Here is a 72,089-nt window from a genome sequence, read left to right as displayed (position 1 = left end):
AAACATTTTTGGCAAGAATACTCACAGGTGAAGCTGTGGCATTCGTGCTACATTATATCAGTAGGTACACAATGTCTGGTTGTCCTCCACATAATTTGATCAGCAGGCGATGGTGTAGTGTCAGCATGACTTGCAAAGAAGGGTGACAGCTCTGGTTGCTCTGCTCTGAGCAAATCTTAAAAGTCCCATTTTCCAAAGATAACTCTCCCATTGTGTCTGCCATAATTTCTAGAAAGTCAACATTTTCCACCTTTGTTTATGCTGAGTTATTGGAAGCCCTTGATAGAGCTAACATAATAAAAACCACTCTCTGCCATTTATACTTTTATCTCGAACCATATTATTGGATTACACAGCTATTGATTCAGCAAGGTACTTGAGGGAAAACAGCGAGAGCATAGGACTCTTAATGGAAGGGAGAGGTACCCAAAAGTGGAAATTAGATAATCTAGTTGGCACAAATTACCAGGGTTTTGTAACAGTTATTTTGCAATGGGATGGGCAGTTAGTTTGCGGGTAGGGAGTGAGTGGTGAGGAGTGAAAAGAATATATTTTGTTTTGTTAATGGTCTGGAAGAATGCTTTTAACTCTCCAGGTACACTGCGACCCCAACCTGCAAGTATGTTACCATGATGCTCACTCCTCCATGTGGGTGGTCCCAGTTCCACCAGCACAATTGACTTTTATCATGTGACCTTCTCCTTTTCTCTCTCTCTCTTTCTTTCTGATTTTACCAATAAAATCATGAGTTGAGATTACTCAATAAAAGGAACTAACTTTTCCTCACATGCTTTTCATACTTTTTACTTTTTCTACCTAAAGCTACTGTTCTTTAAATATTGTTTTGCTTACTTATCTCCATCTTTTGGATAAAGGCAAGGACTTTGACAACCTCGGTCATTCTTGCATCTCCAGGGCCTAGAAACTGCCTTGCCCAGAGAAGAGTTTCAGAAAACCTTGTTGCTGTGGAATGAAGGAAGGAATGAACAGCCTGCAGACAGGCTGGCATCTTTGTTTTCTGTTGTATGTAACGCCTTTGCATTGCTAATTCTATTAACTATTTTTATTGGAATTAATTGGAGGATGACATACTGACTGAAAGAATGAGAAACATGTTTCCCTGAAGTCAATACCTTACAGTTCTAAAGGAAGTATATGTCTTTCTTATTTACCTTGAGGGATTATCTCTAGGTATCTTGGATTATTTCAAGCATGTTTTCTGCAATCATGCATTTTGGATGTAAGGAAGAAACAAGAGCTTTAACTTGTTTTTCCCTTGTGATGTATTGTTCCTCTGGTAATAGTATGTATCAAATTGAAGGTATGGTTGGCATATACAGCAACTCAGGCAACAATTTTTTTTTCACTTGTTAGATGAAATGAAAGTCCACTTAGAAAATAGTCCTCCTGCACTTCTCTCATGAGAAAATAGTGAATGAGTACAGAATAAAGAGTTATGGATGTTGACCTTTGAGACTCTCCCCAAAGTTGCATGACTACTGATGGGATGACATGAAAAGTCATTTTACTTATAATGAGATACCAAGTGGGCCTGTTTTCTTTTAAAACCTGGCATTTAAAAATACATTTACTTCTATTATGTACTGGCCTAACCTGCACAGGCTACTGGATATGACATATTACCCGAGCAGATGTTTTAGACAACACGCTGGCAGCAATGAAAGTAAAGAGTAAAGTTTATAGTTTTATTTCTTCAATCTCGGAATCACACAACTGAGAAAGCTTTTTTATCTGGCGACTTATTACAAATGTTATATAAACTGCCTATTAATTTTATGCCTACTGTGCAGCAGAACTCTTTAATATGAAGAAATCGAGGGAAATAGATGATTTTTTTGAGTAGGACAGCTTTCCACTTTAGCAGGATCTTTGGTAGTCAATTTGCCTCTGACCTTAAGACCTTATGGGTGAAGAGGTAGGTTAGAGGGGCGTTCAGATATTTAGAGAAATGTATTCCTTGATACTAAAGGGGAGAAAGCATTGGGGAGGAAAGATGTGACGATAGAAATTTTTATAATTGTGTTATTTTGATCATTCCTAGGTTATAGAAGGGTAGGGCTTTAAAAAAATTGTTCTAAGGAAACGATTGCATTCATTTTACTGTCATGACCTCTACTGCGATTTATATTATGAACTCAAAATAAGCCTGTTTAATATTTCATTAAAATGCATAAAGTATAAACATACAGCATTATGTTACATAATGCATTTGCAAGTTGATATTCAGATGTGGGAGATTTCTGTATTCATGAAGGAATGACCTTAAGATCCCACTGAAGGATCATCAGTTTATGCAATCCTATGACAATTTTATTTTATTTATGTGCCATGTGAAAATATGACATTCATATAATCATCTCTAACAAATCTGTTATCCATCAGGGAGGGCACAAAACCATTCCTGTGTTCACTAGGCTGTTGGCACCAGCATTGGCCCCCACAACTTGGCAATGCCATCTGAAACTGTGCATATGTTCAAGCATTTGCATTCCTGAAATTTGCCTTTCCTTATCCACACTTGTCGAATAACAATTTAAAAAAATGGAAAAGACATGATTTTCATGCTCTATAATCAACAAGGAATGTTCCTAAATGACAAAGGAGTGGAAATTCAGAGAACTAAAGGGAGATTGGTTAATTCCAAATCGATTAGCCAAACACTACCACACAACCACACAATCAGAATGTTTGAACAATTTCTGAGTTTCACACGGAGAATTTATCAAGATAAACAGATGTTCCTTTGACACTACAGTCTCCCTTTCCCCAAGCAGCACTGCTTCTATTCTCACCTCTCTTATAGTTTCCAATTTCTAACCAACAGGAGGCACTGAAGAAGCAAAACAGTTCTATGATCTGGCTGCTTATTCTAGGTGGCAAGGTTGAAGATGCTGATTTGGATTCAGAAAATACTTGCTCATAATTATGGGAAAAAAATAATCAATGTTGTCAAATTGCTTAGAAGATTTTACACTGCTCCTTGTGGGGCTTAAGAGTCCAATATTTAAAAAAAAAATTTAATAATTTTTAAAAATATTTAAATACTTTTAAAGAAATTGAAATTACATATGGTATTATAGTTTTCAATAAGTAACAGTACTTTTTAGAATGATACTTTAATCTCAACATTTTCTATTGTTTTGTTCAACAGACAGGAGAGATGCTTGTTTGGCCATTCATTTACCAAAAATACAAATCAAATGATTCTACACCTACAAATAAAGTACAATAAAGAATATTTCCACAAGTTAACACATGTCTTTTGTTTTCTATGTTTGTAGCAGAAAATCAGCAGAAAGAATTGGAGCAAATTCCTAAATTAGTTTCCTTCCCTCCCAGTCCATATTAGGTAATTGTAGCAGACTAAATGCAATTGGAAACTGAGCTAGCAAGTAATTAAAGGGTCCCTCCCACTGTTGTTTTCTATGATCTTTTTTTCTGGCATCTCTCAATTAAGATAATGAACAAGATAGTCTATGTTATTGATAGCAGATGAGTCTTAATACAGTTGGTTCTATAGAGAAAAATATTTTATTCTAATATGGAAAGATCTTTATCAGTATTGTTTCCCCTCTTTCTCCATTACATTGTTTTAGGAACAACCACTACAAATGAATTATATGCTTTTACTCTTTTTACTTATTAAATTGGAAAAGAGGAATTTTATTTGATTATTTAATGAATTACATCCTACTCCAGTAATTGTGATATATTGTATTGAGAAAAAAATTTCTTTGGTATCCATGAAAGTTTATATCACCGTCACAATATTTGTACTAAACAAGAATCCTCCAATTATTTTTTTTTAATTATTTTATTGTGCGCATATGTTCAGTTACGAGATTTTGGTGAAAAATTTTATAGAGAAGTTCTTTTCTTAAAATGCAGACAGTCTTTGGGATAATGCTAAACAGCATCTCCCTGAACCCTTTCAAATTGCCACTCTCATTTATTGCATAAAGCCTTTCATTTACATTTTTAATGCCATCCCATCACTGTTGATATTGTTGCATTCTCTTGCCTCACCACTTAAAGCAAGCTTTTAACTGTAACATCTATAAATTGATTTATGAGTGATTTTTAAACTCTCAACATTGAGTTATTTTCATACATTAGCTGTTAAATGAGATGGTAAATATAAAGTAATAACACAGAGCCTGACTCATTGTGAGGGGCAGCAATAAACTTGGGTCATTCTGATAATGAAATTGGGAGCTATCTCAGCACAATGTCTGCCTAGGTCTGGCAAGTCTGTCTTATGCTCCCTCTTTTGAATTGATGATAAAGTTATCAATGACTTAGGTTTCAAAAGTATTTAGTCTACAAAGCACATTGACAGGTACTTCCCGACCTGATTCTATGACAACCCTGTGAGGTACATAGGGAAAATATTAAAATCTCTTTTTTGGAAGCTCAGAAAAATTAACTGATGTACACTAGTCCATATTAGTTTGGTCTAAAATCTACCTTTTTTTTTATTATACCTTGTTGTTTGCAAGAAACAGAAACTGACTAAAACCATCTTAAATGAAAGACTGAATGTATTGAAGAAGTAGGGGTAGGTAGAAAGTACAAATGGACCTTACAGGCACCTACACCAGGCTCTGTCTCTGGACCCTCTGCGTCTCTTCTGTACACTTACTTCAGATTTTCATCCCTTTGAAGATTTTCTTATATTTTCTATTCATTTTGACTAAATGTGGCTACATGTGCCCTGGTTCTATTGGCTTCAAGTTTGGCACCTAGCAAAGACTAATAATAGTCTCCTTGTTCCAAGCCACAATTCTCATACTCAAGATTCCCTGTGCCCACCTCCTCCCTCCCACTTCCTTATGTGGGGCAAGGGGACATCCCAGAGGCCATCAGCTCTGGTCAGGAGCTCAGGATTTCATGACCTGCTGTCCTTTGGCAGGGTGTGGGCACATACTCTTCTGGCAGATGATGTGGACATGTTGGAGCACGGAAACCAGTGAGATTTTAAGACCCTTCTAGAACACCAAACCATATTACTTTGCCCCCAGATCACTCTGTACACTCCCTAGAGAGGTTAGAAGTTATAATCTAGTCTTTTACAAAGAGAAGGTTGCTGTCCATCTTTTTTTTTCAAAGTCAATTGGTAGTTGAGTTTAACTTCAGGTAAACAGCTTTTTCCTTCGTACTTAAAATGAGATCAAAACTAAATGCAACAAAATATATATATATTTGATGTTCAGGAAATAATTTTCCTGCTAAATTATTCCTCAGAAAATTGGTTTAGTGTAGTAAAAGATCTCCCTAGTTAAAGCTCATTTGATTGTTAGACGAGTGAAGTATTATTTTACTGAATGGTTATGAAGCCCTGTGGGGGAATAAGCATGATTTAAATACAATTAATCTAACAACATCTTAAAGCAATTACTGTAGATGTAGTCTACCCAAGTATTGGAGTTTCATTAAATAAATAAATATATTCCTTGGCCTTTTACATTTTTCAGTGAAGTCTGGATGTCATGGTTGAACCCCCCTTCCCCCAAATTTTAAGCAATAACAATCAATGAAAAAGAGTTTTAAACAAATGAAGTAGCCACAGGAAGCTGAAGCCAGGCAGCCAGCCTAGAGTGGCAGCAGCAGGAGTAAGAAAGGATTAGTGAGCCCCTCTCTCTACACCCCAAGGAGTTCATGAGATAAGTGGCTTTATCTTTATCTGCCTTAGGAAGTTGCCCTGTCACTGGAAGATGGCCCCATATGGCAACCTCTTAATTTGAATACTTCTGGAGGGAAGAAATGGCTGGAAACATTTAAGACATGTAATTTTATTGCTCCCTGTACATGTGGCCATAGAGAAAGCTTTGTAAAAATCTAGATTATTCGTCTATCAATTTGTAATCTCTGCTCACGGACTCTAATGTGTTGAAATTAATTTGCTTTATACAAGGCTTTTAGAAATCATATACCAGGTTTAGGCTCTCAAATTCAACTATTTGTCACTCTGTAGCCTGTTATCTTTTTAAAACATAAATAGTTCTCCATTATTTACACATCCCACTTGAAAACCTTCAAACAATTCAAAGTATTAACACTGCTTCCAGCTCTACATTACCAACCACCAATTCCTACCACTTTCACCTTGCTTCCTGTACTCTAGCCACATGGAACTTCTTCCCAATCCTAACAGGTGCTAAAGGTGCTCCAAAATCAGAGCCTTTACAAAGCTTTCATATGCATGGATTACTCATTTCTACAGTCGTGTTCTCTTACTTCATTTAGTCTCATCTCCAATGCCATCTGAAAATGAAAAAGAGAAAAAAAAGTCTTCCTTGATCAGTCTATTTAAAATAGCACCCAGTCATCATTCCTTATGGCCTGATAGTGCCCTACTATTTCTTTATAATACTCATCATCACCAGACATTAAATCATTTTAACTCTATTTTTTTATTGTTTTTATCCTCCACCAGGACATAAACTCCTTGAAAGCATGAACCTTTCCCAGTTTTTTCCCTTAATACATAGTGTCTAAAATAAAGCTGGCACGTAGTGTGTATTCCAGGTGCTAGTCCATAAACTGTGTTATCTGTTCATGGCAAGATAAAAACATTATGTGAGAATATGCATTGGAAAACTTTTGTAGCAATTCGACATTGATGCAACATCCAAGTATGGGATTTTGCAGATTATAAAAGTATCAGCCCATAATGAATTAAGGAAAATAAACTGGTCTTTCAGCCAGAGAATTGGAGATGTACTGCCCTACCTGCTTTAGTAAGACAGTTGTTAGTTAGACACTGAAAAACTATGTTGCTGAATCTTACACAACATGCTACTAAAAAAGAGGGTGAGTGGTCCTCTTCAGATTTTGGAGACCACACATCTCACATCTGCTTGTGTGGCTCTGATCTGTTAGCAAGTGTCCTGCCCTAGAAGGCTCTACAGCAGGTCCAGGCTACAGAGAGGATCCAACTGAAGTGCTGTGGCAAAGTAGGAATTCTATTTGGAGCCTCTGACAATTCCCCGCTAGATAATCACAGCACAGAACTGAAGGGTTTTAGAATAGAGTTGTGCTCCATTTTCCAGGAACACCATTTCTTCTTGAGAGGCAGCTACTAACTTGCTGTCAGAGCCAAATGGAAACTGAACACATGACTTTGGGACATTAAGTGACCACTCAGTCAAAGCTGTCCAGGATGAAATGGGTGTTACTCAGTCCACTAAGCCACATTCAGCAGTACTATACAATGTTTGTAGAGGTATTGCACAATATATGTTTCAATCAGCAGTATAGAATACAGTATTACAGGTCTAATGTATAATAGACATATCACATATGACAGTTTACCTCTAAACATTAAAAAAGAGGCTGAAAAACAATGGAACAATAATAATAACTTCCAAATACAACCTGGAAGTGGATATTCAGTGAAAACATTCTTTAAAAATGAGGACATAAATATTCACTTTCAGACACATAAAAATGACAAGAATTTATCAGCAGCAAAACTAACTAAAATAGACAATGAATAATTATCTTCAGGGAGAAGGGATGATTTCCTATGGCATCTCAAGATGCATGAACAAATGTAGAACAGCAGAAATGGTAAATGTATGGATAAATGTGAATGAATTTTGACATATGAAACAAGAACAATAATATATTGAATATTAAATATATAACAACAATATCACATATTACAGAAGTGGAGTAAATAGTGTTAAAGTATTCTAAAGTCTTTTAATTATCCAGGAAATGGTAAACATACTAATTTATTTTAGACATTCACAACTCTAAACGCAGTTATTATTTCTAGAGTAACCACTAGAAGAATAATAAAATAATGTGTAACTATCAAGCTGCAGTGAGCAAATAAAATACTAAAATTGCTTATTTGATTAAAAATAAATCAAAAAAGAAAAATGTAACAATAAATGTAGGAACAAATAGAAAGTAGAAGCAAATAGTAAGATGGTAAATTCACACATCTGTGGTTCTTCTGTTCTTAGATATCGATTCCTTGCCTGCATCATTTTGGTTGCCCTCATTTAGAAATACATGTGACCCTCATTTGGTGGTATAGGTGATCCTTCTTACTGCTTGATTAGCAACTCCCATGGAATCTTTCATATCATAAATATCATAAAGAAATCCCTGCAGCATCAATACAAACTCTTATTTACAACTGTGACTGATAACTGAATCTGTTGGCACTGGGCCAATGCAAAGAAGAATGACAGGATAGGTGATACTCTGACTCATGAGGATGAAAGACTTTTCTTTGCATGGAAAACAAATTCATACTCCTTTGAAAGGAGCAATGATTTTGGCAAAAGCATAGTTTCTTCTCCTGACACTAAAACACAGGTATGAAGGAGCGGACACCCAAAAGAAGAGATTTTCTTCTTTTTTTTTTTTAACATCTTTATTGGAGTATAATTGCTTTACAATGGTGTGTTATTTTCTGCTTTATAACAAAGTGAATCAGTTATAGAGATTTTCAACATAAGAAAAGGATGTTGTGATCACTTCAAGAAGGGGCACTGGTTGATGTAACAGATTTCAGAAATGGGGAGAAGCTGCAAGAACTGATAACTGACACATGTTAGCCCCTTCTCCTTCCTCAGTGTAGTTTGACCTATACCCAGGGACAAATTAGGTAATAAGCAAGACAGCCATTATTGACAATGTTTTCCTTAAAATATGGAGAGTAAAATGAAATAAAATACACCAAATGAGGTCTGAAAAGTGTGGAGTGATATGGGACTGTTATCATTCCTCAAAGGACTCTGTCATTACATTATTGGGACCTCAGTTTCCATTCAATATCTGTTCTTTCACTTTGAGCTTGGGATCAATGAAAACCCCTATATCTTTATTACTCAAACTTTTGCTAAGCTTGATCATCCACATGTTACTTGTACAATCAATTTAATCAAATAGAAGATGTTTTCATTCATCACTTAAAAATCCATCTCTTTAATTGACTCATATTTCCAAACCTAGAGAGTTATGAACCTTGAGTCTGTCATCCCACATCATGGTTACCCTTTCTCATTTTGTGTCTTTTGCAAATGTGACAAGCCGCATTCCCTAGGGAAGGTTTATTCGGGTGACGCAGGAATAGCATTAGTATGGTGTGATGGGAAACGACTTTTCAGCTCTAACTCCAAACATAAAGCAATTCCTCTTGCCCAAAACCTTTTAGAACCATCACACCCATGACCACAGCATTCTGAGATGGCAAAGAGTGGCAAAGATGACACAGGGGAGTGCAAGGACGGAAATCCTAAACCCAGGGTAGAGAGAAACAGATTGCCGCACCCTGACAGGGGTTCCCATGATCTGGTAAAGACAGCAGCCACCGTTTTGCAGAGCGTATTGTAGATAAGCAGAGCCTCTGACAGAAATCCACTGATAAGAAATGTACTTGTAAGTCTTAAGATCAAGTGGTTGTGGTTCTAAAACTTAGAAGTGACATGCAGTGAGATCAGCTTGGGGAAAGTCTTCTGAGACACACACACAGATTACAGAATATCATGGGAACTCTGCTCAGTCAGGGGGGACTGGACATTACAGGGGGACATAGGACCGACTCGGTAGACCTTCTCTTTTGCTGTATAATGTGTGGCAAAATCTATAGAGCTCTTATTAAGAGCATGATTTTCAAAAACATATTTCTGTTAGTAACACTACCTGGTTATTACAACCAAGATTCTGGTACTCAAGATTGGGAAAAAGAAGATCAACAGCAGCATTTACAGAAGGTTTTTTACTAATGTATTTGTGGCTTACAGTTTTTTCTATGTTTCACTCTCACTGAGGTCTTAATACTTCTTAAATAAATAAATCTTCCCCGCACTGGCTTTTATTAAGTGCCTCTTCTGTCCTAAGTGATCACGACTCATCTGATTAACAGTTTGTTCTAATCTTCAAAATATCTTTTCTTTTTATTTTGATGATACAAATCTGGGCGTAATCTTTCACCCCCTTTTTGTTTTTTTTCAAATTTATGGAATATTTTCCTGTCTTTAGTAACCTTCTTTTATTCTCCGTGTATTCTTAAAATTATTGACAGTGATTCTGGGTATCCCATCTGAGTTTTTGGTGGTATATTGGGGTATAATTCTTCTAGACACTGAGTTCTTTTAAAACAAATTGTTCATTTCTTACAGCCTCTTTACATAATCATCTTGCTTTGATTCCATTCCTAAACATTCTTAACCAGATTGAACATTTTTCTCCTTGAAACAGAATATAGAAATAAATTAAGCTATTGAGGATTCTTTTTCATCATCCTTACCTAAAAATTCCATTATTTTTCTTGTTCTGAACAGGAAATAGAAGGCTTTACTATTTAATTGTTTCCCCAATTAGATTGTAAGCTCCTTCTGGGCAAGAATATGTGGTTACATGTCTTCTATTTATTTTTTCACATTGTCCAGTGCTGAATATGTAAAGGATCCTCAATAAATACTTAATAGTTTGTCTTGTCACTTAGAACATTACAAAAGCTGCTGTCTTAGAGATGTTGTGAAAATGTCAGATATGTTTGGCTTGTCATCTCACCATCTGTTTTTCACTTTCAGACTCTTTTTTGAAACTTTGCCTAGGCACATAGATGATTCACTTTTTTTTCCATAGTGTTGTTGACATTTCCTCAAGTGTTAAACCTCATGCTTGTGGTTAATCGATTCTTGGATCAACTCATCATTCCAGCCTGATGATTCTTGCCGTAGAATCCATGTGTCTTTTGTCAGGATTATAGACTGTGGTCTTCAGAGTATTTAAAAAACTTCTGACATTGGCTCACTGCTAGGAATTAGAATTTGCCAGTTTTTCTATTGAAGTGAAAGAGTCCTCTTAACCAGAGCATTGCCTTTTATCTTTCTTTGAGCTAACCAACTGTCATCAAGTCTTCTTTAATAGTTAAGTCTTTTTCAGGGATTTATGAGACTTACGAGAAAAGTAGACTAATGTTATGCTGAACGCTCTGAAGGCCAAAATTCTCAACAAGCTTTCATCAACAAGTCATTCATCCTGAACATTCTGATAAATGGAAAACTCCAGAGGACATTAACACTGTCTGAAAGAAATAATTAAATGCCAGAATTGGAAGGAAACTTAGAAATAATTTAGCACATCCCCTTAATTTTACTTGTGGGAGAAAATGAAACCCAGGGAGATTATGCCCAAAAGTAGTTTCGTAACTAGCCAAATGAAAACTAGAAGACAGCATTTCCAACAGCAATCTAAGGGCAGGGTTCCTTCTATGGAACACTACCATCGTTTCAGGCTTTCTTCAACAGAACAGTTTGCAAGCGTTTAAGGAATGGCAGGATAAAGTAGCACAGAACTAATGAGCGGGTTCTGGCTACAATATGGACTTTCATAAGTGAAATATACCTTATGACCTCAGCAAAAGAATTTTTGCATATTTCTTGTAAGTGGGGAAACCAGAGGTATGGTGGGGTTTGCTGGAGATGGTCATTGATTTGGTTTGAGTATCATAGAGATGCAAAGAGTAGACACGATGAAACGAATGCAGGCAGGATGTGACAGTGTTCTGAGTGTTAGGATAGAGGCTAAAAAATTTAGTCTCTCATCCACAAGAGAGTGTCTCTTCATCTTTCAGTAGTGATGAAATTATAACTAATGAGTAGCAAAGAGTCTGTTGTTTCAAGGAACATCATCTGTGGAAATATATGTATTTCTCAAAAGAAGACTAATTATAAACAGCATCTCTCGGTCCTAGACTGAATCAAATATAGTGTCCTGAGTTTGCGCTTTCCATATTTCTATGTTCCTACTTGGCAGGGGTATGCCTGAGCAATGGTTCTTTTTGTGACAGTGGAATTACATGTAGAATAAATATTTCAGTCCTTGCTGATCTGGCTCTGCTCCTCAAAGCTCATCTCATGAAGAGGTGACATGACTGATATTAAATTGTGTAACATTGAATCATTTCAGATTGGCTTTTTTTCCTATGGTTTGCTGGATTGTACACACTTTTCAATCCATGTCAGTTGTCACACCTGCTACTATTTTATTATTTCTGTAACAACTAGGAAATTTTCCCTCCTGCTATGTCTACCTAACACTGCACAAGTGCAGGGACCTCAGCTGGAACAGCGTGCGGCAACTTTCAGAAGTTTAATTCTTTCTTGAACGTTCATAACAAATCAGCAGCTTTCAAAGACAGCTTTGGGGAAAAAAAGATTACTTTTAATGAAAAGAACTTCACATTTACCATCTATTACAAAAATTCAGGCACACAGAACTTGGAGCAAAAAGACAGGACAGAATAAACCAGCATTGTGTTCAATCATAAAAATGTTGGGAGTACAAAAGACACAAAAGATGCTACATTGGAGAAGGATATAAGGTTGCAGAGGAGGAAAAAATTGAGCTACAGTGATAAGAAGAGGTGAAACATAATTGTCTGTGTACCCAAGGGTGGGTACCCCAGAGGCCTAAAACTCATAATTGCTAGCAATTTCTCTTGGACACATACTTCAGACTCTAACACTGAAAGTCAGAAAATCAAAGAGATGTAAAGAAGGTAAATTTATACCACTAAGTATATTCTGAATAATCATGCACACTGTGTTGTAAAAGGAACCATTTCTCAACTTGGAAAATATATGCTTTTGGAATAGAATGAATAAACAGGTATAGAATACATTTTTTTAATTGTTGCAAAGGGATAAAAGAAAACAAAAAGTATTATTATCTCTTTGTTCTGATGGTTACAACTGGCTTTTCCTTATATCATTTATGCAGCCAGAACTACTTTTCCTCCTTTTGGGAATCCATCAATTAATTAATCCATTTGAGGACTTTGACGAATTACACATGTATTCTGTGGGAGCCATTTTGCAACCTTAGTGCTACGTAGTTAGGCAAAATCAAGCTTAATACACAAGGTGAGTTTTTCTCTTTTTCTCCAGTGATTTGAAACAATCCTTCTATAGATATCTGAGGGTTGGCATAATCTAGAGCAATATGTGTAAGTTGGGGTAGGGCTGTAACCAAGCTTTAATCTCTTATGGAGTTTGCAGTTTAGTGAAGAATATATAGGAAAAAAATGGTAAGCAAACAAAAGTATGGTATTTGGGGTAGGTTTTCTGGTGGGTAATGTGTGAAAGAATTCCATACTCTGGTGGCATTTGCAACTTCCCCGCAACTTTACCTGCTCCTCATTCCAAGAGAATATATTTTATAATTTTCCTCTTAGCCAAATATTAACTATGGATTCCTCTCAGCCTTCACAGAAACCCTTGCCGGGTTGAGCATTCGTGTTCTCTCTCTGCCTTCCTACGTGGCTAAGAGGAGAACTTCATAGATTTTTAAAAAGGCTGCCCAACGCGTGGTTAAATTTCTGCCTGAATTGAGTGTGAAGAAAAACCGTGTCTCCGTAGACCAACTCGCCTGCTCCCTATTGTGGGAAAGGAAGTATTATACGTAACCAGATTCGTTATATTTTCTGCTTCTTTTGACAAAAATCATAGTGCTTAATGTCTTGCCCAAGTGTTACAATCTGATCAATTCAGTTGCCTGAAAAACACCTATTCATTCTGCTTTCTTCAGATGGTATCTGTTCTGGTTTAGCCTTAAAAATATGTTCATAAATAAGGAGGGTACAATTATGTAATTATATGTAGTCAAGTTCAAGTGTGAATCCATTTTGCTACCACGGATAGAGAGTTTCTGAAGACAAGTCCCTCGCTAAGGCTGGGAATCCCATATGCCTCTTAGGTTTGTCAGGGTTTGCTTCCTAACTATCCTTTCCTTTTTTTTGAAGCATCATTGTTTTTGTCATTACGATCAGTGTTTGCATCCGTACACACTGATGTTCTGGCGCTTCTTGTATTTAAAAAATAAAACAAAACCCAGCAACCTTATCTCGTGAACTGACTTCCTCTTCTAAACAATGTTTCATCCTTCAGTCTCCATAGAGAAGCTCCTCTAGTTCCCAGCTCTTCTCCATCTGCTTCAACCGGATGTCTATCCACTGCTCTCCTCAGACTGCTCTTGCCAAGGGCCATGTGATCCCTCTGCTTCCAAATCCCACGGTCACTTTTCTCCTTTTTCTCTCACTTGATGTCTCAGCAGCATATGCTACAGTTGATGAAGTTTTTTAGAAAACTTTCTTTGGTGACTTTGCGAACATCCCACATTTTGTTGCCTTTCCTTCTATTTCATGGCCGTTTCTTATTTTTATTTTTGCTTAGACAACAGAAATTTGTAGTCTATTCCGTGCCTCCTTGCTAACTTCTGGTGGTTTTCTGCCAATCATTGGTGCTCCTTGGCTGTGGCGGCATCACTCTGAGCTCTGCCATTATCTTCACATGGTGTTCTCTCCGTTTCTGTATGTGTCCAAATTTCCCCTTTTCATAAGGAATTTCTTATTCTTACATTTGTTTTGTTTTGTTTGCGGTACGTGGGCCTCTCAATGTTGTGGCCTCTCCCGTTGCGGAGCAACAGGCTCGGGACGCGCAGGCTCAGCGGCCATGGCTCACGGGCGCAGCCGCTCCACAGCATGTGGGATCTTCCCGGACCGGGGCATGAACCCGTGTCCCCTGCATCGGCAGGCGGACTCTCAACCACTGCGCCACCAGGGAAGCCCAGGAATTTCTTATTCTTAAAGTCAGCTTTATTGAGGTATAATTCACATACATAAATTCACTCTTTTTTTAGGTTTTGAGTTTGCTGGTTTTGAGAAACATATAAAGTCCTATAACCTTTACCACGAATATGTCCATCAGCCCTAAAGCCTGAGCCTGACGCTTTGTCATCATTCCCTTCCCACCTCTCCCAGGCCCTGGCAACCATTGATCTGATTTCTCACCCTATATTTCTGCCTTTTCCAGAATGTCTTAATGGAAATGTACATGTGTAGCCTCTTAGGGCTGAGTGTTTTCACTTAGCATAGCACTTTTGAGGATCCTCCATGTTGTTGCATCTATCTGTAGTTCATTCCTATTTACTTAGTAATTGCTGGGGGAAAAAAATGTCCGCTGTATGAATACAATTTGTTTATCCATTCACCAGATGATGGACATTTGGATTGTAACTAATTTTGATGATTATGAATAAATCTGCTATTGTATATTTGCATACATTTATTAGTGGGAGTGTATATTTTCTCTCTTTCTTTTTTTTGTAAATACTGAGAAGGAAGATTACCAGGTCATCTGATAGACATATGTTTACATTTATATAAAATAGCTAAATTGCTTTCCATTCCCATCAGCAATGTTTTAGGGTTCTAGTTGCTCTGCATCTTCACCAGCACTTGGTATTATCAAGTTTTAGCAATTTCAACATTTGTTTGATAGTATTTCATAGTGATTTTAATTTATATTTTCCCAAAGATTAATGATTTTGAGCGTTTTTTGTGTTATTGGCCATACATAGCTATTCTTTGGTGAAATTTCTGTTCAAATATTTTATGGACTTTTTTATTGGCCTTTTGGTTTTCTTATCATTGAGTTGTAAGAGTTATTTATATATTCTAAATACAAGTCTTTTATCAGATATGTGTTTTGACAGTATTTTTGAGTCTGTGGCTAATCTTTTCATTTACTTAAGTGTCTTTTGCAGGGCAGAAATTATAAATATTAATTTTAGCTTATCAGTTTTGTCTTCTACAGTACATGCTTTTTTTGTGTTCTATTTAGGAAATATTTGCCTAATCCAAGGTCATAAAGGTTTTCTCGTATACTTTCTTATGAAAGTTTACAAGTGTTCTGTGATCCAAGTTGATTTTTGTATTCAGTTGATTTTTGTATTCATTGTAAGAGTTGATGTTCATTTTTTCTTTTTCTTTTCCTGCATATGAATGATCAGTTGTTCTAACTCCATTTGTTGAAAAGACTCTTCAGTATATGTACATATGTATTTTTGGACTTCCTATTCTGCTCAGTGACTCTTTGTGTCCATCCTTACCCCAATACCACATTGTTTTAATTAATGTAACTTTAATTAATCAGATAGTATGACTCTAACTTTGTTATTCTTTTTAAACAATTGCTTTAGCTGATCAAAGTATTTTGCTTATGTGTATTTTAGAATCACATGATAATTTCTTTGAAAAAGATTTCTAGGATTTTGATTGAGATGGTATTGAATCTACAGATAATTTTGGGAGAACTATTATGTTAATGATACTATAAGTCTTCTGATTGTAGGAGAACTGCTCTGCCAGGGCACCCAGGCAACCTCACACATCCCCATTGGCCATGTACTCAAGACTCAAGTTCAGCGTGACCAAAGTCTTGATGGACCCCCTGCCATCTTCCCTCCTGTGAACACAACAAGATAGGCAGTCTTGTGAGGACCTGGCATAAGGCTGTTTCTCACTTGCATTGCTACCTTGAAGGTGCTGCTATAATGCAGTTTCTTGTTTGCCTCCCTGGTTCTGGTGAAGCATGGATTTTCCACCTTCCCTACCCCTTCGGCACAACTGCAGGCTATAATATTGCTTAACTGTTGTCTAGAATTTATTTCTCAGCAACAGAGCAACAGCACCCACCCTCACGCTCGGCTGCCTCAATCTATTTGAGCTCATTGTCTTCTTACATGATCTTCTTACCTATAGCACCTACTGCTGCCTTCAGACTGTTTAACGTGAATCAGTGAACATGGTTCTTCTCATTACTATTTAGGTCTTTTAATTTTCTTTCATTGAAGTTTTATAATATTCACCATAGCAACCCTGCATATATTTTGTTAGATTTATCCTAAGTACAGTATTTCAGACTTTGATGTTCTTGTGACTGGTACCTTAAATTTTGTTTTGAAACTGTTTATTGCTAGTATTTATAAATACAATTGACTACGGTATATTAACCGGGTTTCCTGCAACATTGCTCAACTGACTTATTAGAGCTAGTAGCTTTGGGGGTACATTCTTTGGGATGATCTAGATAATCATGTAGTCTGCAAACAAGGACATTATTATTTCTTCTGCTTAAATCTATAACCCTTTTATTTCTTTTTTTTTTTTTTCTTGCCTTATTTTACTGGGGTAGGACCTCCAGCGCAATGGTGAATAGGAGTGGAAAGAGTGAATTTGCTCGCATCATTCCCAGTCTTAAAGGAAAACATTCAGTACTTCACCATTTTGTATATCAACTGTAGGTCATCCATGGGTATCTTTTATCAGGTGAGGAAATTTACTTCTAGATTGCAGAGAGTTTTTAAAAAATATCATAAGTGAGGTTTGTCTTTTTAAAAATGTTTCTCTTTTTCTCGTTGTTGGGATAATCATATGATTTTTCTTTTTCAATCTACTGATATGGATAATTACATTTATTTATTTCCAAAAATTGAATCACTCTTCATTCCTGGGGAAAAACAACCCCAATTGCTTATGATATATTATACCTATGCATTGCAGATTAAATTTGTTAATATTTTGTTTAGGACTTTTGCATCTATGTTCATCAGTGAAATTGTTCAGTAGTTTTCTTTTTTGTTAATATCTTTATCTAGTTTTGGACATTTAAAAGATATCTTTCTGTTATTGATTTCTTGTATAATTCTATTGTGGTCGAAAAACATACTTTGTATGATTTTAATTATTTTAATATTATTAAGGCTTGTTGTAAGGTCCAGAAAATGATCTTCCTTGGTGAATGTTTCAAGTGTAGTTGAAAAGAATGTGTATTCTGCTGTTATTGGGTAAATTGTATAAATGTCAGTCAGGTTGTGTTGATTTTTGTTGCTCTTGTTGTTCAGGTCTTTTATGCCCAGTTTTCTCTGTTGTTGGACTGATGACTGAGGACAGTGTCACAATCTCCACATATAACTGAGATTTTGTCTATTTCTTCTTTTATTTCTACTAGTTTCAGTTTCATATATTAGAAACGTCCTTGTTAGGAACATATACATTTCACGTTATTTTGTATTCTTGATAAATAGGCCCCTCTCTCATTATGTAATATTCTTTTATATTTTTGGTAATAATCTCTGTTCAGAAGTCTACGTAGTCTCCCCTAAAGCTCAGTTTCTTGGATTCCATGTCCTTCTCTTTCTTGGTTTATTCCCTGGTTTTGGTGACTATCTTCTAATAGCTTCCTAGGAAGAATGAAAGATAGGTAAATTTTTTCTTACTTGCATGTGAAGAGGAGTAGAATGTGTGACCACAAAATATGTCACTTTGGCATGTGGATTATCTTGAGCTGAAAGCCATCAAGATCCAGCAGTCTCAAGAAAATCTTTGACCTCTCCCTTAACTACCTAAAATAATTTAGATTGGGGGCTTGGCTTGGAGAGAGAGCTATTACTATTACCAGAGATAACTTTTATCTGAATGACCTATCTGCATAGCAAGGCAAAGATCTAATTACCAAGCATCTGCTTTTCTTATTGGCCAGTGAATTACCTTCTTCCCCTTTGAAGCCCCAGGCCCCATCCCATTCCTTAGCTCAGAATGGCATAAGCTTCTACTGCCTGCCTTGCCCTTGGGTCTCATTTTTTGGTGGGATTCCTGTACATATGAAATTTAATTTATTTTTGTCTTGTTAATCAGTCTTATGTCAATTTAATTATTAGACCAGCCACAGAACCTAGAAGGGTAGAAGGAAATTTTTTTCTCCCCAACAACTGTAGGAAATAATTATTTTTTTAGCATAAAATTCTAAAATTTTTCCTTCAGTGTTTGAGGGATTGACAAGCAAGCAATCATATTTAGTCTTCAGTTTCTATGACTTTTCTAGCTTTTGACACTGCTGCTCCTAAGACTTTCTCTTACATTGTTTTCATATTTCCTGATCCGCCTCTTATCCTCCTGGTCCCTTCTTTTTTAGTGTCTAGATGGCTCTTTCTCTTCTGCATGCCTTGTCTTTGTTTCTCTTATTTTCTCCCCCATACATTATCCCTAGATAATCTCATTAATGCTTATTAATTTAACTTCTAGGTATTTGCTGGACATACCTCAGTCCAGACCTCTATTCTGTGGTTCAGACTGTTATTCTACCTCCCATTAGACACGTATAACTTGATGTCCCACAGGTTTTTCTTATTCAACATGTCCATTATATCCTTCCCCCAAACTTATTCTTGCTCTAGAATTCTTTATTTGAATAAATAATGTCACCATCCATTTAATTGCCTAAATCTGAAACTCTGAAATAAATCTCTATTTCTTATCTCCACAGCCAATCAATCACCAAATCTTATCAATTCTATAGCCTAAGTAAATTCTTTATATTCTCCTCATCTTATGCACAAATAGAGCAGAGGTAGTTTAGTGCAGTTACGTGATTAAAAGCAGAAACATTGATAACAGCCCAAGATAAATATGATGGTTTTAACTCTTTAACTTTGGGCAAGTACTTAGCCTCTTCAAAGCCCAATAGTCTCAGATGTCAAATAGGAATAATTATAATATCTACCTCATAGGGTCATTTATAAGCATTAAATAAGATAAGGTATGTGAAGAGCTTAGCACAGTAACTTATAATCTAAGCATTCAACAAATGTTTGCTGATATTATTTTTATTATTATAAATACATTCTTTATTTGTGCCTTTCAGATCCTAGTGGTTTGATAGTTGTTATTATTTTCATTTTATAAGTAAGGAATTGAAAGTTTGCAAGATATTAAGTAACCTACTTGTTATTACACAAGTAGCTAATGGATTAAAATAAAATCCTATGCATTTCCAAATTCCAGGCTTTAGGTAGGGTATTTTAATTTAAAATTTTGCATTTAAGAAAAATAAAAGGCTTATATTTTTAGGTAAAATTGAGGTACAATCAATTATGTAACTTTTATTATCACAGTAGAGAAAGCATGTGTGTTCTTTAAGTGACACATAGCTTTCCCTGACACTGAATTAGATAAGAAATGTGTTACGTTGAACTTTCGGGAATACTGTTTTGCAGCAGACAATGTCTTCAACAACGTCTTTACAGAAAGTATAATAATAGATTTCATATGACTATTCCTATATTATAAATTGGAAGGATGCAATATTCAACTGTACTGATTATTTCAAATCTGAATGGAATTAGAGTAACATAGTTTATCTCTCACCTCTAATAGCTGCCAGAGTTATAAAATATGTGGAATCGTATAATTTAACTGTTCAATGGAATCCAGGAAGCTGAGTGCATTTTGCATTATAGACAACTCAACTACATTTGCTTCTGTGAAAGTATTTTATTTCTCAATTCATCTGCTACTGTTCTAACATTAGATTCCCTTTTTCTTTCAGCTCTTCTTAGCTATATCCTTTCTTTTTTAAAAAATAAACTTTCCATATCTTTTATTTACTTATTAGTTTATTTATTTATTTATTTTATTAAGGTATAGTTGATTTACAATATTATATTAGTTTCAGGTGCATGACACAGTAATTCAAAATTTTTATAGATTGTATTCCTTTTATAGTTATAAAATATTGGCTATAGTCTCTGTGCTGGACAATATATCTTTATAACTTATTTACTTTATACATAGTAGTTTGTACCTTTTAATTCCCTAGCCCTATCTTTCCCCTCCCCACTTCCCTCTCCTCACTGTTAACCACTAGTTTGTTCTCTATATCTGTGAGTCCATTTCTTTTTTGTTTTACTGACTAGTTTGTTTAATTTTTTAGATTCCACATATAAGTGATAACATAGAGTATTTTCCTTTGTCTGACTTATTTCACTTAGCATAATACCCTCCAGGTCCATCCATGTTGTTGCAAATGGAAAAATTTCATTATCTTTTATGGCTGAGTAATATTCTTACATATATATATATATATATATATATATATATATATATATATATCTCACATCTTCTTTACCAGCTATATCCTTCATTATAGTAATTTAACATAATTATCTGGAATTATGAAATTCCTCAGAAGGGATGAAAGGGAGGTTTCCTTTGGAGGATGAAGGCTTTCTGTTTTTAGGCTCTTTAATTTTGTGTTCTTTTGCTCTCCTTAGTTTGTTCCTTTCTCCTTTCACTGCCCCATCACATTTTCTTACTTTGCAATTTTTCTATCCATTAATGTATTTCCTAGTTGGTTCAGTAATCATCACTGTTTCCATACTATCACATTCTCCAACTAACTGATCCAAATTTCTGCCTTCTGTTGGTCTGATTTTCTGAAATGATAGGATTTAGAGTTTCTAGAAGAGGAGATGGAGTACATATTCTTCAAATAAATTTTCCAAAGTAGTAATTCTCTTAGGCTTTGAGAGAAGTTGGAGTAAACCAACTAAAACAATTTGGTGCTTTGATGTTGAGAAGATGCAATCATTTGGTAGGAATGAAGAAAGGCTAACAGAATTCAGTGTGATACAGCAAGAAATCAAAGCAAGAACAGAAATTTGGGAAGTATATTTAAAGTTATGAGTTACTGGAAAGATGTGAGGTTATAACTTGCTCATATGTAAAGCTTTTAAATATCCCTCAATCTGCTTTTGGACTTCGTTTCTCCATATTAAAATGATGCTTCTTGTTGTAAAAATAAAGGCATCTAGCTAATTTGGCAATTGTTTTAAAGTTGGCTTAGACTAGAACAAATTTTTTCCCAACAAGCATTTTCACAAGGGCTCATTGGCTTCTGATACAGTCTTGCTGTGAACGTGTTTCATGAACAATTCTGTTGAGCCAGATTACATACAGAATCCATTTCCTGTGAGCATCATGGCTGAGAGACCTCCTCGCAAGCCAATCTTCCAGTTAAATGCTCCAAATTACCAGTTAATTGCTCTAGCCTGTTGCAACTGGCTTATGCATCTTCCAGATACCAAATCAGAAGGAAATAGTGCAGATAACTGCAAATTATCTAGTGGATTTCAAACCATTTATTTGGCTAATCAAATATTGAACATGTTTAGCATTTACCCAAATGTACCTGAATTGACAAAACTCACATTCTCAGAACTGTATTTTTTTCTCATTAAGCAGCATAAACAGTGATTAATAAACCTAAATTATGAAGTCAACATTTTAATTGCTAATGTACTTGGACGCTCCTAGTAAAATTTGGTTTTATTCAATTTATTTTGCATATTGTAATATATTTCATGAAAGAGAACACACCTTTCATCAATTACAAAAGAAATATGCATGTGGAACACGGTGGAGACCATTGGTATGGATTACTGGTGCCTAAATTATCATCTGAGTTTTAAAAGGACTACCCCATAAAAATAATATCTTTCGCCTAATCATTTAGGGCATATTCAAAATGTCTTTAGGTGCCTTATCCAGACTTGGAAATGAATGTAAACCTGCCTTATTAAATAACAATATAACTATATAGCTTTAATGAAATTGAAAAAAAAATAAAGACTTCTGAATTACAATAGGCCACTCATGCAGAATAATTCATGCACAATGCAGGATTCCAGTTGAGGACTGATTTGATACTGATGTTAATGAAGTGCCAAGAAAAGAGTGAGTAATAGGGTGAAATTCTTTTGTAGCAATTTCCAGGAGAGGGTTTTTTTTTTTTTTTTTTGGACTTTCTTAGAAATTTCAATTGGCGCAATTTCTTTTGGGTGGGAGGGTTTGATTGAAAAGAGAGAGAGGAAAAAATGAAGAGAAGTAAGGGTGAGTAAGGGGGAAACTTATCCTGCTTCTTTGTGAAATGCAGCATAAAATGAAATTGACTAAATGTAGAAATGAAATGAGCCCACCTTGTACATTTTCCAAGCTGAAAAAATGCCAACAATAGAAACAATAACGAATAAAGACATTTTGTGAATTTAACCAGTTTCAATGATCTTGGGGTCCTTTGATATGTCCTTTAAGAAAATCGCCATTCCCAAGGTAATAACTTTGAAATATCATAGGATTTAAGTCATAAGTAAAATAAAAATGCATCTTCTCATTCCAGTTAAAGATATCATCTTCCAAAAGGATTATAGCAACAAGAAAATACCATTTCAAGGGACTGAATTTATTCAGTGGAAATAGTGGTCTTACTCTCATCACCATCTTTATTTTAGAAAACAGCCTGCACAATTATGCATATGATATTTCACCTGTTCTAGAAACAACACTGACTTATGTGATATGGTTACCTGCCTGTTGCAGCTGTACACCATTTACCAAATTTGCCAACTGCAGAATATTTACACAACAGTAAAAGCCCTAAGGCAGAAGAGTGCATGGTTTCATAGAGCATAATTTTTATGTATTTCAGAAGATGTTAAGCTTACTACTAAACATGGCTGCTGTAATATCTGAGAAATGGTAATTTACCTTTCACCCTCTCATTCCAATTTAAAAATCTAATCTGCGACACATTTCTTCTTTTCCGTCATTTTGTTTGAGATGCCCCTTTCTGTGTCTGTTTATGGATATTAGGTTGTTAACTTTTCCCAAGACTGTAAAGAATAAGACATTTTAAATTCATCTTTTGAAAATAAAAATGCTTCTCCTGTTTATAAAATGTTGCCAGGATTTGCTCCGTTTTGGTACCCTCTTGTCTCTGCCGTATTAATATCTACAAATCATCGCTTTACTGATCTCTCTTCCAGTGTGAAATTTTCAACGCTGCCTACAGGATGAAGTTTAGACACACTGGCAAACTATGTTCTCTGAAATCTGTCCCTCTGCTCCTATGTGCCACTAATTTTCTACTTAGAAAGGCTACTCTAGCCAGAATGGTTTGTTCACCATGTAAAAAAAAAACCCCGAAAACACCTTTTCCAGTTTTTGCTTTACTCAGGCCCCTCTTCCAATCCTTCTGGCCTCTTTCTATAGAAATTCCAGCTGGCTCTACAGGTTTAGATCAAATGCTGGTTCTTCCACGGAGCCGTTCCTAACTTCCCTGTAAGATAGAGTCACTGTCTTTTCCGAATTCCTACAGCAATATTTGTATCTCTCAAATTATACAAATCAATACAATATATTTAACTCTAAAATTGGACCTGAAGCATTTTATCATTGTCAGTCAGAGCATGGACTCAGGAACCAGGCCACCTGGGATCAAATAATGACTGTGGAAATTTTTAGCTGTGTGAATTTGGGCAAGCTACCTGAACATTCTGAGGTTCAGTTTCCCCATCTCCAAAAATGAGATGTTAATGGTTCCAACTTGAGAAGAGTTGATGTGTCCAAAACACATAGAGCAGAAACTTGCACATCGTGGTTGAGCTCCCAGAGGCAAGGGCAGTAAAATTATTCTTGTTTGTAAACAATATGATCTCAGGTAGTATTTGTTGACTAGATGTATGAGTCAAAAACTCAGATAAGAATCCTTTGGGTTTGAATTTTCTATGATTGAATCTTGCTTCCTAGGAGCTGCCAATATTTAAAATTATCGGATTAGTTTATGCTCATTGAGTCATCCATAAAATATTTATTGAGCACTTGTTATAAATAAAATATAGTGGTAGAACCAGTGCAAGGCAAAATACACACACTTTGGTCTCAAAATACACACACTTTGGCCTCAAAATACACAACCTTTGTTGATACTGAGTCATGCCATGAAAGCAGAAAGGATAGCATTGTGCAAAGAATATGTAATTTTGATTCATAAAGACCCGAATTTCAATCTTATTTCTGCAACTTCTAAGCTATAATCTAGACGTTATTTAAGCACTTCAATTTTCCCAAAGAAAACGGGGACCCTAATGATATCATATCATAGTTTATAGTGCAAATACAAATGAGATGATGTTTTGAAAAAGACCTATCATATTATTTGACACAATAGTCCCTCAAGAAACACTAGTTTTCTTCCCCAAATCAAATCAGAGGAGATTTTTTTTTTAAATATAGCAAATTTAGATGAACATTTAAAGGGTTTAACTAGATGTTAAAAGAAAGTAGAAAGTATCAAGGCTCCTATTTGCCACTAATTATAGATTAATAATATATAGATTATTCCTTCAGGCAAAAAAACAATGATTGGGTTTCTACTTTGTGTAAGATACTGCAGCTGATGTTACGCAGAAGTATAGAAATTAATGGGTTCTACATCTAAAGATGTAGAAGATGTGTAGATGTTATGTAGAAGATGGCTTCTGCATCTAAATGGCTTGTAGTGCACTGCATAAGTTCTGGTGTATTTAGAAATAATTGTAGTGAATACTGTATATGTGTATTACAGCATGCTTTGAGGTTCCTGAGGCATGTGAGCACATTTCTGCCTTGAAAACCATGGAAGGGGTCTAAGGGTCTGGTGCAAGCTGAGCTTAAAAGGCAGACAGGATCTTGATAGCTTAGGTTAGAAGTTGTATATTTCGGTTAGAAAAATGTAGCATAAATATGGAAAAGTGTATCACATGTTCAGAGAATAATTGGAAATCAAGTTTTAGTAGAATATAGGGTATGCTTAGGAAGCTCATATGAGACAAATCCAGAATGGAAGTTGAGATGAGTTTCCTGGCCGGGGAGATAGTCAAGAGATTTGCGTTGAATTTAGTAGATAAAACGAAGCCACTAAAGATATTTGAGCAGAGAAGTAACACAGGTGATGTTATCAGAGCTGCACTTTCAGAAGTCTAAACTGATGGCTTCGAGTTTAGAACAGGTTGAAGAAGTGTCTAGTGATGCGGACATTAAGTTGTTTAGGTAGAAATAATAAGTTCTGAATTAAGGTGACGATGATCATAATAGTAGAAAAAAAGGACTAGCTGGAAAAGATTGGCTACTATCATATTGCCTTAATAATACATAAAATTGTTAAAAAAGGAAAGAAATTGGACAGTGAAACCAACTTTTTATCACCACCTCTATGTTGGGCATGGATGGTATTGGGCGTTTTTATTGATCTCTTTTAATCTTTACAATACAGATCAAGATAGATTATATTTTCAGGTGGACAAGTAATTAGCCCCCAAGAAGCTACAAAATAAAGTAGCCAGACTGAGTTGTTCTTAATAAGAGTTTAGTTAACGTCACTAACTCGTATATTTCAAACTAATTTATTAGAGGCCCTCTCTCTAGTAATTGCCAATATACAATCAATCTGGTAAGGAAACTGAAACTAATCTGAAACCAATAAGCACTCATCCCCTTTTCTAGCTATATAGGACCAACAGTCCTTCCCATACAATATATCGTGAAGATTTATTTCAAGTTGAAAAGTCAGAGTCCCTTTACGGCAGACTCTCTTTCTGTCAGGAGCTCTGCTTCCCTACTTCATGGCTTTCCCAACCTCATTGTTCATTTGTAGTTGCTACTTTAAGAATTCCATTTGGGAATCATTGACACACTGCCTGAAAGTGATGCTTGAGAGCACTTCTAGAATGATCAAACCCTTTATTTCTGGGAAAATATACCCCCAAAGAAAAGGTTAAAGATGCTGTTCCACTCTCTATATTCTTACATTTAACCAACCGCTAACTTGCGGTAGAAGTCATTATGTAAAGAACACCCAGGGAAATTTTTAGGCAGTACAAATGATTTGTCTTAAGTGTGTGAAAGGCCCTGAGGAATATCCACTAATTTTACTTGGAGATATCAGAGAGGTCTTGATGACTGAAGTGGTTTTGCTGGTGTGAATTTTGTACTCAGGAGGCAAAACCAGAAAATGGAAAGTTGTATGGAAAGAGATTTTGAAATATTTTTTCTGGGACAGCAACTATTTGTCATGACTGAGAGAATCTGGCTGTCCTCCTCTCTTCCAGCATCACCACTTCTCCTCCCATGCCAAAAGAAACCTGGAAACCCCACTAATCTTCCTTCTGTCCGGTGTGAACATAGCAAATGTAGCACCAAGTTATCAAGGAATAGGAATTTTGCATATTGGTGAAAACAACAAGATTGTGTCTATCTTTACAATCTTCCTAAGGGACAAGTCTTATTGGAAGTAAGGGATGAGTGCACATGAATAGAACAGTGTGTAGTAAGAAGCTTTCAGAGATGGTTTTCAATGAGCCCCACCTCCTGGTATTCGTGCCTTTGTGTAACACTCCTCCTTGAGTGTAGGCTGGAACTAATGACTTGTTTTTAAGAGAATATGGCAAAAATGATGGGATATCACTCCCATGATTTTTCTACAAAAGATTGTGACATATCTTATTGGACTCTTTCCATTGCTTGCTTGGATTGCATTCTTTAATAAGCAAGATGCCATGTTGGAAAGGTCCATGTGGGAAGAAACTTAGGGTAATTCTTGGCCAACAAAGAACAGGGTCCTTCAGTCTAACAACCCATGAAGGACTGAATCCCGTCAACAACAATGTGAGTAAGCTTAGAAGTGGATCCTTCTCCAGCTGAGCCTTCAGGTGAGACTATGGCCACAGTTGACACCTTGACTGCAGTCATATGAGGGACTCTGAGACAGAGGACCTGTATAAACCATTCTCAGGTTCCTGACCCTCAGAAACTGTGAAATAATAAATGTGTGCTGTTTTAAGCTGCTAATTTTGGGGCAACATGTTATACAGTGATAGATAACTAATACAGTGTCTATTTAATTCATACTCTAAAATTCTAAAAAGATTGGTCTGTTTCCATAATATTATTTACGAATATAGTACATACTTGTGTGTTTGATCCCCTTTGGACCCCAGACCCTTTAATTAATTACATTTTTTGTTGATTCTGCTGCAAGTGTCTCCATTCATTCTCTCCAAACCTTTAACTTCTCTTTCCTTTAGGTAAATACTTGCCAAAGATATTTATTGGATTTTTTTTTCAAATTCAGAAAGCAATTTCCCAAAATAAAGGGCTTTATATTTAAATATAATTTTACATCTGAGTGTGGGTGTAGAGTTAAGTAAGAAGTGCATGCTTATAAACATCACAAAACACACTGGTAAAATAAACAGCCAACAAGCAAAGACACGTGTTGCTGTGTTGTGTATGTGTGTGTTTTGTTTATTTATTTATTCCCTGAGTATCTCAGGGTTAGAAAGTTAAGGTTGGAGTGAAGGAAGGGAATCTAAATCATTTACAGTGGGCTGAGACAAATAGGTTTTTTCATTAAAAAAAGATTGGAAAGTAAGGATCTAGTTTTAAATGCTTGCACTTCTGCTTACTTTCTAAGGCATCGTATTGTACTCTGTATACACCAACTATTTTTAAAGCCATGTAGAAAAAGAATAGTGTTTCTCTAGAATTCCACTGCAGGGTAATGCAACTCCATGATTTTCCCCTACTAAATAAATTCATCTGTGGCACTATTGGGTGCTTTCCAGTATCAACCTTACAGTCTTTATGATGTTGACGTTTCTTCCAGCAACTTGGAAGAGGTCCTCTACCAGAAATGTTATATTCCCTTAGGAAGCACCATTTTTGACTGTGTTCTTTAACTGGGAAGAATTTGGTCTACACATTCTTCAATCCCCATGAACATCAAAATTGGTTTCCTGAAAGCAAGAAGAGTACATATTTAGTGGCTAAATTGTTTTTTCTCCCTCAGGCTAAAATCTCAAGGTTTCTTCCAAGAGGTACAGATTGTTCTGGCTATAAAATCTTAGAAATCTCATGTGCTTGACATATTTTAAATTTTCCCTTTCTATATCTCAATGTTAAAGAGGAAGAGTGATTTTAAATAAGCAATACTGTATATAGTACAATTTTGGGGGAAAGTGTTTCTTTTGAAATTTCCAATACAAAATGGAAAAGAAGCTACAAATCTGTAAATCTGTAAATTTGTACATATAAAAGCAGACTGAGAATTGGGAAATGTGGTTACATCTTTTTCTCATGTAAAAGCTATGATCTGTCTTATAATCAAGGGGAATCTAGTTACTAGAAGAGAAAATATACATAATATCGCTTAAGATGAAGGCCTCTTTGTGGTAGGATGAATATGCAAATCTGATTTCTGCAGGAAGGTATTTAATCAATGATACAATTGTGGAGAGCATAGTTCTTGACAAGCAAGTATATATGGTAATAGACATATCTTTGTTGTTCAGCCTCAATAAATATGATTTAGCACTCAATTGGCACCTAATTAACAAATAATTAGAGTCTCAAAGAATGTAAATTTACATTTGGTTGCATTAGTTAACTCAGTGCCTTTAATACTTTGCTCTTCGCAGCAGTCTACCTAAGAATTTTACTACATTTATTCCTCTTGCCAAGTGAAACGTCGGGAAGCTAAGAGTTATTAGAGCATTCTAATTGAAATTTGAAAACTAATTAGAATGTGTGTTCCCATTTAGAAGCTTGCTGAACTAAAAAGTCTGGAGCAAAGAAAAATCACTATATTTATACTGTAACTGTCATATATTCTTAAAATTAAATTCAAACGTGAGACTTGATTTACAACATAACCAAAAATATACACCAAAGCACTTTAAACTTCTTCAAAAAATTGTGAAGATATTTTTGAAACTAAATAGAAATAAAATCTGCTTTTCCTGGGATAAACTAACAAGTAAAATAGCAAGTAGTAGAATTTTAACAACATTATATGGAAAATATGGCAACACTGGCCAATATCAACAATTTCATTCACAGGAACTGCATTATGGGATTAAACTTTTGCAAAGCAAAACTTGGCAGACAAAATTGTCAAACTCTTTCCAGAAATCAACTTACAAAGAAAACACACACACACACACACACACACACACACACACACACACACACACACAGAGTCAAGAAAATTCTGGTATCAGTGGGATATCCCCAAACCTCATACAAAGATACATGAGCCAAAAGACAGTATTTGAGAATCTATGACTATTTGAGTGTACGTTAAAAATATACTTATATTTAAAAAATAATGCTTATATTTTACAACATAGAGAGTTATCCCTTGGGGGTTGTTTATTTTGAAGATGCTCATCATTTGAATAAAATAGACGCCACCCCCCAATATGAGTGATCACTGCATCCTCTTTTATGAGTAATGTTCAGTCACCTGGGAAAGAATTGAGCCCCTACCTCCAATCCGTTAGCCTCTCCATCTACAACAATGTGCTCTAGTTATTTTCTGTACCTTCATTCAATCCAATCAATTCAATCAATTCATTCAATCCAGCCAACAAACACTCATTGAAAGGTGTCTTCTTGTTACAGGGACCATTCAGTGAAAACTTATAGAAATCTCTGACCCACACCCTAGTGGAAGGAAGGAGGTGTCTGTAAAGCAAAACCCAGTTCACATTAACTCCAGGCTCTCCAAACCTCCAAACTGGCTTTCATTTATTCATCCATTCATTCGCCAAAGAAATAGCAGACGTTGAGCTACAGTGGGGCTCCCTAGTTGGAGAGGTAGGCAGTAAACAAGTAAAAATAGATGTAATCGGATAAAAGAGGACCCTCTCTTACCCTGCAAATGATAGTTTTTCTATCACTACCTACGTGTGTCAGTAAGTATGTGGCTTTCCATATGTTATAGGAAAAGTGATAGAAAGTTAACTTGGGTAGCTCACAACATCCCATTTTGCCCCTGAAGAGCGTCTTTAGTTCAAAATGAAATGTTGTGTAAAATCAGGATTGTGGAGCCGCAGTCAGATCAATTGCCTGAGAAATTTGAAGAGCAAGAGTTGGCTGGGCCAGCAGCTGGCGATGGAGACAAGGAAAAGCAGCTGCAGGTACTCCTAGAGTCTGTTGGGACAAAGGAGGCTCCTGGAGCCAAGAGGGCTGCTGGAGGGGGAGCAACCTCATCAGAGAAGCTGGAGGTATCACAGGATGCCTGGGGAGAGAGAAGGCTTAAGGAGGAGATGGGGATGGCGAGTCAACTACATCTAGAGAGACGCAAGTCAGAAGTTCCTGTCCCCGGGCATGGGGGTACCTCTGGATAACCTGCTAAATTGTCAAGACTGTCAATAGGAAGAGCTGCCCTGTAATTGTGTGAGAACTGGCCTGTGATACTATATATGGTCTCCTTCCCTGCACTGCAACCTCCTTAAGATGGTTGAAGGACTGGAGGAGAGGATAAAGGAGAAAGAGTCCTACTCAGTGAGGAAAGAGAGAAGTTGACTGGATCTCCTTCCCTGAGGTCTTGTCTCCCATCTGCAGGAGGTCCAAACTCAGGGGGTGGGTGTATTTGTGTGTGTGTGTGTGTTTGTAGTTTCAAGGTTAACAAGTTTAAAGTATTGACTATTTATTATAAGGCACTGGGCATTAACTTAAGGTTTTCTTTTTTTTGGAAATAGCATCTCTCTTCTCCCATTCTCCTGGATGGGCATTCACTCCTACCACACAATGGATTGTCTGACTTTATTCTCAATACATAGTAGCAGTCAGATTATCTAGCACACAAGTTTCTCTCAGAAGGAAATTAACACAGTCATTGCATTCAGCTAAATGATGCCCATATGGCTAGAAACGGTGAATATGCCTTCTGAAATACCCAGTTTCTACACTGGCAGCATCTGGTTGATGATGATTGTGTGTGCGTACAGTTAGGAACTAAATCACTAATACATTAATTTAGCATATCATCATGATCAATACTGATCACTTCAGCAAAATTGATCATGCAGTAAATTGTATTGATCTTAAAGATACCTAGGGTAAGATCCTACAGGACTGGGTTTCAATCATGTTGTAGGTATAGGCATGGGCTGAACTTTCATAAAGCTCAAAAAGGACCGGATGCATTTTCAGATCCCTGATATTATCTGTGACTATTTTAATAAGTATCTTGACTTTAGATTAATATGCTTATGTAAATTAAAGGAACAGTGTGACACTATAACAAATCATACAGTCTCTTTGAAGCGAGCTCTTGTGACTGACACAGCTGTTAAAACACCCCTTTAGTTCTCATATGGAGCACTTAAGAAGAGTGTGGAAATATCACTTGGAGAGAACTGCAAAGGAAGTTCACACACAGATTCCTGCATCCTCTGACAAAGTGCTGCATGACTTTGAGCTGACCTTGAAATTTATGGTCTGGCATCAATAGTCACTAAACTGGGAACAACTTGTGTAATGTCTTGATAGTAAGTGGTACCCAGAAATGTGTTAGCAGGAGAAAGAATTAAAAATACCCAATTTAGTTTTAATTCTGGAGTGGAGAATGGTCTGTGATTTTGAGAAGTAGTCACAAAGTTGAATGTCAATCTAAGGCTAAAGGACAATGTTTGTGATGTTCTAAGTGTACTTAAAACAGATACTAGAAGCAGGCTAATTGTCTGATTTTGCTGTGAACAGCTGGTAGACATGAGAGTAGTTGCAGTGACTTTCATCTGGTCTCCCGTTGTAAATTTACGAATTGGTCCCTTTTCCCTTTGCTCTGTGGAGCAAAAGGAAGTAAACTCATGCTTATCTGGCATATGAATGAGAAACCACAACTTCTTAATGGCAGCATATCTGAGCCCGAGGGCAATTTACACCCTCATTACACAGAGTCATAAAATTTCAATTGGACCCAGGGTAGCACAAGTTAATCTTTATCCCCTGAGTTCCTTGAAAATGTCTAGGCTATTATGGAGTTTAGTATTTGGTTAGTATGGATTTATTCCACTACATCTCTTAATGTATATATAAATTTAGTTGGTAAATGATAAATATGACATATGATATTAGAGCTTTAAGATTGTCTATATAACATGAATAATATCGACCTATTAAAAATAAAATGTAGCTGGATTATTACCCATAAGTGAGAAGGCCAGCTGAACTTGCCTCACCCACAGTCCCTGGTAGAGGGATAGCTCTGTGTCATTACCTTTATGAGTAGCTTGGAATGAAGAGTTAAGAAGGATCAATCAGGTTTCCTCTTTCTGACATTCCTACTGGACCTGGGGAATGAATAAGCCAGGTGGAAGCTGAGAGAGTCATGGATGGGCAAAGAGTAGCTGAGACACTTAATGATATAAATCGATGGTAAAGATCCATGAATTTATGCTATTTAGGTATCTAGAGCCACTTTAAGTCTAGAAATTCCTTCTACTCCCAACCTCCTTGTGGCTCAGCCCTGTTCTTGGGTTTTTTAAGAGATTTCTAAAAGATCTTGGAGGAATTCACTAGCAGAAAATACACATCACAAAGAATACGGCAGAAAGTGGAAGAAAATACTTTGTTGTTTACCATTTTCACTTCTTAAGGAACTACAGTTTTGTATAAAGCAGGACTTAATCTGACCCAGCATTTCCAAATCTTAAGTCCATAAGCCTGGCTTCCTCAGAGTCAGTGTATAAAGTATAAGACAGATTCCCAGAAACTATCTCACTAGATTTGGCATCTCCTGGGTAGTTTGTAGGACCATCTTTTTCAGCTAGCTCCTAGGCAATTCTGATGTGTAGGCTAAGCCATATTGGGCTCCTGATGTTGCCAACTGTCTCATTTTGCAGAGAAGACTGAGACACAGTGTCTACAAACATCAAGCCCCAACTGCACAATTAATACATGGAAGAACCTGGGGGGGAGCACCAGCATCTCCTTGTTTTGAGAGATTTTTCCAACCGCCAATTTATTGTCTTACAGATACTTGGAATTCTTATTAGCAGAATCAATTAATTCTCAAGTACTAGTGGATTGGAATTTTATTGTGCTGTTAGTACAATTTTCTATTCTACTATTATCCTACCGCTTGTCAAAGCTGAAAATAAATGAAAAACACCAGAATATATGTCAAAGAGTGTTGTGCCTATGTTTTCCTCTAGGAGTTTTATAGTATCCAGTCTTACATTTAGGTCTTTAATCCATTTTGAGTTTACTTTTGTATATGGTATTAGAGAATGTTCTAATTTTATTCTTTTACAAGTAGCTGTCAGTTTTCCAAGCATCACTTATTGAAGAGACTGTCTTTTCTCCATTGTATATTCTTGCCTCCATTGTTGTAGATTAATTGACCATAAATGTGTGGGTTTATTTCTGAGCTTTCTATCCTGTTGCATTGATCTACCAATTTTTTGCCAGTAGCATACTATTTTGATTACTGTAGCTTTGTAGTATAGTCTGAAGTCTGATTCCTCTAGTTCTGTTCTTCTTTCTCAAGATAGTTTTGGTTATTCAAGGTCTTTTGTGGTTCCATACAAATTTTAAAATTATTTGTTCTATTTCTGTGAAGACTACTATTGGTATTTTGATAGGGATTGCACTGAATCTGTAAATTGGCTTGGGTAGTATGGTCATTTTAATGATATTGCTTCTTCCAATCCAAGAACACAGTATATCTTTCTATCCGCTTTTGTCATCTTCAATTTCTTTCATCAGCATCTTATAATTTTCTGAGTACAGGGGTTTTTTTTGCCTCCTTAGGTAGGTTTATTCCTGTGTATTTTATTCTTTTTGATATGATAGTAAGTGGGATTATTTCCATAATTTCTCTTTCTAATAGTTTGTTGTTAGTGTATATAAATGCAACAAATCTCTGTACATTAATTTTGTACCCTGAAATTTTAATGAATTCATTGATGAGCTCTAGTAGTTTTCTGGTGGCATCTTTAGGATTTTCTATGTATAGTAGCATATCATTTGCAAAGAGTGACAGTTTTACTTTTTCCTTTCCAACTGGGTCCCTTTTATTTCTTTTTCTTCTCTGATTGCTCTGGCTAGGACTTCCAAAACTATGTTGAACAAAAGTGGTGAGAGTGGGCAACCTTGTCTTGTTCTGATCTTAGAGGAAATGTTTTCAGCTTTTCACCACTGAGTATAATGTTAGCTGTGGGTCTACTGTATATGGCTTTTATAATGTTGAGGTATAGTCCCTCTATTCCCACTTTCTGGAGAGTTTTTAAAAAGTACAAAAAACAAAAAAACCTCCAGAAGATATACACTCTTAAAGATACTCCTCAGTGAAGCTGGCTTATGACACAAGGAAAGCATACAGAAGGATCTAGAAAAGACTCACTGAAAGAATGTTGAATTTATAAAGGAATTCTAGATGGTAAACACATCTGTAGGGAGAATATAGCCAAATGAATGTACAGCTATTATAAATCAGTGTTATTCTGCAATTGTACTGAAAACCAAGTTAGGATACAAATTTATTTTAAAACCATAGTAAAATATTTATGACGGAGATATTCTCTGAATAATCATCTTCTTATCTTCACTTCCAAGGTATTTCTGTAAATATTTTTTAACCAGAGTCTATTTCTACTTTTTAAAAAGTGGTTTGTCATCGCGGTCGTTTTGCTTATAAACAAATATCTTTTCTTCAAGTCTTTTTGATTTATTTTTTTCTTTATACTAGGTTTCCCCTGCCCACTAGGTTTAAATTATTCAGTAGATGTAAGCCTCATCTCTAGCTTCCAGATACCTTGTTGAGGGCTTACTGAAGCATAGAAATGAACACAAGTTTAAAATATAATTATGAACGTTTAAGATTCACGCAAGGAAGAAACAATGTACCAGTGAGTACACTGAAATTCTCTGTTGCTTTACTCCTTAAAGAATTTCTGTATATTCCTTTCAAAGAGCAGCAAGAAATGGAAACAAACAAACAAAATCAATGCAATAAAAATGTATCAAACCTGAGCATTAGCTTTCGTTGAGGAGAATTATTAGTCCTGCCCCTTCATAATTTCCACAGAACATGCACTCAATCATATTCTCCCTTCAAAAGTGGACTGTTGAAGAGAACACTTCAAGCATTCTCTCCATCCCACTTACCTCTTCCTCGAGGACAGAGGGGTCATTTTTCTGATTGGTTAGCACTTAATATGCACTGGGCAATGTTTTTACAGTGGGTAGGGCATTCCATCAAAAGGAAATGAAGGTGGATGTCTTTCTGGTTCTCACTGGAATAGCTTTCATCCTAGATTTTCACAGCAGTAGGTAACAAGCTTTTGTGTATGTATATGTATGTAGTGTCAAGTGTCTGAAACTTGCACACTAGGACAAGAAAGTAGCCAACTTCAAAGCAGCACAAACTCTGTTCCAGGCAATGTTCCAAAGGTATTACAAAAATAAAATCATTTCATTCTCACAACACCCACATGAGGTAGATTCTATTGATATCTCTATTTTACATAAGAAGAGGCACAGAGGAAGAAATTGAGTCCAGGTGATCTGTCCAAGGTTTGAAAGTTAGAGGGCTGCAAAACTGGGTTTAAAATACAAGTAGTTTGGACTTCTAGAGAGAGAGTAGGATGAGCTCAGTGAAAAATTTCCCCCGGAGAGGCAAGTGTTAAACTGGACAAAATTAGTAAAAACAATCATTTATTGTCTCCAGAGGTTGATCCAAGGGCTTACAACAGAGTAGGAGGCATTTATTCATTAAAACTGATGAAACTATATGAGAACAGTGAGAAGCCCAGCATTCAGTAGCAGCTCTACCCCAGCTCTGTGTCGCAGAGCAGGCATTCCTTGGGGGCTCTGCAGGTGTTCCAGGAAATGTCTAAGTATTCCTGCTCTGTAGGCAGAATTGAGACAGTACAGCTGGGGAAGGGCACCCATTTCCCCAGAGTCCTGTGTCACTATCCCTGCTGCATTTGCAGCCTGTGAACATCCATGGGTACCACATGGCCCAGCTCTGGGCTACAGAAGATCCTCACTGGGCTGTGAATTTCATTCCTGACCTCCTCCCCCAGTTCCCACTCTAGAGCAAAGAGTCTCTGCCCAGAGGACGGTGGAGCAAGCCTCAGTGGCAACACACACTCTTGCCATGTTTGACAACTGAACTGAAGTGAGTGGCTCAACTGGTAATTCTGGTATTTAGAGAACATCTATCTCAATCATGCCTAGACTAAACTGGCTTCTTTATAGTATGCCCAGTGCCATTCAAGCCACCAAGTACGCCTTTGACATTACTCCCTGTGGGCTATCCTACTTGTTAAAATCATGAGAGATCATGTTTATTGATTTCTTATCCTAACACTTATTTCATTCCTTACTTTAATGTTGAATCACCATTCAAGTTTTCAGACCAAGACAAATGAAATAGTTATATATTAACTCATGTAAGTAGACAAGAGCTTCATAAAATGAAACAAGAAGGGGAAACACCGATTAAGCGTAAGGTATCCATTTTTCTCTCAAAATGAAGGTAGTGCTTTGAATAACAAGCTTGGTTTGCCACTTGGTAGAGCATGAACTGATCTCTCTGTGATTAATTCAGGTTTTATTTGGCCGCTAATATAGTCATTGTGGTGTTGGGAAGTAATTACATATTTGTATGTATTTGATGCACATTTTATTTAATGCCTATAAGTTTCTCACAGTTCCGGCAGTTGGAAATTGGAGACCAAGGTGCCAGCAGATCCAGTGTCTTTTGAGGACCTGCTTCCTGACTTAGATAGCTGCTTTTTTGTATCCTCACAGAGCTGAGAGAGGGCTAGCTCCCTGGCTTTTTCTTATAAGGACACTAATCCCATTCACGAGGGCTCCACCTTCATGACCTAATCACCTCCCAAAGGTGCCACCGCATTGGGAATTAAGCTTCAACATAAGAATTTGGGGGGACACAAACATTCAGACCATAGCAGTGGGATATGCCCAGTGGATCCCCCTTCTATTACAGGGCTTCCCAATAGAAACACAGATTTGGATCCTACCACGAGGTAATTTAGGCCCAACCAGGAATATCAAAATTTATATTCATTAATACACCACTTAGTATCTCTAATTTGCCCAGCACACCTAACAGAGCAGGTGCTAACTGAAGCCACATTTTCTTAGTGGTGTCAAGAGGTCTACACACTCAGATGTAGTGTGATGTTGCTGATGTTTCCAGCTTTTCAATTGCGCATCTGTAACCAGGACAACAGGTGATGGTCAGCTAATATGCTTGTGTGTCTGCCCCTCTCAGTCCCCCTCTCACTCTAGTCACTGCTGTGGCAGCCACTTTCTGCACAGGTGTTGACCAGCTTTAAGCAGATGATTATTGTTTGCCCCTCCTTTCCTCCCTGAGACTCCTCTGATACCAAGGTACTGTGCACTTATGGGACCAGACACTCAAGCCTGGGTAACTCAAAAGTGTGGGTATTTAGCTCTTGAAGGTTCACCCTGTTGAGCTGATGGGTAACTGCTTCTGGCTTTGGTCCCTGGAGGAAACTTCACATATATGAAATATATTCACAAGCCCAACAAAAGATCTTGGTGGGGGCTTCCCTGGTGGCGCAGTGGTTGGGAGTCCGCCTGCCGATGCGGGGGACGCGGGTTTGTGCCCCGGTCCGGGAGGATCCCACGTGCCGCGGAGCGGCTGGGCCCGTGAGCCATGGCCACTGAGCCTGCGCGTCCGGAGCCTGTGCTCCGCAACGGGAGAGGCCACAGCAGTGAGAGGCCCGCGTACCGCAAGAAAAAAAAAAAAAAAAGATCTTGGTGGAACTGGACACTAGTAGCCCTCATTAATGGCCAGCAGAGTAGTGCATCATTTTATCATCTTTCCCTAGCTCATTCTTACTCCCTGAGACCACTTCTCAGATATACTACCTGCATGGAAGCCTTTCAGATTCTGACACCAAAATACAGTAATGTGGGCAGGATGTGGGGAGGGTTTTTGGCTGCTAGAGGAGGTGCCTGAATAATTACATAAACACTATTGCTTTGACCCTGGAACATAATTTTATGTTGTATTCCCAGACCCAATCAGAAAAATGTTGTGTTTAGTATTGATTCTTTATTCCTCCTTTGACTTTTATCTTTTGTTTAGAAATAAATTTCATTTTCTTGCTCGCATAGTTATCAACTTTTTTTTTTTTTTTTTTACTTACACAGATTTTTAGTCTCATACTCAAAATCCCAAAAGATAAGTCTATGGAAGATAGAGAACGTCCAAACTTCCAGCTGCTAGAATGACTGAATGGCTTTAAATATGAGCTTAAGGAATGTGAGACTTAGCCCTATGTAATGGGGAACCACCTAATGGTTTTCAGGAGTGGAGTAATTTGTCAATAGTCTCTCCTAATCAGATTAACCTGCTGGTGATCCTGAAGGTGAGTTGATTTCATGACACTGTAAGTACAGAATCACCTAACTGGACTTAAATGATGGACCTTCTAATTTCTGTTCCAGTTTCTGGATGCAACTCAATATGATATATAATCTAATATCACATCCAATTTAAAGATACTATAAATATTTAGTTAAATGTTCCTTTTGCTTGTGCATAATTTTTATATCTTTTGTTTATGTAACACAAATTTGTCTGCTGTGTTTGTGTCTTTATTTTTTACTAAATTAAACTTACCAAGCAGAGAATCTCTTCGTATAATATTTAATCAGTTAACTTACACAGAGGGCTAACAGTATTGTAATAATTATAGTATTTGCAATAATAATGTTGTTTTAATGTATACTGATCACTTTTGCATTTAGGTTTGTTGCTTAAAATTCAAATGCCAAATTATATTAGGAACTTCAATAAGCAAACATTATTCTATCATAATTTTTAAATAGATCCTTTCACTTTCCGAGTCTTAAGGGCTAGGATGCTAAGGCTTGTATGCTAAATATTGTATTTTGTACTCCATTTAGACTTTGATTTTGATTTAAAATTCAAAATCACTTCCATCATTTCTATCCTTGTGAGTGTGTGCCTGTGGGGATATTAAAATAGAGAAAGAGCTACTTGGAGAGATGAAATGATTGAATTTGATGCCTAAGGCCAGAAACCTCATTTTGCTTATGTTAATATATAGAACTTTCTGCACTCTAATTCATGGCTAGTAAATGCTTTTTCTTGATTTTGTAAAATTCAGCATTGTATATCCCGGTTGAGAACCTTATTTCTTTTGTTGCAAATAGTGCTAGCAACCAATCTCAATCTACTTTCCATTAGCATAGCTCAATTATAAAGTGCTTACGCAAGGTTATTGAAAATCTAAACCTATATGTTGCTTTCCCTAACGCCAGTTTATTTAAGATTGCAGATTGAAGCTACTGTAATCTTAGGTTAATCAGTAATTAACTTAGCACAGAGATGGAATACAGAGATAAAATTATAACACCTAGGAGGAATTTTTAAGGAAGTATTTTAATAAATATCTAGCAGTATATAATCCTTTTCAAAAAAGTGCAAACATCTCAGTGCCCCACTATGAGAGGGTAACATTAAGTCAACAACTTTTGTTAATATTATCTTTAATTTAAATAGTTAATTTATCTGTCTCAACAAATCTTTACTGGACACCAACTTCTTGGCATTCCAAGGTGAATAATACAGTGTCTCAGGCCTAGGTGATCTCAGAGCATAAGGTGGGATTGGAAGAAGAGAGGAGAAATTTACAAATATACAAATGTAGTTTGAAATAGTAAATCACTTACAAATGATTATAAAAATACAGAGGATAGAATAAATGCCTGAGTAAATCATAAACAAAGCTTTCCAAAGAGAAGACACACCTGGAAGAGTCTACAAGCAGAGAATTAGAGTCATATCATCACAGGCAGAAAGAGAAGAGTGTGTGCATAGGCTAAGATTCTTGACAAAGTATGTAATGTTTTATTTATGGGGAGAAAGAGATGATGATGACCAGGACAGAAAGCTGGAGTGCTGAGAAGCATGGCATGACCACAGATAGGTGGGGTAGATGTGTTTTATGTAGGATCTTATATATAATGCTAAAGTGTTTAGGTTTATAAGAAGGAGACTGATTTAATGAGATTTACTCTTTAGAAAAATAACTGATGGAGGAAAATGGAGGAGGAGCTGGTGATGAGTACAAAGCTAAAGCAATTGTTCAGTGAAGACTGAGTTTGAACTAAGGTTCTGGCAGTGGCAATGTGGTGGTGACAGCATCACCTGGGCTTCCTGACTGATGCATTGTGGGAAATAAGGCAAAAGGAAGAGTCACAGGTGATGCCTAGCATCCTCCTGCTGAGGGGATGATGCCATCAATGAAGGCATGGAATGATGGAGGAGGAAAGCTTGGGGTCTTATGAGTTTGGGGGTTTCAAAATATTACATTTGTTGCTTCTAAACTTTCTTAATAGACATAAACTTATGTAAAAGATTAATTATAACAATGTGTTTTGGAGTTTGTAACATAAAAAGAAATTATATATAACAATGATATCACAAAAGGGGGAAGAGTGATAGAGGTACATAGGAGTAGCATTTGCACCTCACACTGTAATTTAGTTAGTACAAGTCTGAAGTAGATGATGATGAGTTAAAATGTACCTGGTAAGTCTAGGACAAGGAAATATTTTTTTAAATGTAGTGAAACAATGATGAAAGGAATTAAAATATTACACTAGTGAATATTCACTTAATGCAAAAGAATGCAGGGAAAGAGGACTAGAGTAGCAAAACAGACATGAGACATGAAGAAAAAAACTAAAATGAGAGCTGTAAATCTAAAAATATCAGTAATAATATGAAATGTGAATGGATTAAAAATTCAATCAAAAGGCAGAGATGATTAGACTGGATAATAAACAATATCCAAATATCTATAGGAAGCAAGCTCTAGAGTCAAAGATACAAATAAGTTGAAGTAAAAAGTTACAAAGAGATCTACTATGCAAGCTCTAACCTTAAGAGCGCTGGAGCACTACAGTAGTTTCAGACAAACTTTAAAATAAAAGTGTTAGTAGAAATAAAAAGGGACTTTTTATAGTGATCTCAGAGTTAATCCATTTCATCAGGAAAGACCATATTCCAGACCATAAAATAAGTTTTAATAAATTAAGAAGATTGAAATAGTGGCGCTGGAACAATTGGACACCTTTATGCCAAAAGAAATGAATCTAGACACATCTTACACATTTCACAAACATTAACTCAAACTAGATTATAAACCTAAATGTAAGTACAAATATAGATGACTTTGGGTCTGAAAATGAGTTTTTAGATGCAACACTAAAAGCACAAAGAATTGATAACTTCCACTCTACTAAAATTAACTCTTTTTCTGTGGAAGGCACTCTTAAGAGAGTGAAAATACAAGCCACAGCCTGGGAGAAAATATCTGCAAGACTCATATCGCATAAAGGACTCGTATCCAAAATATTCAAAAAAAGAAAAAAACTCTAAAAACTAAACCATAATAAAATAAATAATCCTATTAAGAATGGGCAGATGATCTAAACAGACGTTTCATCAAAGAAGATATACAGATGGCAATAGCCTATGAAAAATGCTCAACATCATTCTTCATCAGGGAATTGCAAATTTAAACAACGAGTTACTACTATACACCTATTAGAATGGTTGACATCTAAAAAGCTGACACTACCAAATGCTGATGAGTCTGCAGTGGGACAGGAACTCACATTCATTGCTGGTGGGAATACAAAACAGAAGACAATTTGGTCATCTTTTACAAAGTTACACGTAGTATTTATTGTATGATCCAGTAACCATGCTCCTAATTATTTTCCCAACTGACTTTGAAAACTTATGTCCACATAAGCCTGCACACGTGTTTACAGTAGCTTTATTCATAATTACCAAACACCGAAAACAATCAAAATGTCCTTCAGTAGGTGAAAGGATAAACAAACTGTTGTGTATCCATACAATGGGACAGCATTTAATCATAAAAGGAAGTGAGCTGTCAAGTCATGAAAAGACATGGAGGAATCTTAAATGCATATATTAATAAGTGAAAGAAGGTGGTCTTGAAAGGAAACATATTGTATGATTCCAATTATGTGACTCTGGAAAAGGCAACATTTTAGAGACAGTACACAGGTCAGTGGTTGCCACAGGATGGGGGAAAGGGATAAATAAGTGAAGCATGGGGCTGTTTATGGCAGTGAAGCTATTCAGTATGATACTGTAATGGTAGATGCATGCCATTAAGAATTTGTCAAAACCCATAAAACCTTGCAACACAAAGAGTGAACCTTAAGGTATCCAAATTAAAAAAATATATATATATATACATATATATATATAAAATTCATAAGCATGGGGGAACTCAGGAATTCATATATATATATATATATATATATAAAATTCATAAGCATGGGGGGACTCAGGAAAGAATGTAGACTGTGACCACAAAATCTAACTGTATTTTGATATGATTTAACCTTACAGAAGGGGGTAACAGAAAAGATGCTGACCTAAGTAACTTTGGAAATGAATAGAATTTGTAAGACTAAAGTCAAAAGGATTGCACATAAGTACTATACCTTAGCTGATAAAGTTGGTTCCTATGTTGGTATAGGTTAACAGTACTGATACTACTGTACGTTATACCTGAACTGAATGATTAAATAAATGGATGACAGATGGTTGGAGCCTGGTTTCTCACTGTTGAAGTGGAAACATGTAAATCAGCAAAGAGAGGAGGCTAGAATGATCATGTGGTAATGGATTAGAATTGGAGACATCAGAAGGAACTCACGTTTACTTACAATAGATACAGTGTTTAAATATAGAATATCTATATACGTGTATATACATGGTTTAATAGACACATATGTATTTCTTTGCTCTATAAGCTGAGAAGACCTTAAATAAAGGTATTTCAGTAGAAAATAAACTTATGGTTATCAGGGGGTAAGGAGCAGGGAGGGATAAATTGGAAGGTTCGGATTGACCCATACACACTACTATATATAAAATAGATAACTAACAAGGACCTACTATATAGCACAGGGAATTCTTTTTTTTTTTTAAGAGATTCTTTTAAGAAATTTATTTATTTTTAAAAATTTTTGGCTGTTTGGGTCTTTGTTGCTGCACCCAAGCTTTCTTTAGTTACAGCGAAAGGGGGCTGCTCTTCACTGTGGTGCACGGGCTTCTTATTGAGGTGGCTTCTCTTGTTGTGGAGCACAGGCTCTAGGTGTGAGCGCTTCAGTAGTTGCGGCACGGGGCTCAGTAGTTGTGGCGCATGGGCTTAGCTGCTCTGCAGCATGTGGGATCTTCCTGGACCAGGGCTCAAACCCGTGTCCCCTGCATTGGCAGGCAGATGTTTAACCAATGCATCTGCCCTAGCACAGGGAATTCTACTCAATACCCTGTAATGGCCTATATGGGAAAAGAATCTAAAACAGAGTGGATATATGTATTTGTATAACAGATTCACTTTGCTCTACACCTGAAACTAACACAACATTGTAAATCAATTATACCCCAATAAAACTTAAAAACAAAAAAAGGCATCTCAGTAGCAACAAGTATACCTAGCACCTGGATCTTGGTTTTAAATACCATTCTCTAATAAAATGAACCAAGGGTTCTTGGAGAAATGGCTAATTCTAGGACTGGGCAGAAAATACACAAGATGAGTCTGAAGCATCTTGTAGTACTTGGAAATAAGGAAGTGCTTAAAAAATAAGCGTATATAGATGCGGGTATGTCAAAGGGACATGGGAGCCAACTGAAGGACCTCGCCTGCCCCAACGGCCAAAGCTAAAATAATTTGAGTAACAAAGTTGATAAAGTAGTATTGGAGTATAAATAAAAGTATATATAAATATCCATGAGTCCATACTGATATAAATACATGATTGAATAAATTAATAAATGGAGGATGAGAGACAAATCTCCCATGTATAAGAATTTGAAATAAATTATATAGATATTCCACCCTAAATGAGGGGAGATAATGACTTCCTTTCAAAGAGGACAGTTTAAAAAGGAGGAGAGAAGAGTAATTTTACAGTGGAGAAATCTGAAAAATACTACTTCAGTCAAGCAATTATAGTCAATATCTATAGTCATAAATCATATTGATAACATGTACCCCTGACAATTGCGCAAAGATAATTCTATATGGAAGGATAAACTTTTCAACAAATGTGTAGAATACTTGAATAGCCACACACAAAGGAAAAAATACACTCAATTATTGCCTAAATTCACATGCAAAAATTAGCTCAAAATGTAGCATAGATCTACATTTTAGACCTGAAACTATAAAACTTCTAAAAGTAAATGTAGAAGAAGATCTTAATGATGTTGGGTTTGGCAAAGATTTCTTAAATAGGATATTTAAGCAAAAATTATAAAAGAAAACAATTGGTATATTCAATTTCATCAAAATTAAGGACTTTTGCACTTCAAAGATACCATTAAGAAAATGAAAAGATAAGAAATGCACAAGGAGAAAATATTTTCAAAATATATTTTTGATTTTTGCATAGTATATAATGAAAACTATGACTCAATAATAAGAAGAAATTAATTTGATTAACGGTGACCAAAAAATTGGGAAAAAATTTGAACTCACACTTTTCTAGAAAAGAAAAGAATGCCAAAGAAGTACATGAAAAGATGCTCAACATTAGTAGTTTCAGAAATGCAAATTAAACCCACAGTGAGATACCTTTGTGCATCTATTAAAATAGCAACAATTTAAAACAGACACACACACACACAACAACAAACACTCCTGGGCATATACCTGAAGAAAACCATAATTCAAAAAGATACATGGACCCCAATCTTTACAGCAGCACTGTTTACAATAGCCAGGACATGGAAGCAACCTAAATGTCCGACAGAGGAATGGATAGAGAAGATGTGGTACATATAAACAATGAAATATTACTCAGCCACAAAAAGGAGTGAAATAATGCCATTTGCAGAAACAGGGATGAACCTAGGGATTATCATACTGAGAGAAGTAAGTCAGACAGAGAAGGACACATATCATATGGTATCACTTATATGTGGAATCTAAAAAAATGGTACAAGTGAACTTATTTACAAAACAGAAATAGAGTTACAGATGTAGAAAACAATCTTATGGTTAACAGGGAGGTCAGGAGGGGAGGAATAAATTGGGACATGTGGGATTGACATATATATATTACTATATATAAAATAGATAACTAATGAGGACCTACTCTACAGAACAGGGAACTCTACTCAATACTCTGTAATGACCTATATGGGAAAAGAATCTACATATACACATGAATATACGTATACGTATATCTGAATCACTTTGCTGAACACCTACAACTAACACAACTTTGTAAATCAACTATACTTCAATAGAAATTTAAAAAACAAACAAAAACCAAAAAGTCTATAAAACATGACAACACAAAGTAATGGCCATGATCAAGAGAAACTGGAACTTTTAAACTATGTTGATGAAGATGCAAAATGGCATCTGGCCACTTAGACAAACATATTCAGAGTTTCTGACAAAGTTAAGCATACAATTACCATAGTGATCTAGCAATTCCACTCATAAGTATTCACGCAAAGGAAATGAAAATATATATGCACATAAAGACTTGTGTTCAGATGTTCATAGCAGCTTTACTCATGATAGCCAGAAACAAGAAACAACCCAAATGTCCATCAGCTGATTAAAAAAGAGTAGTAGATTCATGGATTGGAATATTACTCAGAAATAAAAAGGAAAAGCTATTGATACAGTCAACAACATAAATTAATCTCTAAAGCATGATTCTATGTGAAAGAAGTCATATACACAAACCCATCTATTTCTTTGTTTCCATTTATGTAACGTTCTGGAATAGGCCAAATTATTAAGACAATAAACAGTTCAGTAGTTGTCAGGAGTTGGTGAGGGGACTAAGTGGAAAGGGGCACAAGGGAAATGTATAGAGTACTGTATGGAACTATTCTATGTTGTGGTTATGGTGGTGAGTATACAATGGAATACATTTATCAAAATTCATCAAAGTGTACACTTAAATGAAAAATTTATTATATGTAGATTTTACCTAAATAAAGCTGATTTAAAATTAATTTAGGCTGAAATTTTGTAAAATTCTTCTAAATCTATAGCACAGGGAGCTCAGCTTGGTGCTCTGCTCTGTGACGACCTAGATGGGTGGGACGCAGGGGTGGGAGGGAGGTCCAAAAGGGAGGGGATATAGGGATACATAGAGCTGATTCACTTGATTGTACAGCAGAAACTAACACAACATTGTAAAGCAATTTTACTCCAGTAAAAATAAAGTAAACCACAGAAATATTTGTACATAACAATTCCCATGGGTTTTGACTTTTTATGTATCTTCTGTGGTCCTTTTCAGGAAATATTATGGAAAATATTTTAATTAAAGCCAACTGACATTGACTTTATTTTCTTTATGTCAGAACATAGGCATTTTCTGTTCCTTCTTTTATTTTTCACTTCTATCTGGATCCAAATAAATGAATATACAGTGTTTTTGTGTTTTCAAACAATTGGAACTCCTTTTCAGATATGTATGATATTAGGTTTTAACGTAAGGAATCTTGATTACATGGGATTTATTTTTTTTGCTAGAAGAAATCTTGTTCATCAAATAGTTCAAAATTTTCATTTTGTAGGAACTTGAAATCCAGTTAAAGTATTCAAAGGCATATTGTTAGTTACTTAAATAGCTCAGTCAAAGATTCAGGTCTGCAATGTTTCCTTTTTGACAATATTTTTCTTGTATTCTTTCATCAAACATGTCTATTTTTGTCAAGAAGTGTAGTGTACTCCCCTTCCTCCTTTTATCTATCTATCTATCTATCTATCTATCATCTATCTATCTAATCTATCTACCATCTATTTCCAATTGGGATGAAATTCATGTAGCATAAAATTAACCGAAGTGAGTGGACTTTTAAACCGTTTTGATTTGGGTTAATGTCTACAACAGTCAATTTGGTTTTGGTCTTTTCCGTTCATGATATGGTTCTGAAGTGAGAAAGGTTGCTTTGAGCTTCATAGATGTCCATTAAGCATCCTCTTTTGTGTGTGTCCTTCTGGTCTGGGACCTTCAGAATAAAGTTTTAGGTCCAGAATCCAAGTCTCTCTTCCTATCGCTTCTTTTGGATAGCCTTTCGAGGTCAATATACAATGTAGTGACCTTTCCCCACATCCTGACATTCAGAATGGTCTTACCTTCTTTTCGCAAATTATCTAAACTCTCAGCTTCGTGTAGGTAAGGTTATTGAATAACCAATTCCTAACTCCTGTAAAGGTATAAGAGAGGCTAGAGTGCATGGTTCCTAACTGCTTGCTGCTTAATCGCTCCCTTTCATTTGAAGCTATAAGCACTTTTTAGTAGTGGAGAGAGATTGACCATCTGTGGATTCCGGCTGACCCTGAAATGTTGTCTTACTCTCTGCATTCAGGAGTTAGTGCCTGTTTAGGCTGAGCACTTCTTATGCCAAAACATCTCTTGGATTCCCTGGATTTATAAATAAGACTTGGGTAGTTCACTATGGGGACCTTTCCTGACACTCTCCAGAGCTGAATGTGCTTGTTTTCTTCTGTAGGACTTGAAGTCTTGATAAGGTTTTGATTTAGAGGTGTGAGAGAATGGTCCCCAGTTGACTATGTTCTCAGGCTGAACTGGATCTGGAGAAATAAACAAGTGATCTTTCCAACTGCTGGCAGCAGAGAACCTAAGCTACCCTTTCTCAGGAGCAAAGGTCAAGAGGGGTCCATATTCATTAATTCAATGGGAACCCGAACCTCAGTTTAGGAAAGTTAGAAAATTCACACTCACAAAAAAAGTACAACTCTCTAATCTTTACATCCATGTCAGTCTCATTTGTCCCAACTCACAACGAGCTATCACATTTTGTGGCAAGCTATAAACTTGTTGAGTCACTAGCCTGCCTGGTTAATGGAGGAAAAATAAATTCCTGTTCCTGTATAATGACACTTATTCACTGTAGACATTTGCATCACTGGGAAATGATAAAACCTCATCCTTCATAATGAAGTTCTGGGCTGACAAAGAGGAAAATATAGTGTCGTGGGACAACTATGAATATAAAACAAGCTTAATAAAGAAATAGTGACAAATTATATTATGCCAAATGCAATAAAAAATGTTACTAACTCATTGGAAATGTCGTAAATAATCTAAATAGTTTTTGACTGTCAAGGCTTTGAAAAATATATTCCTTTAAAAATGAGGCACAGAAGAGATAATTTAATTGCCATGATATTTTGACAAGCTTGGAGATTCCCATCTTCGGCTTATTTGCTAAATTTAGATACTTGTTCAAGCTGAAATGAAGGGAGGAACACAATTAACCTGTTTTGCCGTTCTATTGTTGATCTGGCAAGAAAGCTGTGAGTACTCTTAAGCTCCAGGACCACTGCTTTGGTTTCAGATCAATATTTGGATGATGTTGTAATCAGTTTAGACAAGTGCATCTTCACAAAGTGGGCGAAGTCTCAGATTTCGAACTTGAACCCTGATAAAAGACAATTGTCATACTTATAACATTACCTAATAGTAAGTTGTAGCTTCTGAAACACCTGTCACCAGCCCGTCTTAATCAACTTGACTAAGCCTCTGGCTTAGAATTGAAGGACTTACATGCTAGAAGGTAATTATTTTTCTTCTTCTCATCAAGTATTTGCCACAGAATTATCTACTCTCATTACTATTGGATATCTTACAAGTTTCTTTATTCTGATTTTACTGGGAAAGGATGCTCTTTCTCAGTCATGTAACCATTCTGCATTGCTATTTTTCTTTTGTCCTTTTATCTTGTATGTTTTGAAGACTCCTATCTGACGCTTAGAGGAGAAGCTAAGAAGTAGAGACATGACTTCAGCATCTATGATATTTTGAACAGCATTTTTCTTTTGTTACCAGTTCATCAGAAGAGGCAACAGCCGTGCATCCTGCTTGGACCTGCCAAGGATAGGGATCCCTAGCCCCACCAAAACAAGAGTTAAACTAAGCCTGTCTTTTCATGCTCTTATAAATGCAGAAAATAGAGTAAAGAAGAAAAGAATCACCATTCAGTTCATGGTATCATACCTTCTATCAAATCTCTATCTTAGTGTACTCTGTAATTAAAAATTTGACTTATATAGGAGCTGTTCTTTTCCAGGATGAAGCTGAGGGTTGAGTGTTGAACACTTTGCATTCCACAGCAGAAGTTCCACTGCTCAATCAATCACAGGTTTCTTTCCCACCAAACCTTCTCTACATTGCCCTCCACACAGCTATCGCCAATTCATTGGACTTGGTGTGTAAGATGTGATCAATTTGCCATTTGGCTCTCGAGGGTAGATTACACTCCCAAGTCATGTATAATCTTTAATTTCCTTTGAAACCCTGGGTTGGCTTTGAGATATATATATAACCATTTTGAATTTTTTTGAAAGTTGATACATATTTCCCAAAGAGCAATTTAATTTCTCTTGTTGAAATTCCCTCACTTGTGTTTAGTGCTCCTAAAGCTATTTCTAGAGTTATTGATCATGTTCCCATAATTTTCCTGAACCATTGTCATGCTTTCATCTTCGTACAAACTCAGAAATAACTCTGGATCAGCTCATTCAAAATAACTGATACATCAAGATTTTTTGATGCTCTGATTATCACGTCAGCTATTTCTCCAGTGTGAAGAATTAAATTTAAAACTTCTGTTTTGCAAGACACTGCTAAAAGAATGAAGAGGCAGCCACAGACTGGGAGAAAATATTTGTAAAACACGTACCTGATAAAGGTCTTGTATCCCAAATATACAAACTTCTCTTAAAACTCAACAATAAGAAAACAAAAAATTTATGTTTAAAAAATGGGGAAAATATCTGAATAAATACTTCACCAGAAAGATATACACGTAGCAAATAAACACACAAAAATGTGCTCAACATCATTTTTCATTAGGGAATTGTAAATTAAAAGAACGAGATACCACTATACATCTATTAGAATGGTCAAAATCCAAAGCTCAATACCAAATGCTGGTGAAGATGCAGAGCAAAAAAAAACTACTTTTGTTCATTGTTGGTGGGAATGCAAAATGTTACAGCCACTTTGCAAGACAGTTTGTCAGTCTCTTACAAAACATAGTCTTAGCGTACAATTCAGCAATTGCACTCTTAGGTATTTACCCAACAGTGCTGAAAATCTATGTCCACACAGAAACCTGTGCACCGGGTGTTTAAAGCAGCTATTTTATTCATAACTTTCACAGTGTGGAAGGAACCAAGATGTTCTTCAGTAGGTGGATGGATAAATAAACTGTGGTACATCCATACACTAGAATATTATTCAGCGGTGAAAAAGAAATGAACTAGCGAGCCATGAAAAGACACGGAAGAACCGTAAGCATGTATTACTAGGTGAAAGAAGCCAGACAGAAAATGTTACATGACACATGTTTTTAACTAAATAATATTCTGGGAAAAGCAAATCTATGGAGACAGTAAAAAGATCAGTGGTTGCCAAGGGTTATGGGGGAGAAAAGGAGGGACACATAGGTGAAATTCAGGGGATTTTTAAGGTGAATAAAATTATTCTGTATGATACTGTAATGATAGATAGATAGATAGATAAGTAGAATGATAGATAGTTATGCATTTGTCCATACCCATAGAAATGTAGAGTGAACCCTAATATAAACTGTGGACTTTAGTTAAAAATAACATAAATTCACCAATTATAACAAATTGATGACAAAAGTACCATACTAATGCAATAGTGGACACGTGTGTAGTGGGTGGGGAGAGAGGGTGAGGGGAACTCTCTGTACTTTCTTCTCAATCTTTCTGTAAACTTAGAATTGCTCTAAAAAGTAAAGTCTATTAAAACAACAACCTGCCCCCAAAATTGATATACTGTTTTCTTGATGCCATGATTATTATTTCAGCTATTTCTCCAATGTGGTTTATTTTATTCTTATTCATCTAGTCCATCTTGACTTACTTTAAATTGTAAATTTATATGCACAAAACCATATATTTTTAGTGTTGCTAAATATTGTTTATGTATCGTTCTTCTAGGGTCCAACAACTTTGATGCTAATTACTTATAGTTTTTCGTATGCAGTACACAATTGTGACAATACAACTTAGATACATAAAGTATTAAAGAATATGCAATCAGAGACTATCAAGCAACTGTAATTGACTTTACCCTTGAGCTTCTTATTAGATTGAGAATTATCCTTACTGATTGATGCAAAATGACGTGCCATTGTGTGTGATTGATTGGAAATCATTTCTATGGAATGCCATGATGAGGACCTGCCGTCCCAATGAAAGTAGAGCTGATGGCCACGGTTACCTTTGCTTCCTGTGTACAAAGTTTGGCCCTCAAGGAAGTCATGAAATTATAATTCCACATACTATAGAATAAATGGCATAATCATTGTTTTTTGGATAATGATAGCTAACATTTGAGTATATAACATGTCAGGCACTGACAGAGGGCTTGGCATGTATTAATATAAACCATTTAATCTTTACAACAGTCTTACAAAGTAGGTGCTTTTATTATTTCCATTTTATAGATGACAAAACTAAGTCATGCAAGGTTAAGTAACCTACAAGCCAAATGAAGGGTTAGGGTTAGGGGCAGAACTGTGATTTGACCTTAGGCAGGCACTCTGGCATGCATATTCTTTTCTATGCTTATCTTAGTGATAGAAAGTGTGGACGCAAATGCTGAAACTTTGATTTAAAAAATACACAATCTAGTTTGTCTTCTAACTTTGGGTATCTAATGTTCAAAGCGTTCCTCGAAACCTCACTTACTGACCCTGCTTTGGTCTTGTGTCTACAGAGCAAAGCAGATGGTACTCTTAGCTACTGCCTGACACACAGAGGCTCTGACCCCCTAGAGCACTTTGTCCTAAACTCGCTGGGTGACCCCGTACACTTGCTCTAGACTGTCTCTATGTGTCTCTGTGAACAGGTCCATCTGAGGGGAGCTACCCTTGTTCCTGCGCTCCTGGAAGAAAAACAAGATCACAAGCTATTGCTGAGAAAAGGCAGCAAGATTGTGGGGTGGACAGACAAACCCATGGGAACAATGAGTACAAAAAATATAGAAGAAACTACTTACTTATTGGTTGAAGCTACAGTTTTTGGTTAATACTTCTAAAAAAAGATTCACAGTGAATTTTAGTTTGCCAAGTTTATTCTTTGCAAACTGTTAGATAATCTACACTTTTTACAGATTGCTAGCTCTATATTAAACAAACATATCTGGCAGACACCTTTTCATAAGACTGAAAAGACTGAAATTCTTTTTTGTGATAAATTGAAAGAAACAGAAAAACAATTGGGAACAAATACTGCAACTTTTTAATTGTCTAAAGTTCATGGAATGCTAAATGCAATCTTCTCCCCACTCCTGCAGAATACAAAACCCGCACTGAAATGTGAGGGAGGTGGCCATTCTGAAAAAGGATTAACGACCCTATGAAACCAATGAACAGCACAGTCTTTCTGCAATTATTTTTACTTTCTCCTCTTAAAATGTGTAATGAAGTAAATTTATACATATCAACTCCCTGCAATTTACTTGAATTGAGTTATAAGAATTTTAAATGGCAAGAGAGATGCCCAACTACAAAGATACACAGCTATTTTACAGAAGATGGCCATTACCATAAATTTTAAAACTTATGATCACATCCTCTTAAGAATGAATTTGAAACTAAAAGACAAGAATTTTTCTCTTCTTTTGTGGGTAAAGGGATGAGAACGTTTTGAATAATAAAGGAGGTGTTTAGAATGTTAAATGAAAAAGAAATGAGATGATAGCAAGTTGGTGGGTAGAGAAGAAACTGTCCAATCTAAGACTCTTTCCCTCCTGCTACAAAAGAGCCATTCTAGACTTGCCTTGACTATAGTTTTTATTAAAGCAATCATCCTTGATGTTCCTCATACGAGCGACTATATCATTACATCTGATATAACGTGCACTCAAGGAATGTTATATGAATTATCTGGGGAGAAAGTGAAATATTGCGTGGAGCACGATAACATATAGAGAAAGGAGAAGCTGATTATCTGATTCCTAAATGGGTGTTTGGAACAGTAAGGGGAGCTTTATTTTACTGTATAGTCAGGAACATGCTAGGATTCTTTAAAAAATGTGGAGTTTGAACCACATGACTCATTAGTTATAAAACTGAATTCACTATGGGTAGTAAAGTTCAGACAGATTTTGAGTGGTATAATCCTGAGAACAACTTGGAAAAGAAAAGATAGAAGCTGCATAAAATCAGTAAAACTGTACCCAAAATATAATAATAGTGTTTTCTCTTGATAGAATTATACAAGTACACCGAACAGATTTTTAGAAGCTTGCCATAGCTTATAAAATAATTTCATATAATATGCATTTGTTTATATATGAGTGTATATATATATATATATATATATATATACACATATACATATACCTATAAATTCTCAGTGGACTCATGAAGGAAATTAAAGAATTAATGATAAATGTGTGAGTATATGGACTACACTTGGGAAAATATTGAACATAATTATCAGCTTACCTATGTTAAGACTGTATCATATTTGTACATCTGTATTCTGATTACTCCAAAATGCTTTCCAACTTAGTATAATCCATTTTATTCTTGTATAACTGGAAAGTGGAAAACCTGTAACTTGGCCCAATTTCCATGGCCAGTGATTAAAATTTTCCTGGTTGACAGAGTTGTAGTCAAAATTTCCTCCTGGCAGTTGCCGGCTCTCTCTCCCTAGGGCATAGAAGTAGTGTGAAAATTTCTGCGCCATCCCTAAGCTCCCACGACTTACTCACTGCAGGTCTAAGTTCTCTATAACGGCCAACGTTTTGGCTCAACAGATGTCAATTCCTGCCTTTCACAATGTGCATTTTCCTGCCTTTCACACGACATGTCAAAATACTTGAATTTGCTGTCATTTACCATTTGACTGCTGACAGCGGCTCAGTTCAAATTGTGGACAGCACAGCTCCTACTAGTGGACTGGCCATCTATCAGACAATATCAAGAGAAAGCAGAGCTCACCCTGGTGGTGGTGGTTGGCTTCCGGTTTCACTAGTTCAGCTTTAAGCTACTTCTCAAGTCTTCTTCAGGGAAGACAAAATAGAGTTCAGTTTTATGATGTTCCCAGCAATCACGTCCATAAAACAGTGAAGAGTGGTAAATACATTAACTTCAATATCATGAAATGTAAATATCATATGAATAGAATGAAATAGTAGAAGGAAGCAAGTTGCTTTGCAAGACAAGCATTGATGAATGAATCGAACCACCTCTTTCTTTTTTGCTTCCCTTTTTTTTTTAACCAGACAAAATTATTAAGTAACATACTATATCCTGGACTCTGTAGAATTACTTTTACACACTTAAAAAACTGAAGGGATCATATCACACACTTTTACCTGTTTTGACACAAGTGTAAGCTTTTCTGTACAACTCTCACGGAAATCCTAAAGTACAAATACCCACCCTGTATGACATGGTGTCTTACAAAATGATGTATTAAGTAAAAAAACTCTATGACTGCTGACAACATTCACAATCTACCTCGTGTTAAAAATTGTTTATGAAATCAGGAAGAGAAAGCACTAGAGGTTTTTGCTGTGGTTTCAGAGCCCCTGGCAATTTGGCATACCTAAGTTGACTGTTACCTTTATTTTTTTCCTTTCCAAAATGTATTCTCACTGGGGTCTGGTGTGACATGTGCAATATCACCTTAATCTCTACATCGCTACGTCTGGCATGAAAACTTCGCTTTTCCAAGAGAAGTAACTACATTGTTATTGGAAACAAAATTACATTCGCTCAAAAAACTGAGCCCCACGAGCCTGCCCTGGTTTATCAACTATAGAGAAAAAATCAGATATCGGTCATTCTGATTTGGAATAAGATTTTTCTGGTAGAGAAAGAGGATTTCGATATGTGACAGAGAAAAATGTGCTACTTGTTAATATTCTCTTATATCGTAGAATAAGTTCTACGAAAAAATATAAAACATTTTTCCTTCATGTATTTGAACAAAATGTTCTAAATTATCTGATGTATTGAAATGCAGTTATCACTTTACAGCAGATCGGAAGGCACACATTAACTGAGTGAGCATCAAAATATGACCAGAGTTCCTTAAAAAACTACAAATAGAACTACCATATGACCCAGCAATCCCACTACTGGGCATATACCCTGAGAAAACCAAAATTCAAAAAGAGTCATGTACCAAAATGTTCATTGCAGCTCTATTTACAATAGCCCGGAGATGGAAGCAACCTGGGTGCCCATCATCGGATGAATGGATAAAGAAGATGTGGCCCATATATACAATGGAATATTACTCAGCCATAAAAAGAAACAAAATTGAGCTATTTGTAAGGAGGTGGATAGACCTAGAGTCTGTCATACAGAGTGAAGTAAGTCAGAAAGAAAAAGACAAATACCGTATGCTAACACATATATATGGAATTTAAGAAAAAAAAATTGTCATGAAGAACCTAGGGGTAAGGCAGGAATAAAGACGCAGACCTCCTAGAGAACGGACTTGAGGTTATGGGGAGGGGGGAGGGTGAGCTGTGACAGGGCAAGAGAGAGTCACGGGCATATACACACTAACAAACGTAGTAAGGTAGATAGCTAGTGGGAAGCAGCCGCATGGCACAGGGATATTGGCTCGGTGCTTTGTGACAGCCTGGAGGGGTGGGATAGGGAGGGTGGGAGGGAGGGAGACGCAAGAGGGAAGACATATGGGAACATATGTTTATGTATGACTGATTCACTTTGTTATAAAGCAGAAACTAACACACCATTGTAAAGCAATTATACCCCAATAAAGATGTTAAAAAAAAAAAAATATGACCAGAGGGATTGTGTTGTATTCCTCTTAGCCTTCTTTTTATTCTTGGAAGTATAGTTATTTTACAATATTATGTTAGTTTCAGGTGTATAGCATAGTGATTCAGTATATTTTTACAGATTATACTTCATTAAAAGTTATCACAAATAATGGCTATATTTCCCTGTGCTATACAATATATCCTTGTTGCTTCTCTATTTTATACACAGTAGTTTGTATCTCTTAATCCCCACCCCTATCTTGCTCCTCCCCACTTCCCTCTCCCCACTGGTAACCACTAGTTTGTTTTCTATATCTGCGAGTCTGTCTTGCATATACATTCATTTATATTATGGTTTAGATTCTACATATAAGTGATATCGCACGATATTTGTCTTTATCTGTCTGACTTATTTCACTAAGTATAATATTCTCTAGGTCCATCCATGTTGTTGCAAATGGCAGAATTTCATTCTTTTTTATGGATAAGTAATATTCCATTGTGTGTGTATATAACACACCACATCTTCTTTATCCATTCATCTCTTGATGGACACTTAGGTTGCTTCCATATCTTGCTATTGTAAATAGCGCTACTCTGAACATTGGGGTGCTTGTATCATTTCAAATTACTGTTTTCATTTTTTCCAGATATATACCAAGGAATGGATTGCTGAATCATATGGCAGTTATACTTTCAGTTTTTTGAGGAAACTCCATGCAGCCTTTCATAGTGGCTGTACCAATTGCATTCCCACCAACAGTTTTAAGTGTTCCTTTTTCTCCACATCCTTGCCAACATTGGTTATTTGTAGAATTTTTGACAGCCATCCTGACAGGCACGAGGTGATATTTCATTGTCGTTTTGATTTGACTTTTGCTAATAATTAACAATGTTGATCATCTTTTCATGTGCCTATTGGCCATCTGTGGATCTTCTCTGGAAAAATATTCAGGTCTTCTGTCCATTTTTTGGATTGGATTTTTTCTTTTTTTGATATTGAGTTGTGTAAACTGTTTATACATTTTGGATATTAACCCCCTGTTGGTCACCTAATTTGCAAATATTTTCTCCTGTTCTGTAGGTCTTCTTTTCAATCTGTTGATGGATTTTTTTGCTGTGCAAAGGCTTTTAAGTTTAACTAGGTCCTGTTTGTTTATTTTTGCTTTTGTTTCTTTTGCCTTAGAAGACAGATCCAAAAAATATATTGCTATGATTTATGTCAAAGAGTATTCTGCCTATGTTCTCTTCTAGGCGTTTTCTGGTTTCAGGTCTTACATTGAGGTCTTTAATCCATTTTAAGTTTATTTTTGTATATGGTGTGAGGAAGTGTTCTAATCTCATTGTTTTACAGGTAACTTCCCAAACTTCCCAACACCACTTAACAAAGAGACTGTCTTTTCGCCATTGCATATTCTTGCCTCTTCCTCTTCATGCTCTTGTGCTTCCATATAATGTCAGATATAATTGTTTCTTCCTAAATCTTTTCTCAGTGATTGAAAAACACTGCCCTTCTCTCTCCCAGATCTTGGCAGGTGTTGATTCCTCTCTTTGGGGACCTTTTCCTGATTTTCCAGAGTTTCCATATGGCAAACTTCTATAACCTTTAGAACAACTTGTCCAAATCCTTCCCGTTATTTGCTATATTCACTTCTCTCCGTTACCTTTGGAATGTCCAAGTCAGTGTTACTGAACTTAATGGATAATAACATTTGTTTCTGTCTTGGTGTTCCCTCATATACTGTGAGATCCTAAAGAGCACAGACTGTTGTCGACTTTGTTTATTGAGTGCCTGGTGCCATAGTGTATAACACATTGAGAGGACTTAGTGTTTCTTGATTAATTCCAGGACCACTGGGATTCACTTAAGGCCCCATATTTGGGTATAAACCACACAACGTACTGGGAAATCATCTGAGGTTTTAGCAATTGGTCAGGATGTATAACATGATAAGAAATGGAAATTTTTCTCTGGATTAAAGACTTCCCATATCCCGAGCAGGAACTTTCTTTCTCCAGTGGGCTGCTTCCTTCAGGGAGAAAAGGAAAACCCCTCACAGCTTAACATGTGGCAACTAACGCCAAGTCATGAGGGAGTTCTTAGTAAGTGGATTCTGCAAATAGACTGAATACCATAGTTAGTGACCCACAAAGGCAGATGCATCTCCAGAAATCCAGAATGACTGCCTTTCCTCTTGGATTCTCTGTGGCATGAAACAATTTTCTTTAAAATTTCTACCTTCCTCCCCCACGTTTGTCAAAATCAATTGTTTTGAAGTTAAAAAAGAAACTGAGCATGTTCTCCATATTCCAATAGAAAAATCTATGCCACATGGCATAACTTATTAATGGATCTCATTAACACTTCATAATATATTCCTGTTTGCAGGTAGGATGTTTAATCATATATATTCCTGCCTATGTCAGCTCTGTTTATAGTGAGACCAAAATGAGAACTGCAATCACAAACAATGAGCTCATACAATACTATTAATATCACCATTTTGATTATTATATTATTTATTGAGCTCTAGCCTCTCTCTTGAAGATTAAAGCATAATATTATACAGAAACAAAAAAACCCTTCAGCAAATATTCTAACATCTTTACTGCCCAAGACTGAAGCTCCACAGAATTTAGGTCTATTTTGATAATTTACTGAGAGGAAAACTGTCAGACTTGATGGTGGAGAAAGGAACTGAAATTATTTTCTCAGTCTTCCACCATCCACCCGGCCTGCTCCTTCACTTTAATTTGGCTCTTAAGACCAGATCCAGATTTTTTAGGACTTTAAGTTTATACAATTTGGGGGTACTTTTTAAAGAAAAAGATGTTGTATTAGTCAGGTCAGATTGCTGTAACAAAATACTGCAGACTGGGTAGCTTAAACAACAGAAATTTTTTTTTGTCTTTCATATAACCTTTATTTTATTTATTTATTTATTTAATTGAAGTATAGTTGGTAACAATGTTGTGTTAGTTTCAGGTGTACAGCAAAGTGATTCAGTTTTTTATATACATATATAATTATATATATAATTTTTCAGTTTCTTTTCCCTTATGGATTATTACAAGATACTGAGCATAGTTCCTTGTGCTATACAGTAGGTCCTTGTTGGTTACCTATTTTACATTTAGTAGTGTGTATATAAACAACAGAAATCTTTTTCTTACAGTCTGGAGGTTGGAAGTCCGAGTCCAAAGTGGCATCAGAGTTGATTTCTCCTGAGACCTTTCTTCCTGTCTTGTAGATGGTGGTCTTCTCTCTGTGTCCTCACATGGCCTCTTCTCTGTGTGAATGACAGAGAGAGAGAGAGAGAGAGAGAGAAGGAACGATATTGAAAGAGGCCTGATGATTTCTACGTTTAATCATGTGAAGCAGACCGATTAGTAAAGGATGTAGCTCAATTTATGTCTTGCACCCACTTATAGACCAGTTATGATACTAGGGGTTGGAGTGCTATGATTATCCCATCCTTCATGGGGTGTCAACTCTTGATGAAACAACTGTGCTTAGGGTGGCAGTTTCATACAAGAAAAGTGGTTGTGGTATATGTGGCAGTATCATGGAGAGAAGAAGATAAAGCATGAAAATAATAAGGGGCCTATATAGATGATCATACAAATGTCTACCACACTTTTCCATTAATATCATAACAATATTTCTCCTTTCCTTTTCAGTTTGTACTTACTTTCCTAGTGCTTTTTGCCATATTGCTTTAGATAAATGCATTTTAGATTCAAATATATTTTCAGACAAGTTTGATTAGGATCTCAGTAAAATGATATTTTTAAAAGCATAAGAGATTGTCTTGGCTGGTAAAGAGTAATATTATGTCCATTAAAATGATTACAGTGCAACTTTCAAGTTATCTTACCCCATTGTGCAATCTCTACTTCTTTAGCTCTATTGTTTTCAGATTATTTGTTTCAATTTTCCAATTGGCTTGATGAATAAAAGGGAATGTGATATAAAAGCCTTATTTTCCATTACTGAAAAATTTCTATATGATTTTCTTCTTCTTATATCTCTTGAGTCCCAGAGAAAAAGAATGGAAACTTATCAAAGAATCTTATACAATTTGAAATCAGTTTACTTTTTGTGTTGGACAGAGCATAACATTTACAAACCATATGGATAATATCTAGATAAGTTAAGACATATCAGCATTGCTTTTATCTGGTAAAATATACAATTTTCCACCAACTTAGACAATTTTTTAAAACATATGTTAGACATAAACATGTGTAACTAATTGTGCCAATTTGAGGATTAATTTTAATTTGCATAACACATTCCAAAACTTCATGGAAAAAAACTATAGGACAATTGGGAACCAGTATAGCCTAATTGCTCAAAGAAAACTTATGTTGTCCTTTGGTGGATGAAAATTAATCCACAATTGACCTTTTCTTTTTCTTTCTTTCTTTTTTTTTTTAAAGGATGACTTTAAAAACCATCACGACTGAATTGAGGCACAGATTATGGGCCAATACCATTTAACACCAGTTATCTTAGGAAAATTGAAGCATTTGAAAAGAAAGGATTGAACATTTATATAATGCCTTGGAGTATCCCCTGACCTGTGACAGGTCAAAACTACTGCTGGTCTAGAGCTTTAAAAAGTAAACACTGTATATTTTATTGGAAGAGCTAATTACCTTTTTGGTTAGCTAAAAGAAATTATTTTAGCCAAGTAATGTGATCCCACCATCAGACAAAAGCTTTTAGATTTTTAGGAAACTTCATGACAACGAAGTGTGAACTGGGGACTCTATGAACGTCACAAATGGCAACAAAAGGTAAGAAGTCAACATGATAGATATAACTCTTGTTGATGACAGATTAAAGCCTCAAACAGGCCATCTATGGTGGTTAATTCTCAGCTGGAAGGCAAGGAATTTTTTGACAATTTGGAGACTAGTTTCTGGGATATTGCCATTTCTAATATTACAATGTTTCCAGCTATTTAAAAAAGCATAATCTTTGTGAAATGTTTAGAAAGATATTAGAATGAAGGACTATTAGACATTTCAATAGCATGTATTTTTATGATTTATTCCTTGAATTTTTCCCATGTTAATTTAATTGTTCTTTGTCTGACATCTCAAGTTATTTAGTAATGAAATTCATTCAAGACTATGAATTTCCCTCTAAATAAGACTTTGGCTGAATTACCTAAGTGACACGTAGCTCTAATTATAATCAGTTTCTAGGTATTCTGTAATTACAATTTTGATTTTTTTCTTGAAAGTTAAGACTCATGCATTTTGTCCCCCACCCCCACCTCCCGGTGATTGGATTTATTTTCCATATGGTTTGTCTAATGCTTAACTTTGTTATTAATTTTTAGTTTTATAATATTGTTTTTGAAAATATTGACTAGCACAAGTTTTCTTTTTGTGTATTTATTAAGATGTTATTCATAGTATAATATCATGATTGCCAAATATAACCCCATTTTTCTTTAAAATCTGAATGAAGTAAAATTTGTTCCCTATAATACACATTCAATTATCTGCACCATCAATTATGATGTTTATATTTTCCAGTGTGGAAGTCAATTTTGTTGGTTTCTGTCCCATCTGTCTTTATGTATTCCATATCCTTTTGCAATCTATCCTGTCTTGTTTCTATTACTTTGTGCTTATATATCTTTTTTTTTAACATCTTTATTGGAGTATGATTGCTTTACAATGGTGTGTTTCTGCTTTATAACAAAGTGAATCAGCTATACATATATATATATCTCCGTATCTCCTCCCTCTTGCATCTCCCTCCCTCCCTCCCTATCCCACCCTTCTAAGTGGTCACAAAGCACCAAGCTGATCTCCCTGTGCTATGTGGCTGCTTCCCACTAGCTATCTATTTTACATTTGGTAGTGTATGTATGTCCATGCCACTCTCTCACTTCATCCCAGCTTACCCTTCCCCCTCCCCATGTCCTCAAGTCCATTCTCTACATCTGTGTCTTTATTCCTGTCCTACCCTGTGCTTATATTTCTACAGTGTGTAGCTTTTGCTTCTCTAAAGGATCAAAAAATTTTTTTTGACATTTCTTTTTGGATTGTGTACTTCTGGATCCTGTTTCCTGTCTCTTGTTTTACAGAAGTTATTTATAGATATTACATTGCTTTTTCTTTGCTTATGCTCAAAAGAGGCAAAATCTGAAAGGGCTAAGATTTGTAATCTGATTGCAGTTGATTCACCCTCTGTCCACTTATTTTATTGTAGATACAACAGCTAAATGTCAGACTGAAAAACACAGTTCATGGCCTAATTTCCAGTTTTGGGTAAATTCACTTAGTGCAAGTCAATTCTCATGGGTAAACATTTCTTTCTAAGTCCATTTCATTTGGAACAGGAAAAACTATAATACCCACCAGATACCACTTCCAAGGCTCTTTCATTTTCTAAAGTGATTTTTACTTGTAGAGAGAACTTCTAATGGAATACAGTGACCATGACCTTTGTCCTCTATTTTATATTTTATTTTATTTTATTTTATTTTATTGGCAGTCTCTTTAAAGATGTAGGAAAATGGGGTGTTAAGATGTGGAAAAGGTAGAAAAAGGGTTTGGGAAGAAGTACTATCCTTGTTTTACATTCTATACTTGAGAACTAAAAGGGCTGGCTACTTGTTTTCTAATTAACTAGAATCCATTATTAGGAAAACAAAGATATGAGCATGCATGAAATATCATTTTTTTCATAATTATCTGAAGTATACCATAAAGGGCAACTGAAGTTTTTAATTTCTTAGTTTAGTTCCACATATTTTTAACTAATGTCAGTTCTTCCTAGATTCTGACATTATATCTCATGAAAGTCTGATCTTCCACATTGTAGATTCTATTCTTTCTTGGAAATTTTAGTGAGGAGTGGTGAGAAGTTCTAATATGACTGGGGTGAAGGAATCCTACTTATCAGATGCTCTTCTGACCTGTCAATCCTTATAGATTAGCAAGAAGAATAAGTCATGGGAAAAAAGAACATTAAGTGTTTGAACTCTGATCTCTTCTATTACATGCTGGTGTAACCACTATAAGCTACTAACTAGTTTAGCATCTTAGTATCCTCATTTGTATAATAGGAACATTAGAATTCATCATCCCTAAATTTCACTTATGTCTAAAATACATGATTTGTTGTCTTGTTTATAAATCATGTATTATAGAGTCACATTTTCCAGACATAGGCAAAACTGATATTAAGGAAAGGTATGGAACTTATTTGTTCCCAATTACTCTCTGAAAGACTACTTCAGGCAGCCAGCTTACTGGCCCGAGAAACTGCCACTTCTCCTTACTCCAGTCAGTCAAGGGAGAATGAGCCTGCTATGAGCCATTTAAACAGATTTTTAATTCTATAGTAAGGCTTCTTGCTTATGGAGAGATATATATTAAATATATTTTTTAATTCTTATGCTTTTAAGGAAGATTTTTTAAAACTTGCTTACTTGTCTTTATGACACAGAAGACAGCATGATTCTCTCAAGGTTCTGACACCCTTTTCTGTAAGTGGTCATCCATCCCAATGGTCTTTGATAGACAACAGCATGGTGTCTCTGTTTATCTTGGGGAAGGGAAAGAACTAGGTATCAGTTTAATGTTGAAGATAAAATTGTCTACTCATCTGTTTTTTGGGGGGTGGGTGGGAAACATCAACAAAATGATTTTTAATTATTAAATATTTGAGGTTTTGTACAGTTTATGAGTCTAGTTCACTTAGGGGAAGAAATCTATTATACAGAAATAATTTGACTATCCAAATATATTTGATAATTACTTAAACATATTCATAATGCTCATTTCTCATCTCACATACAATTACTTTATTTTCTTCTGGCTTGGATCAAGGCTGAGAACAAGCTTTCATAAAAAAGTGTTTGAAGTCTTCAAGAAAGTTGATACCACTATCTTTTTCTATTACGATTTATGAAGAACAATTATCATTTCAGATCTGAAGCAGTTTTTACTGTAAACAACAACCCTCTAACAAATTCAGGTGTTTTTCATTACAAGTATTTTTTTCTCAGGTGGATAAGTTAATATTTTTCTACATTCCTTAGATTTCAAGTTCCAAGTGCAAACTCTATTTTCCTAAGAATTACAGAGTATATTCATTTTTAAGTCAAGGTAAGGCATGGAGAAGAGTACAGTTTCTCAAGTTATTTTGGTAATACTTATGTAAATTTTAAAAGAAAAAAGATACATGCCTCTAATGGCACACACTGAGCTTGTGTTTAGTTAGAAAAGTCAGACAAGATTTATAAACCAAAAAATCTAAATTAGCCTAGTTTAGAAGGTCCTGTGTCAAAAATAAAAGTTTAAAGAGGACTGTACCCTGTTTGCTTAAGGCAGTATTCTCAAAGTTTTCATGGTAAGAAGGAATCTCAATATTTGCCCAGCCCAGTGTGCACAGCTCATCATAAAGGCCTTTTTATTACCACTGGGGCTCCTATATTTGTGGCTAGTAGCAGTTGCCTCTACCTGAATAGAGTCTAAGGAGAAGAAAAAAAATCACTGTGGGCTTTTGAAAATAAGACTTATGTGCAATGAATGAATCATATCATATTCAAACTAACATTCTCCAATTCATATCTAAAAGTCTTTCACAGCAACATCAATTGAAAACTGACAGAACAAACAAATGACAGGTATCAAAATCATTGTGCAAAGTGAATCCAAGTTACCAGCTGATGACCTCACAGAGTTGGAACTACTCTTTCCAATAAACTGAATTTTCTTTAAAGTTATAAGTCCTTGTGTTTGGACACTGGAGAGAAATACCCAACCCTTGGAAATTACAAATGGAGGCAAACACTTCAAGACCATATTTTCATTAGCTCCTCTTTATGACTGCACTATCCAACTCAATACTTGACATTTCTGTTTAATTTTGTAAATTTCTTTGTCATGGTTATGATAATATGAATAACAAGGATAATGTCACTGAAGGTGTTCAGCATCGTTATTGACTGTGTGTCAAATATTGCGCACTTTTCTTTTAGATGCTGAGTTTGAGAAGATCTGAGAAGTGAAGTGATTTGCCCAGGTAGTCAAGGTTACTTCATGTTTAAAATAAAATCAATACTTTTCTATTTAAGAAGATAACTGTTTTCTTGCAAATACAAATTTTTCATATCTAAGGCCAAATATTCTAATCTAAAATACTGGACAAGCAGGGACTAAGCGTTAAGTCATTTTTAAGGCACAACTTAAACACATCTCCATGTAACCTAGCCTCCCTGGTTTCTGTCCTTTCGGAGTACTTTGTAACTCTGGTGAAAGCACTTAGCAAATTATTTTTGTGCCTAAGTTTAATCCCTTATTTGTTTATTCTTTGAGGTGAACCTTGACTTAGTCATTTCCCTAAAGCTGTGAGCACAATGGCTAAGTTGTTGAAATGATATAAATAATTATTGCAAATGGAAGTCCAAGCAACTTTATAGTTTTGATGACAGCCAAAAAAGCCCTAGTGAACCCTGCAATTTATCATTCTTGTTTCACCTTCTTCATCAACACTGGAATAGGGCCAAATATCCAAATTAATGGGAAGTGACATGGAACACTTCATACTATAAATGTAAATCTGCTGTCTTTTAAAAAACGTACTATTTTGGATCCAAATCCTATGTTCTATCCTTCCAGCAAGTAAGTAGTCAAGATTACTAATAAATGCAAAATATAGACCTGATATCATCCTCCAAATTTTTGAGCTAGTTTATTAATGAGATATATGTTTGAATGAAAAAATATTTATAGTATAATTGCACATTGGAAAGGCGATCAAAATTTGATATAAGAAGTCAAGTGGAATAAGGAAATTTTATGTAACGTTTTGATGGATGGGTAATTGGAGTATGTGGCTAAAATATTTTTCAGCATTTTCATCCATTTATCCACAAATATTTGTTGAAATATGACAATGTGTCAGGAACTGTTCAGAGAGAGAACTATCCTCTTGCAAATAGAAATCCTCCTATATGTTCTATGTGGGACATCCATCAAACTATTCTTTGGCTTTTCTTTAGCTCACTTTGAAGGAATTGATACTCTACCTATTTACTTCCCTCTTTTCTCTCTCCCTCTAACAGAATATTTATTCAACATTTTAATATGCTACCATCTTAAAACACACACACACACACGACTCCCATATCCTTCTCCAGCTACTCTTATTGCTCCTCACAACTAACTTCCTGAAAAACGTTTATTTCTCATTCCTTATTCCATTCCAGTCTGACCTCCACTTATATGATTCCAACAAAACAGAACTTACTAAAGGCATCAAAGTTCACATTAATCCAAGTTCAGTGGACACAGTGAATTTTCACTGTGCTTGACTCACCATCAGGATTTGATACTGCCGACCATTTCCTCCTACTTGAAAAACACTTTCCTTGGTTTCTTTTCTTCTTAATCCTCCCATGGATTCTTCTAGGTAATCCATATTTGTTGCTATTGTAAATGGTATTTTTCTTCATATTTCAATTTCTGATTGTTCATTGCCTGTATATAGAAACACAACCGACTTATATATATGGCAATTATGAAAGCTACTATAAATATCCATATGCACGTTTTGGTGTGGACAGAAGTTCTCAGCTCCTTTGGGTGAATGCCAAGAAGCGTGATTACAGGATCATACAGTGAGAGTATGTTTAGTTATGTAATAAACCACCAAACAGCCTTGTTTGGTACAGTGGCTGTACCATTTTGCATTCCCACCAGCAATGAACGAGAGTTCCTGTTGCTCCACATCCTTGTCAACGTTTGGTGTTGTCAGTGTTCTGAATTTGGCCATTCTAATAGAGGTGCAGTAATATCTCATTGTTGTTTTAATTTACATTTCTCTGATGACATATGATGTGAAGCAGCTTTTCATTATTTGCCATCTGTATATCTTCTTTGGTGAGGTGTCTGTTCAGGTCTTTGGCCCATTTTTTAATTGAATTATTTGTTTTTTTGTGTGTAATTTGGATAACAGTTCTTTATAGATATATCTTTTGCAAATATTTTCTCCCAGTCTAAGGCTTGTCTTGTCCTCTTCATATTGTCTTTCACAGAGCAGTTTTTTTTTTTTTTTTTTTTTTTCATTTTCTGCTTTGCTTTTGCTGATGGTGGCTGAGATCTGCCCTGAAATCTCTGGTAGTGTCCAGCCTTGGGGACTTGTTTGGATCTGTGGTGGTTTCAATAAATAGGCACACACTTTTTGACACTCTTAGCATAGAGAGGTGACGTGTACATCTCTTCCCCTTAAATCTGAGCATACTTGTGACTCACTGTGATGACAGAATTCAGTGGAAGTTATGCTGCCTGACTTTTGAAGCTGTCAGAAAGAATGAAACAGCTTCTTTGTTGTTCTCTGGGACACTCATTTTTGGGATCCTGGGCTCCAGATAAGGGGTCTGAATACCTTGAAGTCACCCTGCTGTGAGAGAATCCAGGCCAAATAGCCACATAAAAGTATTTCAGTGTACCGCCTCAGCTGAGGTCCTAGTTGCAACCAGCATCAACTGTATGACATGTGAGAATATTCTCATATCCAATCATCAAGGTACCCCTAGCAATTGGGCTTCCAATGTGGGGCCCTTCACGTCATGGAACCATCCTCACTGTGCCCTGTGTGAATTCCTTACCCATAATATCCACGAGCATAATAAAATGGCCTTTTAAAGCCATTAACTTTAGGAGGAATTTGTTTAATATTAATAGGAATTGGGAGGGCTCTTAGTCCACTTCCTGTGAATGGAAACTAACCTGACCCTCTCATACACTAGCTGGGATTGTGCCATTCACAGGATCTTTGCATAATTCCCTAATTCCTACCTATCTAAGTTGACTCCCAAATATTAACCCTTGTTAGGACTTCCTAAGTTGGAAATTTCCCAGGTAAATGAGTTCGTCCATACCAGAACATAATAACCCAGGTAATTCTCTCAGTGATTATGTAATGAGTAAATCATGTGTATTTTGACACTTCAATTTTTAACCTAATAATTTATGGTTTGACTGTTTCATGATATACTTTATTTTCTGAAGATTGCTCTGACTGTGATCTATGGATGTGAGTAAAAGGAGCAGCACAGTATGGGCTTTTTCATGTGAATAAATACTGATGATCCTTTGATGACCATCAATAACTGTTATCCAATGAACAACTTCAACTCTCAGGCTCATAGACCCAAGAAAATCCTCAGATCAAAGAGTCCTTCCATGCCTCATGGCTACATGCCAGGTTGCTCTGCTGAGTGATTCCCTAGCTACCTCTGGATGGGCTAGATTTGTGATACATCAAGTGAAAATTTGAAAGGATTTCTTTTAGTCTTGCTGCATGAGGTAAGCCCCATTTCACGTTCAATATGCAGCAGATATTGTGGGCTGTCCAAGTGTAATTCATGTTCAAGAGAGCAGCTTTGCAGTAAACATCTTTTCAATGCTGGAAATCTATTTATTTCTTGGAAAAACAATACAAAGAAACACTATATGAAGGCAGATATAACATCATGAGTGGGTCCAGATCTGGGAGTTAGATGGAGTGGTCAGTTCCCCTAAATAGGAGAGCACTATTTTTAAAAACTTTAGTTTAATCTAGAGTTCACAGGAATTCTAAGAACAAATCATGTTCTCATGCCATTAATTGGCCTAAGATTACACCCCAAGAAGGTTAAAGACCTAGGATTTCAACTCAGTTGTCTGAATTGTAAGGTTACTTTAAGAAATATTTTCCTTGTTTCAGGTTGTATCTTTAAATTGGTCTGTAAAAAGAATTCATCCTGTGAAATGTTAAAATTACAAATGGATTTTCAATGAACAAAATAGTTGATACAAATCAGCGAAAGTCAGCATGATAGGTATTGTCATAACATAAAAGACAGGTAAAAAATCAATAACTTCCGAATGTGTAGGAAGATCTGAGGATCAGAATTAGGCTTAGAATGGAAAAGATTCATGCGGAAGGTCAGTTAAAAAACCAGTCTATTAACATTTTGAATATAGTTGCTGTGTTTGGGGACCTGTGAACCACAGTAGAATGAAATAGATAGAGATCTGACCATGAAAAAATTTAGGAAAATCTTTCTGGACAAAAAGCACGAAAAGAAACACAATTAATCTGTTGGCATAATGAGTACAGATATGGGATTCCTGTTATGAGAAATAAGTACTTTCTAAAACATAGGATTTATCACTTCAGCTATTCTGAAAGGCAGAGCAAAATGTGGAACACAGCGAATATTATTTTTACTTAAAGATCTTTTACCAAAAACCCAAACAACAAACGTCTGACAATATTCTGGAAAAAAATTATCTGGTGATGTCCTGTGTAGTAATGACTGATTGAATTAGTGAATCAAGAATGGGATTCCATTTAGGGTCTCTATCAATTATATTTGACATCAAAAATATATTGGCACATTTTTCTGTTGACAAAAGTAAGTTGCTGTTTTTAACTTTGAGGTGACATCAGTTTGGAACAATCTGACCTCCTGTGATATATTTTACTTTTATGTTATGAAAGTTATAATGAGGGTTCACTGTCTTTTAGTATTACAACTCCAGCTCTGGTTCCTAATTATGCTCAGGGGGTGGCTTCTCATCAAGGTAGTATACTTATGAATAATGTTTTTTGTGTGGCTTCTGTAGTGGACATGTTAGATTGCTTCTGACATCAGCCAGCAATAAATTAGCTTCCAATCTGGCTGTGTTCTAGAAGACTGAAAGATTTACTTTGTCAACATCCTTGCATTCAGATGAAAATAACTTCCTTTAGGTTTGATTTGCTTTTTACCTGAGGCACTGGACACTTTCCAGAGTTCCTAACCGTCTTCTACTTGCCATTTAAGGAGACAAACTGTACTTTTCTCTACCTCAGGTTGTGAAATTTGTTTTGTTTTGTATTTTGTTTTAAACTTATTTAAACCAATATTGACTAGTCATGTTCTTTTAAAAATAGTTAGACTTGGCTAGGAATTCTGACCTTAAGTTGCTCAAGGATTCCACAAAAATAAATTCTAGAACATTATGTGAAACGATTTAAGTAAAAAGCCCTGGATTCCAAGTAGATACTAACAGTTGGGAGATAAACAATATGGTGGTAGATAGAGAAATAATCATTTCCTTATGGATACTATTACTGCAAGAAAATAATTCTGATGAAGTGCGATTCATGCCAGTAGGTTCTTGCTAGAAGATTTTAATGACATAACTGGTATATATATATTTTTTTTTGCAGTACACGGGCCTCTCACTGTTGTGGCCTCTCCCGTTGCGGAGCACAGGCTCCGGACGCACAGGCTCAGCAGCCATGGCTCACGGGCCCAGCTGCTCCGCGGCATGTGGGATCCTCCCGGACCGGGGCACGAACCCATGTCCCCTGCATCGGCAGGCGGACTCTCAACCACTGCGCCGCCAGGGAAGCCCATAACTGGTATTTTTAAAAAGCATACATGTTAGGATTAAAATTCCCTACTGTGTGTATGGAAATTGTTAAGTCTTATTTTAAATTGAGCTTCTTAACTGCCTAAAGATTAACTAAAAAAACCCCATAATACATTTATTTGAAAGTACACTAATTATGGAGAATGAGTTTATTAGGACAAACATTTAGAAGAATAATTGCTATTAATGGCACTTTTTGACTTTTGGTGGATTAATTCTTTGTAATCAGTTGGAAACTTACTAACATAAAATAAGTTATGATGTTAAATTTCTTTTTGCAACTTATTATTACGAAGATCATAACAAACATTGCTAATGTGTCCAGAAGAATTTCAGCTAATGTAAGGGAAGAAAAAAAACAAACACCCTCAACTCATTTTAAATAACATTGAAATTGTGTTGATTTTGCTTCAAAGTACAGGCATCAGTTTTCCTTAATACTTAGCTTGTACTTGAATTTCTCAGAACTTCTCTTTGGTTGCAAATTCAGCACATGATTATTTAGTGGAACACAACTGATTCAAGGTATGAAGTTATCTATGTGTTTCCCAAAGACGGTCTCAAAAGCCATATTATCTATATGAAAAAAAATACTGAAATTAAATACTTTGTCGAAGAAAGCATGTTCTCTCAGCTTAAAAGATGGCATTCTGCCAAAATGAATGATTTGTTTTCATTAGTGCAAGAGCTAAACAATCTGTCTTGGTGGATTTCCACCCTTGTTTTTTTTTTTTACATCTTTATTAGAGTATAATTGCTTTACAATGGTGTGTTAGTTTCTGCTTTATAACAAAGTGAATCAGTTATACATATACATATGTTCCCATATCTCTTCCACCCTTGTTTTGTGTGTGTTCTGTCACTATCAACACTAGCTCCGGACACAGAGTCAAGAGTTCTTTGCTGGGCAGTGCAAGTCCGGTGGGGAACAAGAGGAGACACCGCTTCACAAGAGGGGATGGAGCTTAGACCAGGAATACTGGACTGTGTGGAAGCTGAAGCAACTTCTGCAAAAGAGGACCCACAGTTGGAAATAAAGTCAAAGTAACTGTGGGCATCCAGGGAAGTCTATCTGGAAGAGCATGCTGGGATATAGCTCCCAAAGTGCAGAGTAGATTTAAAGGATGTATGAGAAGTGATCCAGTTTGTCCAAAGAATCCAACTGATGGATGGGAGGCTAAGGAGAAAGGGGATAGTGTCCAGCAGCTGAGGAATGAGCTGGCAATAAAGGGAAGTGATAGGTCACAGTCAATGAGCTGGAATGGCAGGCACATTTCTTCTCTGGACCTGACTGCTCTTGGGCAAATGAGCACAAGACAGGTGGATCAAGAAGCTCTGAGTATTCAAGGTACTTGAAATAAAGGGTACAAGAGGATAACAAGGGCAAGGAAGTTCATCTTCCCATTTACTCTTCAGTATTGCTTTAGAAAGTATTATTACC

The sequence above is a fragment of the Aethalodelphis obliquidens genome, unplaced genomic scaffold (assembly GCF_003676395.1).
Source record: "Aethalodelphis obliquidens isolate GAN/ISIS:26980383/991018 unplaced genomic scaffold, ASM367639v1 scaffold33, whole genome shotgun sequence".
In the NCBI taxonomy this organism is placed as follows: Eukaryota; Metazoa; Chordata; class Mammalia; order Artiodactyla; family Delphinidae; genus Aethalodelphis; species Aethalodelphis obliquidens.
This window is presented reverse-complemented; position numbering follows the sequence as displayed.